We start from the raw sequence: 68,192 nt of genomic DNA on the forward strand, positions 1-68,192 counted from the left end.
AATTGTCCAAGCCGGTTCTGTGGGTTGGTTTAGCACAAGCAGAGCCTGAGGATGTTAAAGGGCAGCAATCCTCTGCCAGAGGCCTCCTGCTGCTGGGCCAGGCAGCAGAGCCAGCAGCTCGCACTTGGTGGCGCCTGAAGACTGTCAGGATGGTCCTGGGACAGTAAATGCAGCCATGGAATGAGTGAGGGTGAAAGGAGAGTTCCAGAGCAAGTTGGGCACTGCCCAGCCAAAGCGAGGCAGCCCAGGGCAGGATCATCCCCGAGTCCCACCTCCCACGTGGAGCAGATGCCAGCATGGAGCAGAGACCAACAGTGCTGCTGGCTGCGAGCCTGGGAACAGGGTTCCTTTCTTGCTGTGCTTCCACGGTGGGCACATGGATCAGCTTTGGGCTGGAAGCAAATGGAACAGGCCTCTTGTCCCTGATCCTTCAGTCCTTGTGACTGGGACATGGGAGAGGGGAAGGTGACACCTCCTTTTCGGAGTGGTTGGACTCAATGCCTGGGAAGGTCTTTCCCATCAGAAATGATTCCACGAGTCCTTGATTCATGCACGTGCTGAGCCTCCTTTTGAATTCCCTGACAGGACATGGTTTCTGGAGGGCACAAAGGCAGTGCTGTTGTCTTTTCAGGGTGGGGTTCGTGGGAGGGATGAAGCTTCACCTTTTTCAGCAAGGAGCATGCCTGGGACTTCATCCTTCAAATTTCTCCTCCCCTCTTCAGGCAAGTGAGCATGAAAGGCACCCTGCAAAGATGCAGGGGATACTGGAGGAATGGGAAAGAGAGAAGGCCGAGAGAGAGCAGGAGCACGAGAAGGTGCTGTTGGAGATGAGGCATGGCAGAAAGTTTCTCCATGGCAGAAAGTTGCCACCTTGCAGGCCCAACAAGAAGAGGAACAAAGTAGATTTGAGAATGCCAAGCGAAAGGTAATGATAGTGAAAGGAGAAGTGGTGTGATTTTTTGCAAGGCTGGAGCTGTGGGAGATGGCAGGATATGGGGCTGTGTGGAGCATGCCCTCCGTGTCTTCTGCATTGAATCTGGGGAGGTGAAAGGTGAACGGGGCTCTCTTTGGGACCAGGAATGAGCCCCCTCACTGGAAGCCAGGGAGAAAAACATCAGCTTTCAGTTGAGATTTGTGTGCTGCTCTTGTGCTCTGTTTTTCCAAGATTTACTTCAGAGTATCTTCACTGTTCTCTTTCCACTCCTCTTTCGGTGTGTACTGGTAGGTGTTCAGAGCCAAAGGGAGTTTGTAGGGCTTTGCTTTTGTGGGCACAGGGAGGGCAGAGCAGGAATGCTGACAAGAGGAAAAATCTTCTTAAAGACTCATCTGGAGTATTTCTGAACAGTAACCCAGAGATGTCTTCTGGGCTGTGTTTTCAGTCACTTCCTGGGAAGCTGTATCTCCCCTGGGGCAGGCAGTGGCCCACGGGAGCAGCAGCCGAGTGCTCTGAGAGCACGTGAGCCCATCAGTCTTTGCCTCTTGCCACACACATGGTGCAGGAGAAGTGTGAATCCCTCTGCTCTTTTCTTCTGTGCAGATCCTGCTGGGAGAGCAGAAGGAGAGGGCTTTGTCAGAGGCACTGCTCCAAACTCAGGGAGAGCTCAGCCAAGCCCGGCAGCAGGTCCAGCAGCTCAGGCAGGAGGTGAAGGAGCAGCAAGAGAAGGGGCAGGTAAGCCTGCGTAGGCAGGGAACAGAATGCAGGGCAGGGACAAGGGCACAAAAGGCAGCTCCTGGGAATGAAGGAGGCAAGGGCTGCTTCAGGCCCTTGGGAGCACAGAGCCTGGTAAGCTCCAGAGCTCAGCCCCAGGAAAGGAGACTTGCAGTGGAAGCAGAGCTGGGGAGAGAAGCCAAAGGAAGTAGCTGAAGGAATGGGATTTTGAGACAGCAAGTGGAAAAGGCTGAGCCTGAGGGCACGTCTCCAGAAGTTGCTCCGCATTTTGTTGCCAGACCGTCAAGGCAGAGCTGCAAGGTGAGCTACAGGAAGCTTGGAGTGAAATCCAGGCAGCAGAGAGGAGGCACAAGGAAGAACAAGAAGGCATCAAAGAGGAAATGAATCTCGTCCTTGAGCAGAGGGAGGCTCTACAAAAGCAGGTGAGTGAAACAGCAGTGGCACTGCAGTCATCCAGCAAGGGGTCTGTGCCCTTCTTGCTTTCCCATGGCAGAGCAGCAGCTGATGGGGTGATCCATCGTGCTCTGGGAGCTCCATGGCAGCTGCTCTGAAGGACACTCAGGGCTCTGCTGAATCTCAGCTGCTGCCCTGGACAGCTGGGCTAGTCCTCTGGGCTGTTGGCCAGCAACCATCAGCATGGATTCCTGCTGGCCTCCTCTTGAGAGCCTTGGTTTGGAAGGGCTGTTTCAGGTGCCTTTGGGGGGGGCACTTAAGAGATTGAAGCAAGTTGTCCATATCCATTGTGAATCTGGTGCTCTCAGGGCAGGGAGCAATGGAAAGTTGTCCTCTGCCTTTCAAGCAGCCTCTGCTGTGGCTGACAGTGACAGGCTGTGGCTGTAGCCCCTGACTGCTGTGTTCTGTTTGACTGGAGGTGGGAGAGTTGACATCTCAGCTGGCAGCCTCCCGAGAGTCGCAGGAGGGAACTGTCCAGAGAGCCCAGCAAGAAGTGAATGAGGCCCAGGAAGAGTCAAGGCAGAAGCTGTTGGAGGTTGAGCATGTCCAGAAGATGCTGGAGGAGGCAGAACATCAGAACAAGGAGCTGCAAGTGCACCTGCAGAACTTGGAGAGGGAAAGGAGTCATTGGGAAGAAGCAGCACAGCAAAATTCAGAGCTGCAGGCTTCCGTGAATGCCGTAGAGAGTGAAAAAGCCAGGTAACTGAAAGCCTGTGGGACTCTGCATTGTGGTGAATGGATTCCCTCTTTGCCATCTTGGCACCTGCCAGGGGCTCTGGCAGCATTTCTGAAGTGGCAGATTCTGAACTCTCCGTGCAGACACGTCTCATTGTCTGGATGTTGTGTTTCATTTTCTTGCCTTTAAGCCTTCAGGGAGAGTTTTCCTGCAGAGCAAGGCTTCTGGGGTAGCTCTTTCCCTCTAGGCAGTGTTGTGTTGTTAGGTTAGGTGGGTGCGTTAACACTGTCCAAGCTGCAGTGTATGGAGCTGGATCCATCCATCAGCTGCACCTTGGCTCCTGTAACTTGAAGCCTTTGGGATCTGGATCAGCCTGGCATCTGATGCCTTTGCTGGCCAGAACCATCCTAAGGCCCTGATTGCTGACCTAGGCCAGATTGTCCTCAGAGACAGCCAAGAAACAAGAATGTCTTTGTTGCATTGTTCCTCATAAAATATGCCCAGGTGCCTGGAGGGGGTTAAGCAGGGTCCCTGACACCCTCCACAGTCACAGGCGTTACTGACTGTGCAAAGAATGCCACAAACAAGACCAAGGTTAGGGAGGCTCCTCCAGCTGACCACGTCCTGCCAGTCTTCAGTGCCGCTGCATTCTTCTTCTAAGAAGAAGACACAGGAGAGGCAGGGCACTCGTGCTTGCTTTCTTGCAGGTTTCTGCATCTTCCATCAGGTTGTGCTGCAAGCCTCCATTGCCACTTGTGCCTTTGGCCTTTGTTTCTCCTGCTGAAAGTAGGATGGGTGCTGGTAAATGTTAGGGAACTTCCCAGAGATCCCCTGGCTGTAGGGTGCTGCTCCTCCTACCTGGACATACAAGATGGGGCAAGGAAATGTCTCTTCCATGTAGACCAAACCTCCCCCCGTTTTGGAGCATGGTCAGTCAGAAGAAAATTGTTCTTCTCCCCTAATGTCTTCATGGCAAGACTTTGTTAGGTTTGTACTCACATTCCCATCTCAAAAAGAAGGTAAAGCGTGTTGGGAGAAACTCCCTGTTCTTTCAGGAACAAAAGCAGAGTGGGCACATGCTGGGCTGGGACTGCAGGGGGAACAAACAGCCAAGTTGTTTTGACAAACCTCATCAGACCGAGCAGTGCTCCCAGAGGTGGTGCAAGTCCTAAGAGTTTATAAAATGTGGTATCGTGTGGTAATGACTTGCATGCTTCCCTTCTAGGCTGATTCTGTCTCTGGAGGAAAAGAACCTTTGCCTCAGAACGCTGGAAGAAGAGAACCTGGCACTCAACAGTCAGATGTCTCAGCTTCGTTCTACTCTTCAGCAGGCCCAACAGATCTCTTCAACTCGTGCAGGACAACTGCAGGAGCTCAACACCCAGGTCAGCAGTGCACTGGCATCCTCTTCTGCCGTGACACACAACACCACCTTTGGCTTGGAGGCCCCAACCTCTTTCCCCTTCCAGCATGATCCAGCAGCATCTGTAGACATATCTTCTTCCTGCTGCTGTAGACTCCAGGATGGTGCAGAGAAATGTAGATGAGAGATCTCTGAAATTAGGTCTTAGAAGATGAGGTTTATTGTAAGGGAAGTGGGGCCTTGCTCTGAGCTGCCAGGCTGCAGCTCGTGGCAAGGCCTAGGGAGGTGGGGGAAGGGAGAGGTAGGGAGAAGAAATTCCAAGAGAGGAAAGTCCTCGGGAAAGGGTGCAAGCAAAGAGCCTGTCCAGCCCCCTTGGGACCCCTTATCAGGGGTCTTCAAGGTGGGCTGGAACAAGACTTGTGCCAATGGGGTTACAGGTTTGGGCTTGACAGGTTTGTCAAGCCTGTAAACCTTGAGAGAAGAATAACAAACTGTCAAAACAACGGATTTACTACAGGCCTGGAACCACTTTTGAGCAAACTGCTGAGCACAGTTTCTCACAGTAAAATGTATAAATACTGTTGTAACTTTGCAATAAACCAGATTCTCTTGCTTCTAGCTTGTGGCTCTAGCATTCATATGCCACAAGAGTACAGAAGGGGGAGAATAGTTAGGGAGCTCTTGAGCCAGGCATACACCATGTCTAAGGACCAGAGGAAGGTACAGCAGCTGTCTATTGTTTTCAAAAAAGCCTGGCCAGTGAAGGTGGTTCCTGAGAACTTCAAAGAACATTATACAAGTCTTAAAGATGGCCACAAAGAGGGTCTGAAGAACTACAGGCTAATCAGCTCCTTTGGAATCCCTGGGAAGGTGATGCAGCAAACCCTCTTGGACACCCTTTCAGGCAACTGCGAGGGAAGGGCATTGGGACCAGACAGTACAGATTTACCTTGGGAAATCATGCCTGGCCAACCTGATTGACTCTGTGAATAATGGCAGACTAGGGATGGTGTTGCCTGACATCGCAAAACATTCAACAGCCATGCAGTCTCCTTACAGTCCGACTGGTGAGATATGGACCAAGTGAATGGCAAAGTGAATGGAAAACTGCCCAAAGCAGCGGGCTCAGTGCTGCTGGATCAGGTGTATGAAGGCTGTGGTGACACCACTCTCAGATCAACCCTGAAGCCAGTATTACTGTTGATTAATGATGAATATTTATATGCAGAGGATGCCTCCTCTAAGTGAATGTGTTCCATGAAAATTTACAACGGGGTGTTTATTGCACCATGATCATACATATTCATCACAAGGTAGTTCCTAACTCATACATAAACATTATTTTTCTTAGAACTACTTTACCCACATCTGTCGCTATTTTATTAGGGACAGCTGAATAACGACATAGACTCCAAGGTCTTCCCAGAAGGCAAAAAGCCCAGTTTATTAGAAATCACATCTTTTATAGACAGTTCTGAGAAAGCTGGACATGATTGGACCTCCAACCAACACCCCTCACCATTACTGGCTAATTAGAAATAATACCTCTTTGTAAACATCTTGCATATAAACAAGTGCAAAACAACAGGTGCAAGGATTGTTTTGATTCTTTCATGACTTTTCTCACAGTGTATGGGAAAGTTATGTGACTTTCTTTCTTACAGACCTTATAGCTACCTGATACTTGAAAATTCCTCTCTGACCAGGCTGTCCGCATCCACACACCTCTGCCCCTTACTGGAAGACCTTTCATGGCCTTAGAGGGTTGTCCAAAGAAGCACCATATTCACTGAGAGCCCACAAAGTCGTAAGTGCCCTTGCCTTGAACTTCTCTTAGGGCATGCACTGTTGTTTCTTGTTACATAACTTTGCCACAAAACCCACTTAGGTTCCTTATTATCCTTATCTACTGCTTCCAGCTCTGTTTAGCATCCTGTGTGTCTACTTCTACTTTTACATTATTTTATCTAATTTGCAAGTCAGTCTTTAAAGCACTGTTTTGCAACTGAAAATTTCTGTTTTCTCTGTTGTCTGTCACAGTGAGTGGCAGCAATGGTTGGAGCCATGCCCATTTCTATGGTCCCTGAGTCTGACAGACATGCCACGTACTGATGTCATGTCCAGCCTCAGCTCAGCTCACATCCCTTGCCCAGGCAGGAGAGAACCACAGGCAGGAGAGACAGAAGCCGCATGCTCAGGCTGCCGCACCTTGAAGGCACAAAAGCCTTCACCTTCTACTGGTCAAGGGTCAGAGCACCTGACAGTGAGCCTTCAGCACTGAGTGATGGCCTCCCATGTTTGCAGCCTTGGCCCAATCAGATGATCTGGTCTCCTCAGGAGCTGCCCTTTGACCTTGTCAGGGACCACGCAATGGACATGATGCCATGGCAGCTTGGCAATGCCTGGATTCATCATCTCTGTGGTGATGTTTCACATCAGCATATAATCCCAGGCTGGTTTTGGCTGGAGGGACTTCAAAGCTCATCTTGCTCCACCCCCTGCCGTGGACAGTGACACCTGCCACCAGACCAAGTTGCTCCAAGTTATGTCCAACCTGCCGTTGGACACTTCCAGGGACGGGGCAGCCACAGCTGCTCTGGGCGCCCTGTGCTTGGGCCTCACCACCCGCACAGGGAAAAATTTCTTCTAACCCTGTCCTCTGTCAGTGGAAAGCCCTTCCCCTTGTCCTGGCATTCCAGGCCCTTGTTCAAGGTCCCCTCTCAGCTCTCTTAGGCATTGGAAATGGCTCTAAGGTCTCCCTGGAGCCTTCTGTTCTCCAGGCTGAAGAGTCCCAGCTCTCCCAGCCTGGCTCCAAGCAGAGGGATTCCAGCCCTTGGAGCATCTCTTTGGCCTCTCTGGACTCACTCCAGCAGCTCTACATCCTTCTGATGTTGCCCCTGAGAGCTGGAGGCAGCTCTGCAGGTGAGATCTCACTGAGCAGGGCAGAGGGGCAGGATCCCCCTTGTCCCCTGCTGCCCACACTGTGGGGCCAGCACAGGACATAGGGATTTCTGGGTGACAGTGCAAGGGGCTGGGGCACATTGAGCTTTTTGTCCACCAACACCCCTAAGTCCTTCTCCTCAGGGCTGCTCTCAATCCATTCTCTGCCCAGCCTGAGTCTGTGCTTGGGATTGCCTTGACCCAGGGGCAGGCTGTGCACTTGGCCTCATACCATCAGAGTGACACTGGGACATTTTGGTGATGGTCTCTGGGCCTATGTCAATGACTCCAGCTTATTGAAACTTTGAGCTCCTCTTGCTGCTCTTGCTGCTTTTCTTGAGACCCCCATGCTCCTCTTGGTACCACCTCATCATCCTTGTCACAGGTTTGCATGGCCAGGTCTGGGTAGCAGGGGACTGCAGGGGGACTCTCTTTGAGGAGACACCAGAAGCTGCCCCCATGTTAGGCTCCAGGATAGACTCAGCACTGGCTAAGTCTGAGCCAACCAGCGATGCTGGGAGGGCCTATGTGATTAGATATTAAAAAAGGGGTAAACACTGCTGTGCAACAGCAGCTGGGAGGGAGGAGGGAGAAGACGTGAGAGCAACAGCCCTGCAGGCACCAAGGCCAGGGAAGGAGGAGGTGCTGGAGCAGATTCCCCTGCAGTCCATGGTGCAGCCCACAGAGAGGAGGATTTTGACCTGTAGCCTGTGGAGGGGAGTAGAGGAGCAGATCCCCAGTGCACCCCATGTAAGGACCCCACAGCACAGCAGGTGGGGTTGCCCTGAAGGGAGCTGTAGCCTGGGAGGAGCCCCCACTCCAGCAGGTTCCTGGCAGGGGCTATACTCTGTGGAGAGGAGTCCATGCAGGAGCTGGCAGGACACCGGAGCAGTCTGTTCCTGAAGGACTGTACCCTATGGAAAGAGACATTGCTGGAGCAGTTCTTAGAGAACTACAGCCCGTGGGAAGGGCCCACACTGGAGAAGTTGGTGCAGGACTGTCTCCCATGGAGAGGGGAAACTGTGAGAAGAAAGGAGCAGCAGAGACAAGTGTTATGAGCTGACAGCAACCCACATTCCCCATCTCACACACTGCTCATAGGGAGGAGGTAAAAGAGTTGGGCGTGAAGCTGAGCCTGGGAAGAAGGGAGGGTAAGGGGAGGTGTTTTTAGGTTTATTCTTATTCCTCATTTTCCTACTCTGTTTAATTGGTTATAAAATTAATTCATTTTCCCAAGGTGAGTCTGTTTTGACTGTGACAGTAATTGGTGAGTGATCTCACTGACCCATGGGATTTTTATCACATTTTCTCCTCCTTTTCAGTCAAAGAGGGGAAGTGATGGACTGGCTCAGTGGGCACCTGGCTTGCCAAAACTGACCCGCCACAGTTCTCCAAACTCCTTCATCACCACCTCCACCTTCCACACCCATTGCCCATGACTTCCCTATGTCCCCGCCAGTGAAGGATCTATCAGCACTGCAGCATTTATTTTGCATTTTATTTATTGCACACTCAAGACATGCCAATGGCACAGGCTACCCCGTGATATTCAGTGGTCTGGGAAGTCATCTGCCACCAAAACTCCTCTATCAGGGTTGGACAGTCTGGAATTGCCTGTGGCAGGTCTGTGGCAAGGCCATGGTGGGTTCACAACAGATCCTTGGTGGGTCTCTGATGGGGACTTGGTGGTCCTTTGGCCCAGGTGCCGTGTCCCTCGGTAAGGACATCCTCACTTTCTGCCCACATAGTTCTTCAGTGTCATCAGCACTTTTTGTGCCTGTTTCAGGATTTCCTCCTCATCCACACTGGGGAAGGCCTCACTGGGGGTCATGGGGAAGGGATGGTAGCTTGGGTATTGTGTGGCCTTGGCGTCCATGCCGTGGTCATGCAACCGCTGCACGTCCAGAACAAGGCCTTTTAGCTCCGGCTCCTCCTCCTCCAGCCTCTGGGCCACCCTCATCAGCCCCCCATGACCCTCAAAGGCTTCCCCACGGCAAAGTACAGCTGCCACCAGCGCCTTCTCCAGGGCCTGATGCACTTTGAAGAGCACCCAGTTGGGGCAGCAGTGCCGGATGTCATTGTGGGCTGCCTGCAGGTCACTCATGGCCTGACGCAGCCAACGCAGGGCCTCGGGCATGGACGGAGTCAGGGCCATGAAATCCTCACTGCTCAGCCAGGAGCCACGACCTCCCTGTCTGTGCTGCCAGGCGGTGCTCGCAGGTTTGTGTTGGACCCAGAGCTGCGGCCACACCTTTGGCTGCCTGACACCATGCCTCAAGGTTGCCAGGCTGGGATCCTTCCATGGCCCCTCTTCTGCCACAGCTTCCTCCTGCAGCCTCTTCTTCATCTCTGGTGCAACACCCACCAGCGCCACGTTGTGGTACACCAGAACCAAGGCGATGTCCTGTGGCTCCTGGCAGACCAGCATTTCACGCAGCACGGACAAAGCGTGTGCCTCCAGCTGCCCACCCAGGATGTTATTGATCTCCTGTGCCAGCGTCTCCACGACCCTCAGCGGGTGCCAGTTCAGCACCATCTCTGTGTGCCGGATGTAGAGGAGCCGCTGGGAACCACCAGATGGGCACACATGGATAACCTGTGACTGGGAGCTGCCCTCCACCTTTGCCCCATCATGCACCAGCACAGTGCAGATGTCCTTGCAGCACTGCACCTTCAGCTGCTCCACTGCAAAGCCACCAACCCCCTCCATTCCTGTCATGGCCTTGTGGTTCTGCCACTGCAGTAGGGACTCCAGCCCTAGCCTAAACCATGGGGATACCAGCAGGGTCTGCAGATGCCTCTGCACAATGCACTGAGAGCCATAGCGACATGGCTGTGGACCACCGTCCTCCAGCTGCTGCTCTGTCATCTCTGAGAGTGCCCGTGGCCGCAGGTGTGGTGGCAGTCTTTTCAGCAGCCACATGACATTACACTCAGACACTGGCAGTGCAGCCATGAACACAAAGGTCTTCTCCAGGGCCCGAGCGGTCTTTGAGGGCACGCAGTCATTGAAGCACAGTCTGTGGGACAGTTCCAGGCAGTCAGCAGTGCTCAGCAGGTACAGTTCAGCCACAGCAGAGCAATCGGGGGGCTCCAGTTCCTCCCGCAGCAGCTGGAAGAAATGCCGTGTGGCCAGGAGGACTGTCTTCTTCTGTCTACTGGTAAGAGTCCCACTGCCATGGCTCTCCTGGTAGATTTGGGCCAGGACATGGCTGTAGTGACTCAGTGTAGGGACCAGGGCAACGCCAAGGTGTTGCAGGAGATCTCTGAAGGCAGCCACATGGGGGTGAGGCGTGAGGAGGTAGGGGTAAAAGTCATCCTTGTCCGGGAGTGATGTCACCACCTGCCGTGGCCTGGCCATATCCTCTGATCTGGCCAGCACCACGGGCAGCTCAGCGAGGTGCTCTGCATCCACCTCATTCAGATGGGTCTGCAGGAAGCTGTACATGCTATGGAGCACACTGGTCCGTGTGCTAATCTGCAGTTGTGTCGAGCAGGCTGCCCTGCACACATGCTCCAGGTTGGCCACCACCAAGGCAGTGGGTACCTCTACAAGGACTCCCATGGTCTTCATGGATATCTTGTTAAGGTGGAAGGATTCTGGCAGGATGGTGGCTGATGTCCACAGGAGCTCAGCCACATTTTCCAGATAGGAAACGCTGCCTTTCAGAGCCACGGCCTTAGTGCAGTTTGCAAAAGGAGGGTGGAGGTTCATCAAGTCTGGGGGGATATCCAGTGGAGGCAGGAATTGGATTGAGGCAATTTTCCTCAGGAATCCCTCTGACACAGGATTTTTCAACAGGATTTCAAGTTGCAGGAGCATCTCCTGCTGTCGCTCCAGAAGTTCTGCAGCATGGCAGGTAGCCTGCGTAGCTTCATGCTCTATCTCTTCTGCCAATGCCACAAAATCCTCTACAGAGAGGCTGGTGCGGACACCTACCTCAAGGAGGAAATCCATAGCATTCCAGTTCGAATGTAGCTCCTTAAAGAAAGATTCAGGCACAAAGCGGTTTTGGAGCCGCAGGGTGCGGAAGGAGGGTGTGTCACGATAGAAGTAGGAGGCCAAGCACAGTGTTCCATGAGCATCTGGTATAAAGGCCACCTTCTGAAAAGCTGCCACAATGGCCTCCTTGCTCTCAGCATTACAGAAGGGTTGCAAGTCAAAGAACAAGCGAACAGCTTTCATGAGGTTTTGCCGTGTGAGCTGGGACAGCTGGGGAAGCACCACAGTCATGAAGAGCTCTTGGTCATTTGTGGACTTCCACTTCAAATCCTTGGCCAGCCGTTGATGGGTCAGGCTTGGTGTGAGAAGCAGCATGTCTTTGTCCAGGTCATACAAGTCTTGGGCACACAAGGGCTCTTCCAGGAACTGCCTCCAGAGCAACAGCACCTTGCGGTAGGGAGCCACAGCTACATAGCCCCCCCCAAATTTCTGAAAGAGAGGCAGGTGCCGGAGCTGCTCCAGTGCATGTGAATCCAGGTTTCCCTGGACAAAGTTCAGCAGGGCTGTCACGTCCTGCTCCCCTAAATCCCCCCAGGAGAGATCAGCTCTTTTTTCTGCCAGATGGGCCACTACAGCCCCGGGATCTGTGGTCTGCAACGCCTTTGGCTTCAGGCAACAGTGGGCAAAACCACGGGGCAGCAGGGACTGCTGGAGCACAGGGATGCCCAGTTTGTGCAGTGACTTTTCCACTTCGGAGTGGCACTCAAAAAGAACCCTGGAGAGGGAGGACAGTGGCAGTAGGTGCTTTGAGTCTGGCTTACTCCACTGAACAGGAAGCACTGCCATATCCTGGAGATGATCCATTAATGACTCCATGTTCACGTCTGAAGTCCTGGTGGAGACCACACTTTTTAAGAAGGTCCATAGGTCCTTGAGCCACTTTTCCCCCTCTGTAGTCCACTCCAACTGACTCAATGCCTCCTGGATGAGTGGCGTGGCCTCTGGGAGGCCAAGCTCCTTCAAAAAGCAAGATGGGATCCATGCAGAAATACACTTTTGGGCAAAACGGTGGCTGTGCTTAGGGAAGAGGTGGGCAAAGGAGTTCTCAAAGACAGGGTGGTGGATGCTGAAAGCATTCAGAAAACCATCTTCTGTGGCCAGCAAGGGCAAGCCTTCCAGTTCTGTCTCGTCCCCATCCTTGTGAGTACCTTGGGAGTACCTGCTCCATCTGAAGTATTTCAGCAGGCAGGAGCAGTTCTCTGGGGTCCTCAGGGGTGTCTCATCCAGCTTGCAGGGCACAGGCAGAGCCAGGGCCTTGAGGAAGCACCGGAGAGAGTCTGGCTCTAAGGCAACAGCGTTCACCTGGGCTTCAATGAACTCCTCATGGATGTGCTGCAGGCGGGTGAATGCTGGAACCAGTTTCATGTTCAGTTGCTGCAGCACTTTCTGGACTTCTGAGTCAGGCATCTCCCTGAGGAAGTACGGCTCTGTTAGCATGTTCCCTCCACCTGGAGATGCCCAGGTTATTGTCACCCTGCTGCAAGGTTGCTCATGGTACACAGGCACCAGGGGCAGGTGTGCATGACTAAGGTGCTTGTAGACCTCTCTCACCATATCCTGAAAGATAGGTAGCACCCTTTTCACATTAGGGAAAAACTGGAGGAAGTGGGAGTCCAGGTGCTGCTGGCAGAGTTTCAGGGACCTATACTGGAGCTTTTCTGGCTCCAGGGCTTTCCACTGCCTGGTGAGAAAGTCACAGTACAGTGGAACCACCAAGCGCTGGAGCAAGAAGTCATTCCAGGTTGCCTCTGTGCAGCCTTTGTCTGAGCGGAGACTGCGCCTGGCTGCATCCACAGAGAAGTTGGCATTGATGTGCACAGGCAGCCCAGTGATCAAGGGCAGTGGGAGGGTGCAGAAGGCTCTGCCCGTGACTTGGTTCAGAGGCTCCAGGCGGGCAGCCACAGCCCCATAGGGCAAACGTTTAAACACCGGAGACTCCTCAGCCCCACCCTGCACCCCAATTTGGGAGATCACCCTCCACACACTTGTGGTCTCAGCCCTGCTATTTTTGATTTTCATGGCATAGGAGAGAGGGGTGGGGCTGTTCCCATCCATGGCTTGGCTTAATCTTGCTTGAAAATCCCGTCTTAGCTCTGCATCACTACTCATGAGCTCTGTGGTCACCCGCAACTTCTCCACCAACTCTTTCCCACCTGGGGAGATCATGGAAAAGACCACAGTGTGGACATTCCGGAGGAAGAGCATCAAGTCCTCACCTTCCTCAGCCAGTGTTTCTTCCATTTCCTTGAGGTCTTGGTCTCGCACAACCATGTCAGACACTCTGGACTTGAGAGCCCCAGCTGCAGTGCGGAGCGGCAGCCGGAAAATGACGCCCTGTTTCAGGTTGAAGAAAGATGGTAGGAAGGTGTCATAAATATCCGGAAAATTCTTCTTGAATTCAGTGTTGACAGCAAACATGCTACCAGGCTTCTCAGTTGTGGCTGTGGGCATGTAGTAGAGATGGGGATCAGAGACACACAGGGTACTGTCTCCTGTCAGGAAGGCTGGGCAGTCAGTAAAGTGGTAGACAGTGTTGAAGCCAAGGCCATATTTGCCTATGGCATCCTGCCGGTCTTGCTTGCCACCCACCCCCAGACGCTGAATACCTTCGATGTCCTGCTGCTGGAAGGGGCGGTCGTTGTAGATGCACAGGGCAGGGCCCTGCAGGATGTTCCATTTCTCACTAAAAGTGGCCTTGGTTGGGTGCTGCCGGCAGTCCCACACGAAGTGCACAAGCCCCGCACCAGCATCATCCGCATTCTGGAGCATCTCCTTCACCATATCAGGAGCGGATGCCGAGTACTCCTTCAAGATGTTCTTTAGCCGTGTTGGCAAATCTTCATGGGCACCAAATGGCTGCGCCCAGAGGCTCAGGTGGTCAGTGGTGAGTTCACTCCTCTCCAGCGCTCGGTGGCGTGTGGTGGCCACCCCACAACGCAGGGCTGCATCTCGGGACAGCTGTTTATGGCACAGCAGGACATCTCTGTCCAATGGCATCCATGGTGCATCATTGAAGTGGAGCTGGTCTCGTGGGCGCAAAATGCCTTCCTCATCAGGCAGAAAGAGTTGCTGAGTCTGGCAGGCATCTGGCTGGTTGCCATCTTCCATCAAGCCACAAGACACCAGCCGCAGGGCCAGATCCAGCTCAGCGGCAGGCAGCGGCTCTCCAGCATGTGTCCTTGCCAGGGTGCAGAGTACTTGGGCATAATCATCCCAGGTGAACATGCAGCGCAGTCCCACACACTTCCAGAGCTTTTTGTAGGGCTTGTACTGCTCTTGGAGCTGATGAAGGTATGGGACAGCCTCAAATGACAGTGTCTCGGCCACATCTGTGACTGGCACAAAACGGGAGCCCACCAAGATGAAGGGTTCCCCTTTCGCCACTGCTGAAGCCACCTCATCCCAGCTGGAGTGATGTTCCTGGAGCAGCATGTTCAGGTGCTTGTAGCAGCAGTTGGTGCTGTCCTGCAGGGTCTCCAAAGGGAGAGTGTTGGAGCTACGGCTGAGTGCCTGCAGCTGCTCAAGGACTCGAGCTGATGGGATCTGCTGGTCCAGCCCCAAGAAGGATGCTACCTCGTTCGAGAGGCTGAAGTTTTCCCCCAGCATTTCAGGAGCCAAGATAGGGTGGATGAGTCCCACTAGAGGGGCATGGAGGTGATGGTAGAGCTGGTCAGCTGGCAGAAGTTCATGTTCACCAGTGGGCAATGCAGCAGGGAGGAAGGGCACAGTCTTGAAAGCGGCCTGAAGAGTATTGTCTGCTTTCTTCTTCACTGCATCCTTAAGTAACTCAAGGATGCAGGCAGCCCTCTGGCAGCCCTGGGCACGATTCTTGGTCCAGAGAAGCTGGACAGTCTTTGCCCTCTCCAGCAGCTCTGTCAGGTCCACACTGTTCTTTACCATGCCCAGCCTCTCCAGCCGGCTTAGTCTCTCCAGGGAAAGGAAGGCATTCCCAATGGGGAAGCGCCCATCTTGAGGGCTGTATAAAGGGGCAGCATGGCCTCTGGGATGCACCAGGCAATTGATGAGCTGCAGGTGGCCATGAGGGGTGACAGGGATGCAGGGCACGGTCTGCAACACTTTGTCCACATCCTCATGAGATATATCCAGCGCATGCAGAACAAGCAGATTCCGGTCAACAGCAGGGAGGTTTTTCAAGTTGGGAAGCACAAGCTCACAGAGAAAGCGGTTCCAGTCATAGGTTGCAGCATCCAGTGCCTTCCCAAGGCCCTCCTGCACCTTCCCAGGCAAGGCCACAGCCAACAGGGGATGGGGCACAATGGTGGCAAAGACTCGCTGGGCCACAGTACCCAGTTCAGGGTGTCTCTCCACAGCCTGGTGCAGGAAGCGGGCGTCCTGCAGTGAGCACCAGGAGTGGCCATCGGAAAAGAGCCTGAGGCCACTCCTGGCTGCCACAGCCTGGTAGAAACCAGTCACAGCCTCTGTAAAGGGGTAACGAGCAGTGCTAATGTCTGGCCAGAAGAGATGATACTCATAGTTCCTCAATTCGCCTGCCTCGTGCATGGCACGGAGATGGTCCAGTGCCTGGAGCCAGGCCATCGGCACAGCATTGCGGAGCAGCACCCGGTTCCACTTACCACGCTCCGCTGTGTCCCACAGCCCCTTGCGATTTGAGAGGATGCTGAAGGCCCCATGCAGGTGGATTGGCAGCCCGGAGATGACCGGCATGGGAAGATGGCAGAAAACTTGCCCCTTCTCAGCATCCAGACGTGGCACCCACTTGCCATCTTCAGCAGGGGCAAGGGGAAGGGCCACACCAGCCATGGGGGGTGGAGGATGGAGTCCTGCCTGTGTGTTCTGGTGAAACAGTTTCAGCAACACCTCATCACCCTGACACACCAAAACCAGGTAGTGCCACATAGTCCTGGATTCCTCCTCACAGGCTGAGAGCTGCTCGATGGCTGCCCAGCTTGGGGGATCCCCAGGGGCCCCCAAGTCTCGGATCTCCTTTCGCTGCAGTATGACCAGAGGAGAGGTATCCTCTGCAGAGGTGGCCGTGTCTGGCAGCATCTCCAGGGACAGCTCCCTCACCTTCTTCAGGAAGAGCAGCAGGAGCCGGTTAGAGCCAAGGAAAACAGTCCCAAGAGACTGGACACGCTCTGTATCAAAGGCCTCAGAGCAAATCTGAGATGTCACAGCTTCCTCTTCAGTGCGAAAAGGCAAGCGGAAAAGGCTTCCTGGAAAGGGTCCTGGCTCAGGCAGGCAGCACCCAAAGATACCGTGGTAAGGCTGGAACTGCTCAGCAAAGACACGGAGAATGCGTGGTCGGCTGGAGAAGTCCAGGCGGATGCCAGGGGAGCCAGCCCTGGGGATGTGCTTGCCCAGATGGGTGCCATTGGGATCAAAGATGAGTAGCGTCTCCCCACTCAGCACTGCTGGCACATCTGTGATACGGTAGACAGAGCTGAAGCCCAGCCCAAAGCGCCCAATCCGGCCTGCCTGGCCCTCCTTTGTGGCAGCCCCAATCCGGGTGATGTTCTGGAGGTCATCCTCTGTGAACAGGGCATCGTTGTAGGCCCAGAGGGCTGGGCCATGGCAGGCAGCCATACCTGGGTCTAGCAGCCCAGAGGTGGACTTTCTGAAGCACCGCAGGTCCAGGAGGAAGCGGCACATGGTAGCACCGGCATCCTCTGCGTTCTGGACCATCTCTGTGAAGAGGTCGCTCTCCTCGCCGTATTCCCGGAGGATGTTGCGGAGGCGTAGGGTGATGGGCTCCGAGGGGCCACAGGCTGTGAACGGCTCCGGGCCCAGCACCCGTGTACTGAGCAGCTCTGCACCCAGGAACACGGCTGTGCTGGAAGGCACTGCCTCGTGCACCACCTCCTGAGCATCCTCCTCTTCCTCCAGCTCCATGTCCAGGTATACGGCAGAGGCAGCTGGACAGAGGGCAAAGCCGGAGCCCTGCGGGATCCTCACAGGAACTGGCACAGTGCCCTTGCCCTGGTAGCCCCGTCTCTTCAGCCAGTCCAGGACAGCTATAACCACCTGCAACTCTGCGGCAGTGCCCGCTCTGGAGCTGCGTCTGTCTATGTCCTGCCCCAGGCAGCGCAGGGCTGACACCACCCTCTCCTCACTCACCCCGTCTGCCACCCCCCAAGCCCTGAAGAGGCAGCTGTAGGGCAGGAAGTCAGGGGGCACTCGAGGCACCAGCATCTCCAGCTCCAGCTTCTCAGGATAGCCCAGCACAGCATCACATGGCAGGACAAGCCCAGACCCAGTCCATACAACAGCATCATCCAGGGCAGTCCCAAAGGCCTCCAGGTTTTCTTGCATGTGCCTGTAGATGGGCTGGAGAGCAGGACCCATCTGATCCATGTCCTTGTGCCCCGACAGCTTTCTCAGCTGCTCCCACACTCTCTCCGGTGGTGGGGTCTGGCTCAGCCCCAGCTTCTTCTCTGCTTCTGCCACAAAGGCGTTGGTCAGGGGCATGGCAAGCCCCACCAGGGATTGGTACTGTGTGGATCGCAGCTCTTTGGGGGCCAGGAAGGGCTTCCCAGGCTCTCCTGTGCATTTGGAGCAAGGCACCCATGGCAGAGCCTGGAGCTGCCCAAGTTCTGCAGCACTAAAGCCATCCAGTGCCTTGGGGTGGTTGCACACTGTAATCAGTGCCTCAGCCCTGTCCAGAGCTGCCATGCCGCCCTGGCTGACTTTTGCTGCAGCTGCCAGGATGTCTGAGGGCAGCAGGCACCCCTCACCGTGCCGCAAGCCCACGGCCTTCAAGGCACGGAGGACAGATGGATTATGGAAGGCAGCAGGAGGAAAGCGCTCAGGTCCCAGCAGTGCCTGCAAGATGCGGTCGCAGGGATCGTAGAGGTCTCGAGGGCATGCGGGGCCGTCAGGGGTCTCCAGGAAGGCCAGCTCGCTGCAGGCCTGCCGGAGCGGAGGGCTCTGTGCAAAGACAACGTCTCCATGCTGCAGTACCCAGAGCAGCAGAGCCTGCATCTCAGCCGCTTGCCCTGCATATGTGCCTTGGGCCACGGCTCTGATGGCCTTCAGCATCACATGGGCTGCACTGATGAGGGGCTTCTGGAGCCTCCCAAATAGCCGCCGGTCAGCTTCATCCCGGCACCGCAACACCGCCTCCGGTAGCACCACACCTTGGGGAAGCTCCAGCGCTGGCTCCAGCGCTGGGGTGGCACTGGCTGGCACCAGCTCTCTGGGCTGTCGGGTGGTCAAGCAGGGCAGTGGCAGAAAGAGGGGCAGAGCAGCCAGAGTGGCCATGTCCTGCTTTGTCAGGGATGGGACATCTGCCAGGTAGAGCCGGAGGGTGACCACATCCGCGTCAGGCAGCGAGGCCATACGGGAGGCCAGTGCTGCAGCCCCCTGCCTGCCCAGGGCCCGCAGGGCATTGAGGGGAGATGGAGGCAGGACATAGCGGGACAGGGAGCGATGCCACATGCCTGGAGGCACCACAGGGCAACCCAGGAACTCCAGCACAGAGGCCACAGCAAGTGGCAGGAGCTGGTCCTCCCATTCCTGGAAGATAAGACTGGACTCAGGTATCAATGGAGCCAGACGGACACTGGGGGCATCCAGTGTGGACAGGGATATGAGAGGGAGCCCCTCCAGAGGGCCCAGGTCTTCCTGGTGGGCCAGGAATTGCCACAGGGTTGGGAACCAGGAGGCTGGGGGCTGGGGGGGGCCTTGGGCCGGGCACCAGGTCACCGGGGTTGAAGACTGGGATGTCCAGGCTGGGGGGAGAGCCAAGCGCAGGGTCTGTACAGTCACGGCTGGGTCCAGCAGAACCAGGTTGGGGAAGAGACCTGTGTACAAAAGGCAGAGGCTGGACTAGAAACACGTGGGACCTGGGACGTGGCAGGGGGACCCAGGATGGGGGAGAAAGAACCTGCAGGGGATAGGTGGCCCCCATATGGGATATGGGAGGGCCTGAGCTCTGGAGGGAAAGCAGATACCCTTAGTAAGAGCACAGAGAACCCAGAAACCACAAATGGGAGGGAATATAAGAAAGAGATGTGGGAGGTAAAAAGGTGTTAGGGGGACCAGTACTGGGGAGCACAGAGGTCTTCAGATGAGGAACACAGGGAAACCCAGGATCTGAGGGAGCACAGAGGGGACAGGGGAATTTTGGGAAGAATAGCAAGGACATAGATCCCCAGGAAGACAGGGAAGTACAGGCAGATACTGGGGCTGCAGAGGAACCCTAGGGTGTACAAGGCTGCCTGGGGATGTTCGGGTTTAGGAGGGGCAACCAGGGGATGTAAAGGTGGTCCAGGGACCCCCGTCTCTTACCCTCCCTGGCAATGCCTCGGAGGAGACTGTCCAAGCCCAGCTCCAGGTCTGAGGGCAGGAAGGACCCAGCCAAGCCAGGCAGGAGCTCCCTGCGAAGACAAACAAAGGTGCTGGGGGACTGGAGGGTTAATGAGGAGCAGCTTTCTGGACACCTGCCTCAGCTCCCACTTGGTGACACCAGGTTAGAGAAGGAGAGCAGTGGGGAGCCCAAATATCCAGGTTTGGCCACGGGTCTGCTTCCCAATTCAAGCACGAGAGCTGTGGCTGTGGGCACCTGGCTGTCCTGCCCACTCTGCAGGAAACAGAGCTGCCAGGGGCCAGGGGCTCACCTGGGGCAGTCAGGTGTGTCCACGTAGACAATGGCTGACGCCGTTCCAAAGGCCACAAAGGTCCCGTCGGCACGAGGCAGGAGGGGTAGGCCCTGGAGCTCAGCATGGCACCCATCCCCGGCTACGTAGCGCAGTAGAGAGAGGCGGCCGGCAGCCGGGAGCTCTGCGGCCCCGTGGTGCCGCAGCACCTCCCGCACGTGTGCCGCCGTGGCCTCCCGCAGACCCTTCGGCATCCCCAAAGTCAGCGCGCTCCACACGTGGGGTGGGACCTCAGCCACCGGCTCCCCGGCTGCCACCAGCAAGGCCCGGACCTCCCTCCGTGTGGCCACGTCCCCCGCAGCCTCCGGCAGCAGCACAGCCTCGGGTGCCCGCAGCCACCCCGCCACCCCCTCTGCGGCCGGCACCAGGATGGGAGCAGCCGCCAGCTCCTGGCACACACGGCTCACCAGGCTGTGGATCCGGCCGGAGCTCGGCGTGCGCTCAGGGTCCGGCCACAGGCTGTAGGCATCTGCACCGGGCAGAGTCACGGCCACGGTGGCCAAGTGGCCGTAGACCCGGGGCAGGAGGTCAAGCAGCAGAAGAGCATTCCAGCGGGCATCCTCCTCACCCTTCTCGCCCTCCTGGGGCCAGCGCAGGTGGCGGCGGTCATCGGAGAGGGCGAAGGGAGCGCTGGCATGGACGGGCAGCCCTGTGGCTGTCTCATCAGTGGCTGGCAGTGGCAGGAAGCAGCAGAGCCGTCCTTGGCAGGCCCCGTGGAGGGGGTGTGCCAGGCTCAGCTCAGGGCAGCACCCCAGCCCCGTGCCGAGAGCCGTGGCTGGCCCCTCAGTGGCCCTGCCTGTGGCCACCAACCACTCACTCCCAGCACCCACCCCATCCCCGTGCAGGGCCACCAGGCACCACGCCAGACTCAGTCCCTCATCCCCCGATGGCACTGGGACAGGGAGAGGCTGAGGGGATGCCACAAGTGTTCCCAAGAGTGTCTGGACCCCATCAGGAGCCACACGGTGCAGGACCACGCGACGGACATGGCGAAGGAAGAGGAGGGCAAGAGGGGCCTCTGTGAGGAAGGTCTGGATAAGGTTGCAGATGCGCTCAGGACTGGAGACACCTGCAGCGATTTCCGAGGGTTGCCGGCGAAGAGGGAAGCGGAAGAGGGTGCCCTGGGCTGAGGCATGGTGTTGTCCCACAGCTTCCAGCCCAGACCTGAAGGGCTCAAAAAGGCCAGGAAGGTCCTGGGCTTCAGAGATGTCCCAGCGTTTGCCAGCACCAGGCAGCACCTGGCATTCCGGGTCCAGCACCCCCAAGTATGGGGGACTCAGCACACCTGGCAGGTCTGGAGACATGGGAACCATGAGGCCACAGAGATAACATGGACACCACTGCCTTCCTGGATCACCCCAACCCATCAGTGCCCCAAATGCCCACCCAATAGCCTTAAGTTTATCCCTACAGTGCCTCCCACAATTCAAAGCTTAATCCCAATTCACCAGTCCTCCCTCAGTTTGTCCCCCTAGCCCTGCCCTCCATTACCAGCCAGCCTCCCCCCAGCCTCCCAATGCCTGAGGTTTCCTCACTTTGCCCACAGTCCTCCATTTTCTACACCCCCAGAGCCCCCAGTTCTCTCCAGCACCCGTAGTTCAGTGCCTACAGTAAAACCCACATCTCCAGTTTGGTCCCAGGAGAGGCTCCCAGTGCCACTCACCGGTGAGGTGGTAGACAGAGGTGAAGCCCAAGCCGAAGCGCCCCACGGTGCGGGGATCCTCCCGCTTGTGTGACACCCCTGGGCGCTGAATCCCTGTCCAGTCCCGAGGCGACATCACGGCATCATTGTAGGCCAAGAGAGCTGGGCCTGGTGGTCACCACCATCCATGGGTTAGGGGGGAGTTGGGACATGGAGGGGGAATTGTCATTCACACTCAGTGTTCCCACAAGCTCCAGTCCCACAAAACCCCCATCAGTATCACTGAGTCCTCCCAGTACCCTTAGTGCCCCCAGCACATCCCAGAACCCCTCACCAGTTCCCCCAGTCCCTCCCAGCACCAGACAGTGTCACCCCAGGGCTTCATCCAGTTTCTCCCAGTGCCCACAGTGTCTCTTACCCTGGGTGCCCTCCAGTCCCCCTCCGGTGATGTCAAATTCCCGCTCGTCAGACACAAACACGACCTCAGTAGCACCGGCATCGTCCGCGTTCTGCACCAGCTCCTGGAATTAGGGATCAGTGCCCGTCCACCTGGGCCCCTCAGGGCCTGAGAAGAGCATCAACCCTCTCTCCCAGCTGGGCACCCAGGTCCTGGGGCTGGAGCTGGACAGGGACCAGCCCCACTGCCTGCAGTAACTCCGCCCTGCTGGGCAGGAGATCCCACACAGGTGGGTTCCCTGGGGGTCTGACCTTGAGGATCTGCCCTCCATCTGGGTATTTCTGCAGGATGCTGTGCAGGTAGTCAAGGAAGATGGGTGACTGCTGGCAGAAGGTCTCCCTGTAAAGCAGAGAGAGGGAGAGAAGGTGTGGGAGAGGGTCCATATCCAGGACCCCTATGTCCCCCTTGGATCCTGCAGGATGTGCTTCTCCTGGGAGAGGTTCAAAGACCCCATCTCCTCCCAGGACCTGCTGAAACAACAACCTCCAAGGACAACCACCACGCTTCCCCAAACCCCCATTTCTCCCGGGGATGCTCCAGTGCCCTGGTTTTGGCTGGGATAGAGTTAATTTTCTTCCCAGAAATTTGTCCAGGGCTGTGTTCAGCATGAGAACGGTGATGGTTGCACACTGATGTTTGAGTTGGAACCCAGTCAAGGACTATTTGGTGTCCCATGCTCTGCCACCGAGGGCAGAGCATGGCCAGGAGACCCAACACAAACTGCCCAGAGGGATATTCTGGACCACAGAACTTCTTGCCCAGAACAGAAACTGGGAGAGAGTTGGCCAGGAGCCACCAGTCACTGCTGGGGGATGGGTGGGGCATTGGTCAGTGGGTGATGAGCGACTGTCGGGCACTGCTGGTTTCTCTCGGGTTTTATTCCGTTCTCTCTCCTTTTCATTACTATTAGTAGCAGCATTAATATCAATCTATTTAGTTTTGTTTCAATTATTGAACTGTTCTTGTGTCAATTCAGAGGTTTTACCTTTTCTTTTTGATTCTCCCCCACTGGGAACAGCGAGCGGCTTTGTGGGAGGGGAGGGGAGGGAGGGGAGGGGGAGGGGAGGGGAGGGGAGGGGAGGGAGGGGAGGGGAGGGGAGGGGAGGGGAGGGGAGGGGAGGGGAGGGGAGGGGAGGGGAGGGGAGGGAGGGGAGGGGAGGGAAGGGAAGGGAAGGGAAGGGAAGGGAAGGGAAGGGAGGGGAGGGGAGGGGAGGGGAGGGAAGGGAAGGGAAGGGAAGGGAAGGGAAGGGAAGGGAAGGGAAGGGAAGGGAAGGGAAGGGAAGGGAAGGGAAGGGAAGGGAAGGGAAGGGAAGGGAAGGGAAGGGAAGGGAAGGGAAGGGAAGGGAAGGGAAGGGAAGGGAAGGGAAGGGAAGGGAAGGGAAGGGAAGGGAAGGGAAGGGAAGGGAAGGGAAGGGAAGGGAAGGGAAGGGAAGGGAAGGGAAGGGAAGGGAAGGGAAGGGAAGGGAAGGGAAGGGAAGGGAAGGGAAGGGAAGGAAGGGAAGGGAAGGGAAGGGAAGGGAAGGGAAGGGAAGGGAAGGGAAGGGAAGGGAAGGGAAGGGAAGGGAAGGGAAGGGAAGGGAAGGGAGAAAAGAGATTTGAAACGAAAGGCCACTCTGGAAGATTCGTCTCATTGGCTCTCGCCGGAGAAAATCCTAAAGGTGCAATTATTGACAGTTCCCACTGGATGGCTCCCGAAGCCAGCAGGGACGGCAATGCTGAGCACAGCCGGCAGATTGGATTCCGCTCCAGCCGTTCTCTCGTACCACAGCCCGGTGTCACCAACCACAACAGAATAACCTTAGCCCAGAGCCAGGGAGAATGAACATTCCCACGGGACCACACACACCAGGAAGGTTCTATAAAATGCACCCGTGAGCGCACGGGCAGTAACTCCGAGAGCAAACTGTGACCCACAGCTATTAAACAAGACATGCTTACAACAACTTTTACACACTCTGATCTATTGTTATCTCAACTCTTTGTGCCCCAGTTGAGCACCAGTAAGGATTGTCGTGTTTAACCCCGGCCAGGAACTCAGTCCCACACAGCCGCTCGCTGCTCTGGTGGGATGGGGAGGAGAATTAGGAAAAGGTAAAACCCGTGAGTGGAAATAAGAATAGTCAAATAATTGAAACAAGACTAAATATATTGTCATTACTGCTGCTACTATTATTAAAAATAGTAATGAAAAGGAGAGAGAACGGAATAAAACCCGAGAGAAACCAGCAGTGCCCGACAGTCGCTCATCACCCCCTGACCAATGCCCCACCCATCCCCCAGCAGTGACTGGTGGCTCCTGGCCAACTCTCTCCCAGTTTCTGTTCTGGCCAAGAAGTTCTGTGGTCCAGAATATCCCTCTGGGCAGTTTGTGTTGGGTCTCCTGGCCATGCTCTGCCCTCGGTGGCAGAGCATGGGTCACTGAATAGTCCTTGACTTGGAGTGAGCTCGACAGGGCTCCAGCTCAGTGCGTTACCAACGCTGTTCTCACTGAATCCCAAACACAGCCCTGGAGCAGCTTCTGGGGAGGAAATTCTCTCTCCCAGTCAAAAACAAGACATCCAGCAGCCCCTGAACCCCCCTCCCTTGTGAGCCCTGACCGCTGCAGTCCCCAACTCCCTCAGTCACCCTTCAGTTCTCCCCACCACCCCTGGAGCCCCCTGCCCACCAACATCCCCGTGACCCCCACAATGCTCCAGCCATGCCCTGTGTCCCCCCACAAACCCCCAGTGAAACCCCCCAGACCCACTCACGCCTTTGGCTGCCTGAGGGCCATGATGGGCACTGCGGGGAGGTCCCTGCCCACTGTTCGGGGTCCGGTGCCCGCTGCTCGGTGCCCGCTCTCCGCTGTCCGGTGTCGGATGCTCAGTGCCGATGTGCGCTGCCGATGCTCGGTGCCGCTGTGCGCTGCCGATGCTCGGTGCCGCTGTGCGCTGCCGATGCTCGGTGCCGCTGTGCGCTGCCGATGCTCGGTGCCGCTGTGCGCTGCCGATGCTCGGTGCCGCTGTGCGCTGCCGATGCTCGGTGCCGCTGTGCGCAGCCGATGCTCGGTGCCGATGTGCGCTGCCGATGCTCGGTGCCGCTGTGCGCTGCCGATGCTCGGTGCCGATGTGCGCAGCCGATGCTCGGTGCCGCTGTGCGCTGCCGATGCTCCAGTCAGCCCCCTGCTCCGCCCTCCCGGTCCCGCCTCCCGCTCCAAGAGTTTCGATTCCCCGTCGCACACACACCGGCGGGGAAATGTGGTTTTTTCATGCCAAATGTAGCGGCGGGGGAGGAGCGAGGGGACATGAAAGGCGGCGGGGGGGGACCGGGGCAGGAGCTTGGCTACGGGGCAGGGGTATGGGAATGTGGATACGTGGATGGAGTGTGGCAATACATGGGGATATGGCTTCAGGGATGTAGTGTGTGAATATAGCTTCAGGGATGTAGCGTGTGGTGATAGTGCTATGGGCCCAGGGCCATCAGGGCCCGGTCTCCTGCCTAAGAATGGCCTGCAGAAACACCTGAACTGTCCTGGATGAAGGGGCTGTATCAAATGGATCATGGGACTATGTGGAGATAGCTGTACAGATCCCATAAGACAAATTTCAGGCCCATGGACTGTTACAGACCGTGTGGGAACCACACGACGTCACAAGGATGCCACATTGAGGCTACTTGGACTGCACACTGCAGGCAAAAGACCACAAAAATATGAGACCCCTTGCAGTGTGTGAAGAAGGAACCTGTAGGACACGGTGTCTTGGGGCAAATGTCCAAATTTCAGGGGATAGAGTGAGACACCTGTGCAGGGAAGCCTCCTCAATACTTTCTTCTTTCACCTTGCTCCTGAGTGAGTGTGATGGTGTGCAGGTCAGTGCTCCACGGCTTCAACCCCTCTCCAGGCAGATTCACACTCCTCCAAGACCCTCATCCCTGTGACCCTCAGAGCTGTGGTGGGAATGCAGATGGCCATGGGCCTGTGCTCCATGTTGCCCCTGTGCAGGGATGGGTCCTGCACTGGTGGCAGGAGCACTGGCCGGCCAGGGGACAGTGGGGCACCAGAGGATGGCATTGTGCTCACAGGGATGCTGGGGAAGAGAGAAGGGGGATGTTTGGGTGATGGCATTTTTCTTCTCAAGTCACTGTTACCATGATGGAGCCAGGCTGTCCCAGGGATGGCTTGAACCTGCCAGTGGGAAGTGGGGAATGAATCCCTTGGTTTGCTTTGCTTGTATGTGCAGCTTTTGCTTCCCTGATCAAACAACTTTATCTCAAACCACAAGGGGGTTTTTTTTCACTTTGACCATTTGATTCTCTCCGCCGTCCCACCAGGGATCGTGTGTGGGGCTCAGTTGTTGTCTGGGATTATACCATGACAGAAGGTACATAAAATGAGTCCTTCACGTGATAGGTGCAATAAAACTGACCCTTCTATTCCCTGGTTTTTTTCTCATGTGCTGAGCTGAGAGGTGGACAAAGCAAACTGAGGCACCTCCTGGGCTGTTTGGAAGAGTTTTGCATGTCTGGAGCAAAGTCTTCCTCATAGTTCTCTCTGGATGTAGCACAGACAGGACAAACACCGGTGTTTGAAGATGAGGGACAGGGAGGGAGGAGTCTAATTAGACATTTATTCTCCAGAACCTTGGCTCTCAGAATTAAGGCAAATTTTGAAAAATTGAAACTGAAAATGAAAGGCAAAACCAGGTAGACCATATGAGGAACTAGAACCCAAAAGATATCTGACATTGTATATATTTTTTTTTTTCTCTTTTGGAAAATGCAGGTTTCCCAAAAAAACCAATGAAACCTGCTTGTAAGAAAAAATCAGTTCTTGTTACTCTGAACTAATCTGAAACAACTCAGGGGAAAAAATGTTTTCCTGTTGATATTTTCTAGAAGAATATTTTACTATTTTATAATTCAAGATGATGTTTTTATCACAATATTTGAATTAATACATAGTGTAAAGGGAGGAAATCAACCAAAAAAGATTAAAATATAATTTACATCAAGTCTTTTTTAAATTTAGTATTAAGAATTTCTTCTCATTTGGCTTTTTGAACAAGAATCAAATCCTGATCAAATCAAATTAAAAAAAAATCTTGAGCAAATCTTGAATAGCATTATTTTCTCAAGTATTTGGCGCTTTTTACCCAATTTCTAAAATTTGTGTGACAGGTAAAAATCCATTTGTGGATTAACCATTAGCTTAATGATTAAAATATAAAAATGTCTGTGGCACAAATTATAATGAACGTTGCACAGTGTCAAATTTTGGGTGTACTTCAGTGAACTGTGGGTTGATGCTGCTTGCCTTGGGAGCCCGAGTTTGCTTCTCCTCAGCAGAGGCAGGTCTAGAACGATGTGAAGGCTGCCCTGACATTTCTGAAGTCGCCTTTCCTGGGAAGACTGCTTCAGACTGGTTCTTGCTGCTCTCTGGCCTCGAAGACACAGCTGCACGCTCAGGTGGTGGTGTGTGAACAGGCAGGTAGAGAGTTTGGTTCATGCTTAGCTTGTCTGAAGATGCCTCTGCATGTGTTTAGAGTTTGTGGTTAAAAATCCAGGCAGGAAGCAACAGCCAAGCCCCTGCAGGGCTATCGGGAGCCGTGGACTCAGGTGTCACAAACACCATGGTCCTACCAGTGAGCAGGAAGAAGATCGTTGCTGGAATCTGCTTTGCTGACTGGGAGCAGTGCAACAGTTGCTGGATTTCAGCAGCAGGGGTGTGATATTTGTGATGTTTGCATGGTTTGGAAACAGCTTGCATTTCTTTATCCTTCCCTGTTTTTCTCTAGGATGGACATAGTTCTGCTCTAGCCAGTGACCTGAGGCTGCGGAATTAAGCTGGGGAAGGTAGGTGACTGAAAGAGAAATATTATGGTAACAATGGTTTCCTTCAGGGCCAAAAAAAAAGGAGAACCTCCTGTTTCACATATTTGTGCTGTAGCCAGGGGTTTGCCTCGATGATCCTGATGGGTCCCTTCCGAGTCAGAATGTTCTGTGATTCTAAGGTGAGAACATCCAGTGGTGGAAAGGGCTAAACTGGCTGGGATCAGGAATGCTGGGGATATTGATTCCTGTCAGAGAGTGACGTTTCACTTGCTGATGAGGTAAGATGTGCAGCAGCCTTGTCTTGAAGGCAATGCAGTTGCTGAGGAGCCACCTTTGGGCAGTAGAGGGTGGTGTAGCTGTAGCTGGGGATGAAGCCCAAATCACAGGAGAGTTCTTTGGAGCTGCTTAAGTGGATATGAGGAATTGTCTCCAGCCACATCTTTCCATACCCCCAGCAGAACTATTTATAGTGGTACGAATCTGACAGTACAATGTTCATTAAAGCTCGATATTTAAGCTCAGATGTGCTTGCAGGGATACAATAAGAGGCACACCCTATTGGTGTTGTTTGTGGGAGGCCCTGTGTGCCTGTCCAGATTTGTGGGACTGGCTGTGTCTCTGTGTGACCCCACCTGTCCTCTGTGGGCTCCGCAACTTCTTGGACCTGGGGGCTTGGAGCTGCAGCAGCCTCCTCTCTCTCTCTCTCTCTCTCTCTCTCAGGCTGCTGGATCAGGCAACTCCTAACAGTGGTGATGGAAGGAGAAATCTCCTTCCATGCTCCCATGCTCTGGAAGTGCACCCAGAGGTCGGTCACAGGCTGAGGGGTGTGAGAAAAGGCTCGGGAGAGAGGAGCAAGGATTCCAATGTGCCCATGGATGGGCCCACAGCGATGCCACCGACATCATTCTGGATGGTGTGAGCCAGGCCAGAGCCACGGAACGGCCAGGGCTTGTTCTCCACGGGGCACTGAGCCCAGAGCACTTTGGTGTGGCCAGTGGGGACTGTGGAGACAAATGGGCCTGAAAGGAGGCTCTCCAAGGAGATGCTGATGCCTTCTTCAGGCTACCTAAAAACAGAGGCCAGACAAAATTAAGGGAATAATAAGCAGTTATGTTTATTGAAGGGCCCTCAGGTTCATTTCGGGCAGACAAAGCCACCCCAGGGACTACACCCAAAACGGGTGACAGGTCACAGGTTTTCATACTTTTATAAATTTTATAAGTTTGGTCCATTTGCATATTGGGGCTTGATCTTCCAATTACAGCTTCAAGTAATGAAGTCATTTACCCCAAGTTTGCCCCCCCACACCCCATTCACTTTTGTTTACGTCTCAGAGTCTGAGGCAGTGAGATGTGCTTGTTTCCCAGGCCTAGAGAGGAATTGCTGTGTCTGACTAAAATGGGAAAGCAGTAGCTAACACTGTATATGGAGTTTTAGAGTTATACACTAAAGAATTGCAGGATTGCAAATATATGAAACATATAAAAGCTAAAATACGAAGGCATCAATGCCAGGAATCAGCTGAGGCTGGGGGAGGCAAAGAGTGTTTAGAAGGAGAGAGGGCCAGAGGAGGTGCCCAGAACAAGGAAGAGGCCATAGGGCACTCTGCTGCCAAAACTTCTCCTTGCCCTGAAGGAGAAGGCAAACTTCTCCCCAAAAAGGCTGAAGGGGAAAGAAAAAAAAAAAAAAAAAAAAAAAAAGGGTAGAAAAGGGTCCAGCTTTGCCTTTTTCCCTTGGTTTACACCCATATAAGCCCCACGTACCCAGTCCTGAGCCTTTCCTGTTTTTCCTGCAGGGGCCAGTCGTGGCAGAGATCGTAGACACAGAGGGGACAGGATGTGTTGCCTGCAGCTCACAGGAGGGCAGGGAGTTGAAAACACTGCCACCTTCAGAGCAGGACCCCTGGACAAGCTGCCACGTGTCCTACACAGCCCCGGTGCCAGAATCCATCCCTTCCCTTCTCCCACATCCAGAGGTGCAAGTGACTTCCCCTGTTTCATTAGCCCTTCTTTAGTGCCAAAGGGAGCTCTGTCTGCATCACTGGCTATCCCAGAGAGAAAGTGCAGCTGAGGTGCACCTGGCTCCAGGAGCGGGGTGGAAGGGAGCAGCTGCCTGGAGTAAGGACCATCAGTTGCTCCAGTGTGGGAGTAGGGGGGTCTTGATGGATGAGAAGTGGGACCAACCCTGTGGGGTGCACCCAGACCTGCAGGTAGGAGGTATTGCTGTCCCTCCTGAAATGACAAACACCGTAGGCCAGGAAGAAACAACTGCCCCAGAGAAGGCCAAAAAGGAAGTCAAGTTCCTTCCATCCTATTTCATTCTGTTGAGCCACCAAACTTGTGGGTTTGTGGTTGCAAAACAACCCCCTATTTCATAAGGCAGAGAAGTCATTTCCCTATCAAGTGACCGGATCTAAGAAAGAGAAACAAAAAGTCCCGATAGCCTTTCCCTCAAGGTCTGCAGGATTCTAAGTTGTCAGGGGGACCCAGCCCTGGGCACGTGACTTGGACATTGTGGTTCCAGTTCAACCATCCCAGCCCTGCAGTTGTGCTGCAGAAACCCAAGCCGTGGGACAGGAGGTGGCCTGTGGCAGCGAGGAGCCACAAGAAGCCACGCAGCTGCTCAGTGCCTCTGGCCAAAGCCTTGCTCTGAAGAAGCCCAGCTTGAACCAAATACAGAGGGAGCCAAGAGGGACGTGATGCTGCCTGTGAGCCATATGCTGGCCCTCGGTGAGTGCCAGAGGCTGTGGGGACTCACAGAGGGCGACAGGAGGTGTCCAGACACTCCACAGAGATGTCACACAGCTGCTTCTCTTACAGGTGTTTGGCTGGTGGCACAGAGTGAGGCTACACCGAGTGAGTATCTTGATGAGGTAGATGGGGAGGTTGGACACATTTCTGGGCTCACCCATCTCCCGGGGCTCTTCCACAGCCCTGGAACAAAACTCACCCTTGTGTGGAGACGGGGCCTGGTGTGAGCTCCCTGTCTGTCTGGCAGCATCTCTCTCCCTGTGCAGGTGCCGTCACAATCTCCATCTTCCTGAAGCCACCTGGGGTGATCCCACCGGGAGGCTCCACCACCATCTGCTGCATTTGCCAGTGCAGCTATGGGAGCTTCGTGCTGTACAAGGGCAGCCGCCGGCTCCATACCCTCGAACAGAGTGGCAGCAGGGCCGAGTTCTCCATCTCTAATGCCACCTACAAGGACAGAGGTACCTACAGCTGCCATTATCTGGAGGGAGGCACTGTGCTGGCTCGAAGCGATGAACTGGACGTCTCGGTGAAAGGTGAGGGATGTGCTGTTTCCCCACTTGTGGGGTCACACGCCCCCCGGCACACTGGGATGCCCGTGGCCGTTTCCACAATGGGCAGGGTTTTTCTCTTCTTGGCTTATGTGGAGAGGTGAGGACCATTTTCACCTCTGCCTGAGCCAGTTGGTGGCTTCACAGAGATCCTGGTGCTCCTGGCACCACGTCAAAGCCCTCTCCACTTTCTCAATCCCTCTCCTGTCCCCACAGAGCTCCGCCTGCCCAGACCCGACCTCTCTGTCCTGCCTGAGCACGAGGTGACTGCTGGAGCTGCTGTGATGTTCCGCTGCACCTCTGCACAGCCCAGCACCGGCTGTTACCTGTACCTGGAGGGTCAGAGCCGAGCCCAGCTTCTCTCAGGGGAACAAGGTGATTACAACCTCTCCCACGTGCAGAAAGGGGACAGCGGCCGCTACAGCTGCCAGTGCTACACCATCAACGCCTCGATAGAATGGTCTGCTGTCAGCAACACCCTGGACTTGGTGGTGAGAGGTGAGACATCCCCCCAGCCACATCCTGCTCTGCTCTTCCTCCCTGCCGTCTGTCACAGCTGGGAGAGCTAGAAAAGAGGATTTAGGGCAGGGAAGCAGATGTAAGAGGGAACCAAGCAGAGGGTTCCAGCTTCCTTCACCTGTGTGACTGGCCAGCTCCTCAGAAACCCTATAGATGACCTAGAGACCCTAGAGATACAGAATTGCTGGCATGACAGGTGGGGATAAGTCAGAGAACACCTCTCCCTGCACCTCCCAGCCCCAGGGACTTGTCACACCTCAGTGTCACCATCCCAGTGGCATCTGAGGGCCAGCTCCGTATTTCTTCCCTCCTTCCTATCTTTGGTGCCATTGAATGGGGTCACAGGTGAGAGGCTGTGAATAGGGGTTGGCCCAGGGGACAGGGATGTGGGAGGTGCGGCTGGGGCCCCCCTCGAGGCTTCCTTTGCTCCCTGTGAACTTCCCTTTACGTCTCTTTAGCCCAGGACCCCCCTGGGGTGTCCCCTTGCCCTGTGCGTCCCCTCGGATCCCCTGCTTGCCCCCACGGGAGGGCTGGGCTCTCGCGGCGGGTTGCTCCGCAGCGACCGTCCCTTCTGCCCCTGCAGATTACACGCTGTGCAACACCGTGCGCCTGGCGCTGGCGGCCGGGCTCCTGCTGCTGCTGGGGCTCATCACGGCTGAGGCGGAGCGGAGCCGCTGCTGCCGCGGCTGGAGGAGCCGCCCGCTCCCCGCAGGCAGCGCTGCTCCGCCGGGCACCGCCGCGGGACCGCCGCGGTTATTCCCCTCCACCAACTCGCGCTGGGATGAATAAACCGTGCCTATCGCCGTCCCTGTCCCCATTCCTGTCCCGGTCCCCATTCCTGTCCCGGTCCCGGCTGCCTTGGGGGTCCCGCGGGGCGGGCGGGCGGTGGAACGCCCAGAACACACGGGTCACCCCGCGGGGACCGCTGCAGTGACCGCTGCTCTGACTGCTGCTCTGACTGCTGCACTGACCGCTGCACTGACTGCTGCACTGACTGCTGCACTGACCATTCCACTGACAGCTATTCTGGATGCACAGAGACCACTGCACTGACTGCTGCTCTGACCGCTGCAGTGACCATTCCAGTGACAGCTATTCTGGATGCACAGTGACCGCTGCACTGATCGCTGCAGTGACTGCTGCACTGACTGCTGCTCTGACTGCTGCTCTGACTGCTGCACTGACTGCTGCTCTGACTGCTGCTCTGACTGCTGCACTGACTGCTGCTCTGACTGCTGCACTGACCATTCCACTGACAGCTATTCTGGATGCACAGTGACCACTGCAGTGACTGCTGCACTGACTGCTGCACTGACTGCTGCACTGACCATTCCACTGACAGCTATTCTGGCTGCACAGTGACCGCTGCACTGACCGCTGCACTGATCGCCCAGCCACGCAGTGACTGCTGCACTGACTGCTCGTGCTGCACAGTGACTGCTGGACTGACCACTGCAGTGACCACTCTGCTGACCACTCCTGCCATGCAGCAGCCACTCCAGCCACGTTGTGCCTGCTCCTGCTGCACGCTGACCACTCCACTGACTTCACCTGCTGCACAGTGACCACGCTGGCCAAGCAGTGACTGCTCCCATGCAGTGACAGGTGCACTGACCTCTCCCAGCACACAGTGACTGCTCCTGCTACCCCACTGTACAGTGACTGCTCCCACTGCCCTGCAGAGCAGTGACTGCTCCAGCCCTGCAGTGACCGCTCCCACAGCACAGTGACCACTCCTGCTTCACAGGCCTCTGTTGCTCACATTCGTTTATTATTTTAAAACACTGACAAAACACATCACACCATCATCTATATATATAAATTTACTTTTGTGCCACTATAAATTTATATATATAGAACCTTTAAATCTCTGTACATTCAGGACACACAGTTCCAGAATAGCTGCACTGGCTAGAACAGAAGGATTTTCATTATGAAAACACAGAGAGGAGGCGCTGATATCAAAAACACAGAAAAAAAGAAATTAAGAAAGAGTGCAAAATCAATGAAAGTGCAAAAAAGCTTCTGTTATCATAATCACACTCCCTCCACAATATGGTCCCCATTTCCCCCCTCCAAGGACGAGCAAGCTTCAGTCAGCAGAGACAAGGGCTGGGCTGGAAGAAGGGAGACAAGCTGCAGCCCTCCTGTCTTTCCCTCTCTGCATCGAGGAGCTCTCCTGGAGGATGAGGAGTGAGGAACCCATGTGGCAAAGTCACATCCCTCTCCTGGTTCCTCCTCCAACACCCTCATTGCTCCCACATGCACAGATGTGCCTCTGCAAGTAGGAGCTGCCCGAATCCCCAGCCCTCCTAGACCATTTGGAGGGTGATCTTCTCTTCTGAAAGTGCTTGTGATCACCATGGAAAGCAGCAAAGGAAGGTGAGGGCAGGCAGCTGTGCTCTGGTGGGGCAGGCACACCTGCCCTCCCTACTGAGTTCCAGGCTTGCTGTTCTCATGGAGATGGAGACCTTGACTCGCACTGTCCCAGTGCTGCCCATTTCCATAAGGAGAAGGAAACATTTTTCCAAAAGGCTCCAGCTGCTCCCATGCACCCAGAGTCAGCCACAGACCGGCCCCCCCAGAAGACATCCCATAGCTGAGGCTGGAGCACGTAGTGGGACTTGTCCCATGGCTCCATCTAAACCCTGCCAACATCAGCTGCAGGGGCAGGAATGGCAGAAACAGAGACTTGGGGACCTCCACTCAGAAAAACATTTGACTTGAAGAATTCTTCATTGACTTAGAAATGCTGGCTGCAGTCACATCTCTTGAAAAGGTCCCAGAGGGGAATCTGTGGGCCAGACCCAGCCCACTGTCCTCTCTGGCTTCTTAGTGACATGGCAGTGAATGCCCCTGAACTAGTCAAGCAACAGGAGAAGGACAGAAAACTTTGGTGCTTCTGCCTTGGTCACAGCTGTCCTTGACAGTCCCTGAGGGGGGACTCCCACTCAATGCTCTGTGGGGATGGAGGACCTGCCAACGTCAGGGTGCAGCAAACCTTCCTTCTCTTGGCCTCCCTGCTGGGACCAGGGACAACTGCTCACAGAAGACACATCACACGAGACCCTGGGATGGGCGTCTGCTGCCTCCACAGCCCCAGAGACCCCCACCCTAAAACAGCAACACACCAACAGCAGGGGGAATGGCGGCATGGTACTCCCACAATCACCCATCCACACATACACGATGCTTTGGGTTTGGTTTTAAAGGACACAGAAGGTTATACGTTTTAACAGTAAATAGCCCTTGACCACCTACAAACCCTGTAACTCCCTCACCCAGACAAATCCAACAGCTTTGTACCCCAACAGGTAAATTAGCCTGAGAGGCTGAGGAAGCGACGCTCAATTCAGCAGGTGTGTGACACACCTCCCTTCTCCCACCACCCCTCCAGAGGGACTGGTGGTCCTGGCAGCTGCTCCCAGCACACAGCTCAGACTCAGTGGGGATTTGGGCTCCAGCTCTGCAGCCAGACCCCCCAGATGAGGGGTAGCACCTTGGCAGTCTGGCTCAGGTCATGGCTGTTTTTAAGAGGGAGGTAAGGAGAGCCCGGGGCAGGCAGTGCTGTGGCTGGCACAGTGCGGGGATGCACCTCTGCCAGTGTGCCTGGTGCCCAGGCAGGGCACAGCTTGGCTGCACCAAACAGTAGAGCAAGAGCCGGTGGCGCTGGTTGTACCCAGCCCTGGGGGATGGCAAGGGCTCGGCTCATGGCTCCTTTTCCTCTTCAGCAGCACCTTCTGAACTCCTTATCACCTCTGCTGTCGCAGGGAGCCCTGTGAGACACAAGGCTCTCCCCCCTTCACTGTAGTTTCAGATCTGATGCCTGGGTAGCTCCTCTCCCAGCACCCTGGGATGGTGCTCAGTCCCTTCCCCAGCAGGAGGAGTGATTTCACACGTGGGAATACCGCAGATGAGATGCTTTCCTAAAATGGGTCCTTGCAAGTTCAAGGGCAGTGTGAGGGAGCCTTTTCATTCCAGATCACACCTGGAAAAAAATCTCAGCACTGTCCACAGCCCGAGCTGAAGGTCCCAAGGCTCCTCCTCTTCTCCTCCAGCACACAGTGGCCCAGAAAGAGACTCTCCATCAGCTGAAGAGACCAACTTCCACACCACTTCCTGCAGATGAAGGGTGGCTTGTGGAGTGACTTTGGGACCCAGGGACACAGCTTTTCATTCCCACTCCTTCTCTCCACAGCTGGCCACGCTGCAGTGCTTGAAGAGATGCAAAGATATAAAAAAAGAAAGGAGAGGGAAAGCTGCCTAAATCAAACCCAAGCAATGACAAAACAAAGACATGGATAAGTTGCAAGTCCTGTGGGAAGAGCAAGTGGCAGACACTTCAAGAACAGGTCAAACATGACCCCAAATATTCAGTAACAGAGTCAAAATGCTACATTTCCATGGGAAGCCTCAAACAGGTTGACGTAGATGTGACAGCGGCTCCCAAAGCAGTGCTGCTCCAGGACACATTGCTGGTGCACTTGCTCACATCTCTGCATCCCTGGCTGGGCACTGGGAAAGGGGGGAAATTGGTTTACTGGTATGTCATTTTTGGGAATGGGAAAGGAAGCAGACCTGGGACTGGGCCCCTGGGCAGGTGGCCATCCTCCAGCACTGCACAGGCACAGCTGCAACAGCTCCCACATCAGGTGTGCCAGGGTGATGGATTGTGGAGAGCAGTGTGGGGACCACCAGGAGGCACAGGGCCCCATCAGAAGCTGCTGGGACTCTGCCAGGACCTCCAGGAATGTTGGCTTTTCTGGCTCAGCAGCCCTTTGGTCCCTCCTCCATTACAAGGGACAGTGTTACATGAGCATTCCCAAACTGCCTGTGGCCCTGTTGGAAAGGTGCTATGTTCTGAAAAGGACAGAAACAAACCAGCTAAGTGCCGGAATTCTTTTAGCTCTGCAGGTAAGGGATCCAGGGACAGCAGAAGATCCTGCTCTTCAGACAGCAAAACCAGGGTGCCCTGTGAGGGCAAAGAGGGGGGAGAAGGCATCTTGGCAGAATCAACTCAGCCAACTCAGGAACGCCTTCAGAAGCAACTGTGGATCTGCCTATTGGAGCAATGGATGCTTCTTGTCCTTGGCAGCTGTCTCCACTCTAGAGAGGGCCTTGATCCTAAAACAAGGACCAAAGAGGGCCTGACTTTCTTTGTAAGGGACTCTTTAATAGGTGCAAGGGGAACAAGCTATCCAAGCATCCTTTCTCCCAGAGAAGTGCTGGACAAAACAGTCTGAAGCGCAAGAAATGGAGCCTTTTCTGCACCCAGCCAGCCCTGGCCTGGCAGGGCCATGGGGCTGCTGCTTTCCAGGATAGAGGAATAAAGCACAGGCACTGGTTGTGGGCAGAACAGCAGCCAGGACAGTTGCTTCCTGAAGGGGCAAGAGGTGGCCACTGGTTTCCAGTGCAGTGCAGGGGCAAAGCAGTCATCAACTGGCCTTATAAAGGGAAAGTCAAAAGAATTCAGAGAAAAAGGCAAAATGAGCAGAAGCTCCTTCAAGAATGTCCCTTGGAAATGGTGTTAGCACAAGTACCCCCAGAGGATCACACTGAGGGAAAAGCCCCAAATCTCTCTCAGCTGCTGAGCAAAGGCAAGAGCAGCCTTTAAGTGGGCGTGAGCATGGATTCAGGCAGCCAGTCCCTTCACCTGCCTGGGTGACTTGAGTAGGTGTCAGCCCCCCACTGTGACACCCTCCACAGTGCTCCTCTGGCCCTCAGCGCCCCTGACCCAGGGCAGGCACAGCAGGACATGGGGGCAGCTGTGGCGCTACGATGGGCCAGTGCCACGTCCACCCTCCTTCCCTGCAACTGCCCCCGAGGCCTGGGGCCAGCCTGGGCCCAGCGCTGCAGGAGGCAGCGTGGAAGAGGATGGGAGATGGACTGGTGGGAGAGTGGGTATGTGGCATCTGGGAGGACAGGAGCAGGATGTGACAAGCTGCGGTCGGCTGGGGGAATCTCTGTCATGACCAGACAGTTTGGCAGCACCAGTGATGAGGGAGGATCCCCGATGGGCCAAGAGAAGTCACTTTAAGGTGTCATCAGCGTTCTTGAACATGAGGATGGCATTGTAGATCTTGAGTGCTGGGCCCAGCTTGACACTCATAATCTTGACGATGTCAGCCTGCGTCAGCAAGAGGAATGCCTCGCCATCGATCATCTGGGGAGGAGAGCAGGACAAAGACACTCACTGCAAACCTGGGCTGGCACTCCTGGGGACAGCCAGCACCAGCACAACCTGAGCAGGAGCCACAGATGACCCCAGAGAGCAGAGCAGGGGCCAGCTGCAGCATTCCCACACTGCCCCAGGGAAACCCCAGCTGGAAGCCCACGTACCCAGCAATAGGACAGAGGGGCAAATGCCCTTCCAGGGGCCATCCCAGGAGCTCACACTGCGGCCAGATTGGGATTCTGTGCTGGAGCCCCGTAGTCCCAGCACAGAGCCACCACAACCTGCTCTGGGCAAGCAGCCATCCATTCCCTGCTCCAGGGACCAGCCCCTGTGGACACTGCCCTAGTCAGCTTTGCCTGCCTGAGCATCCTTAAAGCACAGGGGTCATTCCCAGACAGGGTGTGACAGTGGCTGTACTCGGAGTGCCCAGGATCAGCCCCGGGTGTCAGAGCCACCCCCACCACACCTGCCCACAGAGGGTCCAAAAACGCCCTGGTGAGGGGCAGAGGGGGAAAGATGGAAGAGTGAGGAGGAGCAGCTCTCCTCAGGAGGCAATGATGCTCTTAAGGCTGCAGCACCATCCTCCTCCTCCCTGCACCCACATCCCCTCAGAGGGTCCCTCCATCCCCCATGCTGGGGGAACAGGGCAGCACAGCTCCCTCGGGGTCAGCAGCTCCCCTCCTGCCCTGTATGGGCACAGCCAGGCGGCTGCACACTCCCATGCAGTGGGGCTGCAGGGCAGGACCACTGCCAGGTGCTGGATGTGCCCTCAGCATCCAGCAGCAAGCCACTGCCACCGGCCAGTTTCTCCAGGCCCTGGTGGCAAACAGCTATTTGTCCTTGACCACCTTCTCTGATTTGCCAGCCCTTCTCACCTCATCCTTGAAGAGCTTGGCTTGGTCCTCACAACCCGTCAGAGTCTGCACAAAGCTAAAAACCTTGGAATAAATAAGAGAAATGTCAAGACAGAGCAATGTTTTTGGCTGGAGACCCACCCTGAGCCCTCATCCTTATATTTTAAGCCCTGCAAGGTGCCACAGGGCTCTTGGGACAGAGGCTGCAGTTGCTTTGCCCTCCCATGCCAGAGCCCACCCCTGGCCCTGAGCACAGGCACTGGCCTGTGGGGGACCCAGGGGGTAATGGAGACATCAGGGGATCATTCAGGTTGTCAGAGCCCTCTGAGATCATTGAGGCCAACCACTGACCAGCACTGCCAAGGCCACTACTCACTAAGCCACGTCCCCAGGTGCCACATCCACACACCTTTTGAACACTTCCAGGGATGGTGACTTGTCTTGGGTTGCAGTATGTAACCAAAAGTGTGTATTCTGTTTGCCATCTGTTGAAACTGGCTGGGGAGGTGTTTTTCTTTATCTCTTGTATAACCCACTCCTCGTAACTCCAGGGGGGAGGGGGCGGGTATCTTCTGTTAATGGGCAGCTGTTAAACCTGGTGGGGCAGGGTTCCTTATCCCTTCCAGGACCCATCCTCCCTCCAGGGGATATCTGCTGTTAATGGGCCATTAAGGCTCAACGCATGACTAATAAAATTACATCATCCCATTGGGAGATGCTCCACCCAGTGGGAGGAGCCCAGCATTCCTACCTGGATAAAATCTGAGAGTCAGAACACCAAGGCAGTCTGTTTTCCACTGGATTCCCAGAGGAAGACTGGACTCATCTTGCCGCCACTGGACCCTTCTACAGGATCATCTCAATTCCAACAGAACCACTTCTGTCACTCCAGGAGGACTCATTTGGACTGCTCCCAACACCCTGACCAACAGGGTGTCAGGTTCTATCCTGACTCTGTCAGTATTTCTAGGATTTTTTTGTTTGTCTGTTTGCTCGGCTTTTTTGTACCATTACATTTGTATTTTTAATATAAATAGTAAAGAACTGTTATTCCTATTCCCATATATTTGCCTGAAAGCCCCTTAATTGCAAAATTATAATAATTCAGAGGGAGAGGGCTTACATTCTCCATTCCAAGGGAAGCTCCAGCTTTCCCTGGCAGACACCTGTCTTTCCAAACCAAAATATGACTCCACCACTGCCCTGGGCAGCCTGTGCCAGTGTCTGAGAGCAGGCAGGGGATGCTGGGGCTGGTGCCAGAGCTCCTCCGCCTACTCAGGCCTTAACAAGGGTCACCACAGCAGCCCAAGAAAGTGAACAAAGGTGACAATGTGTCCAGAAGACCCCTCCTTGCTAGCCCAGGGATGTGGCTGCTGAAATGCCTGGTGCGTGTGCCACGGTGCTGCACAGACAGGCAGGGTGCTCCCAGCCACACCAGCACATCAGGGGCCAGCACGAAGCCATCCAAAGCACCTCACCTCATCAATGGTCCACTTGGCCACCGTGGCTGCTGTGATGCCAGCCACCCCTGGCAGCAGCTTGCAGTGCTGCTCCCAGCACAGGGACAGGGAGCGGTCAGGGTGGGCGGACAGGGCGGACATGAAGAGTGACTGGTGCATATTGTCTGAAGAAATAGCTGAGGATAAAGCACAACATGTGATACAAGGCAAAGGACGAGAACATCCCATGCAGGTATCAAGAGCTAGTGGCTGTCCCTTGAGTCAACAGGGTGTCAGTGTATCCAAGTCTTCACTTAGGTGGGATTAGGGATGCTGGGGAAAGAAGTTGAGACAAGCTTGGCTTTGCCTTGTTCACATGACCTTTAATCATTCATTTTCCACTCACTCCCAGCAGTAGGGTAGGTGGCAGGACAGCCCGTAGTGAAAGAGATGCTGGATGGCATACACATCAGGCACCTGCTTCTGCCAGGCATCAGAACTAAATGCCAAGCCAAGTGTCCAGCATCAGTTTCTGTGTGGCAGCGATAATTTGGCACTTCACAACCACAATGAAATTTTGGGGCACAACTTCCCACTATCCTGTCTGAAGAGGACAAAGCACCACAGAAAATACACTGCCACAGAGAGGATCCTAATTCCCTGCCCTAAAGCATTCAAAGATTCCCAGCCATAACCCCAGAGCCAAACTGAGGAAGCTTTGTGAGCCTTGGCACAAGGCAGGGACATCCCTTATCAATGGTAACTCTGGCAGCTGACCACAAGCCCCTCACTGGGGAGGACCTGGGTGAGCCAAAGGAGACCTGCCCCCAGCACCCCTCGCAGCCCAGCTCCTCCAGCTTTGCCCTGCAATGACACATGGCAGAGGATGGCACTTACTCTGGAAGTCTTCTTGCTGGATCTTCCGGTACTTTGGAGGTCTCCCTCTAAAGAGACAGGAAGACTGATGTCCGGCTGAGCTGGGACTGGCCCCAGGGCCCTCCTCCCCAGTGCCTAGAGCAACGTCTTGGCAGTGGGAGCAGAGACCCCTTGGACCCTGACCCAAAGGGTTGACAGCCAAAGCCAGAAACCGTGAGAAGAAAAAGCGAGAGAGGTGTCTGGCAGGGCTGGCAGGACCGAGGCTAAGGAGCCTCTGCAGCCTGGTGACCCCTGCCAGGTGGGCAGTGGTGGCACAGGGGCCCTCCCTGCACAGGGTTTGCTGGCCGTGCCCCTACCTCCCATGGTGCCGAGATTTCTTTCGCTGAGGGAAACCCATCGGGCTCCTCTTGCGAGTTGAGGCCTCGGTGTCAGACAAGTCAGCCTTCAGCCTGCCCTGGTTCTTCTCTGCCAGCGGGCACCCTGAGAGGCAGTAATGGGCTGTGAACCTCCCCGTCACATGGCCTGACCCATCGCAGCCCGGTGTGGGGCACTTCCTAGAGAACAGAGGGGACACAAGCGTTGGGCCCAGCTTGGAGCAGCACTGGGGACGAGCCAGCAGGGCCACCCTTCTGCCCCCGAGCATGGGCAGCCGTTGCCCTGGCCATGGAAGGCAGAGGAAAGATGGGCTGAGCGAATTCCCAAGGCCAGGCTGCTGGAGGCAGGGGCAGGGCACAGCCAGTCGCTCCAGGTACAATCCTTGGCCTTCTGGCATCCCTGCAACCCTGGGCCAGGCACCAGTGTGCTGATGGAGCAGCTCATAGGGGCTCCCAGAGTCTCCATCTTCCCTTGTCCCCACAGGCATCCAGCCCATTCTCAGAGCGAGCAGTAAGCATTTGCCAGGAGCATGGCCAGCAGAGAAACCCCCAGGAGGCAGAGCTGCCCTCCCCATCCTTGTGCATACTCCACCATACTGGCTCCTCCTGACACCAGCCCAGTGCTGCGGCTGGCACTAGACCCAGCCTGGTTTCCCCTGGAAAAGGTCCCTCAAGTGACTGCCTGAGTGAACCCATGCACTGCTCCTTCTTAGAATTCCCCAGCTCAAAGCCTGACAGGGAAAGGCATCCAAGATGGGTAGGGGGAACAGCATCCTCTCAGCTGGTGTCAGTGAACAGCATCTGCACTGTCCCCTCCGTAGCCCACAGGTGCCCATGGTAGGTGGACACACAGGACACCTTCAGGGGCTCTGGGGCTGCAGGACAAGCACAGGAGGGGCTCACAGGGGTTACTCCAGCTGGGGTCCTGGTGCTGCCCCAGGGCTTGGCCTGGTGGAGCAGGGGGCCAGGAGTGGGGTGAGTTCGGGGAAAGGCCGGATGCTGGTAGGGGTAGCAGGTGAGGAGGAGCAGAGGAAGAGCTGGCCCGACCTGGCAGGGAAGAAGCTGGGCTCCTCTGGGCCATGCCAGGGAGCTCACCTGTGGTGAAAGCTGTACTTCGAGCTCTTGGAGTGAGGGATGCTCTTGCAGCCCAGGCTTGGGCAGCCCCCATGGGCAGAGGAGGCTGGTTCCTTTGGCCCTGCAGCCAGGAGGAGAGGAACAGGAGAAAGGCTGTCAAGGCTGCAAGCCAGGGCTCCGGGCTCCCTGCCTGCACCAAACCGGGAGGGCTTTTCAAACTGACAAATCCATGGAGTGGCCTCTCCTCCCCGCCCATTCTAAGCCAGAACCTGCCCTCCCATTTCTGTGCACGGGCAGGTGGCAGTGACAGTGGTGTCTGGCATATTCGTGCCCTCTGGGGAGGAGCTGACACAGGTGCAGCACTTACTGAGAGGAGGCTGCAGTGGGTGTCCCGTTTTTGAGCACCAGCCCATGGGATGGATGTCTGGATGATCCGCATCAATCCAGAAATCATACACGTGGCTCCAGCCGTCAAAATGGACCTGGGGAAGCAAGTAGAGGGGTCACCCTTCAAATGCCAGCTCACCTCTCTGAGGAGCTCTGGAGCCCTCTGAGTTGAGAGCAACCAGCAGGCTAGAGCTGAAGTGCAGCACAAGGCTGGAGCCAGGCACAGGGACCTGCCCACCTGGGCACACTGTGCTTCCAGAGAGCATTCCCTGTGAGCTGGGAAGGGCGGGAGCGAGCCAGCACAGTGCCTGGACACAGGCTCAGCACTGACGCTTCAGCACCCACCTTTATCCTGTGATCTTCCACGTCCTCCACACTGGCCACTCGGATGAAGGAAGGAGTCCTCCTGTCCACTGCCTCCAGCTTCATGTTGACCAGGAAGCCGTGGGGTGGGCGCTGGAAGAGCCCAGTCAGGGGGAGCAGGGTCCTGCTTCAGGCTCCTGCCCCATCAGCAGCTTTCCCAGCACTGTGTTCTCCTCAAGCCCAGCTCCCAACCCTGGCCTGGCCAGGCAAGAGCCATCCCAGCTCACAGTGGCAACAGGAGAAAACAGGAACAGGCTCCCTGCATTTGAGCTGTCTTTAACAAGATGTGCCCCAGGGAAGAAGGTCTTTAAGAGACATATTTTGGGGATCTATATTGCAACCACGCTTGGCTGGACACAGCTGCCAGTGGTGCAGTTTGAGACAAAAACTAATCAAGCAAACCTAAATTATCTCCCATCACTCAGCTCCTGTTTAGCTGAGGGCACAGTCATACTCCTCTTTTTTCCCAGTTTTGAACTATTTGCCCAGAACAGCCCCGACTTCTGAACCCTGAGTGTCGATCCAAAGCCTAGGCCTGTGGCAGCAGAATACAGAACATCACTGGACTTGTCACAAAAGCAAAGACCTGACAATGAAGAAAACCCACATTCCTGCCCAGGTGAGGTGGAGCAGATGATGTGACACTCACCACTTTAAAGGCCCAAGCTGGGACAGCAGATGCTCCAGTTTCTTTCAAGTACTTTTCCCAGGTGAAGTTGTCAGGATCAGGATAATCTAGAAGGGGGAAGATGCAGAAAGTGAGGCACTGCCTGCAGGAAGTCAGAAAGTACCCCAGAATGCCCCACTGCCTTTGAGAGCCAAGCAAGTCTGTGCCAAGCACATGGGAACCTGAGAGACACCAAGAAGTGCTGCTATTTGCTCATGGACTAGGAAACCCACGGTACAAGGAAGCAGAAACAGAGGGGTGTGCACAGACAGCCGGGGTCCTTATCGTATCTCTGAGTGGAGACTTGGCCCAACACAAGCAGCATGCTGCACCTGAACATGTGTACAGGAGCCTTGGCAGGAGGTTCAGGAGGTTTGTGCCCCCACGCCACCCTGGGAAGCCTGAGGGGATGCACTCCCAGGCTGCACCTGAGTGATCACTGACCCACCTTGAGGAGGGGTGAGGGGTTTGCCGTGCTCATGACACCATCCAACGGGGTGAATGTATGGACTGCTGGGATCACACCTAGAAAACATACCAAAGCTCTTACACAGGGCCCTCTGTGGCTGTCTCTCCAGCCTGGTCCCCCAAGAGCCGCTGTGCATTTACCAGTAGTCGTAAGTATCATCCCAGTTGTCAAAGTGCACCAGAAAGCGATTGTCCACCACGTCAGTCACTGTGGCAACACAGATCAGGGAAGGGTTCATGCGGTCCACAGCTTCGAGCTTCATGCCCACCTTGAAGCCTGGGGAAGCCTCCTGCTGGCAGGAGAGAGGGGCAGGGCTTTTTAAGAGCTGCAGCCCCAGCTCCTTCCTCACCACCTCCCAAGCCTGCTGCAATGAGGCACCTGCCCAAACCCTCCCAAAACCAGACCCACTCTGACTTCCAGACAGGCCTGGGACCACTCAAACTCCCAGATGGGCAGTGTGCTGCTGTGCAAGGAAAGAAGAAGGAGACAATAACTTAGCCTGGCCACACAAAGAAAGAGAAAAAGTGATCTTCAGACCCTCAGGATCTTCTATAAGCAGTAAATTCCAAGAGGCAAAAAAACCCCCTTCCAATTGACACTAGTTCTGATTTTGTCCCAAAACACTTGTTTGTGGTCACAGTCAGCAGTGACCAATGCTTCAGGCATGGCAGGAGGAGCTGGGATGGGGCTCTTCTCCCTTCCTTGCCTTTATTTCTTGGATCCAGACTCTGTGCAAAACACGGCATCATACACACTGGTGGGGCTGTTGCAGCAATGAACAATAAATAACTTGGGGAGGCTGATTTGCCAGTAGGATGAGGTTCCTCTGCAGGTGACAAAGGAACGATCAACATTTTCATTCTCCTATATTCCCACTTTCCTTATCCAAGCTTCCATGTGAAAAAAAAATATAGGCAGACACAGAAACAACGAAGACACAGAACAGAGACAAACGAATTATACTTATGAAACATTAAGTGATGTATTTTTAGCCAAATAACTGTTGAGATGAGTAGTTGCTTCTCCTCACCAGTACTTCTGTAACAGATTTAATTGTCCATGAGATCAACCTGGATGAAACAGAACCAGACCAGCACCAATTCTGGGCATATCAAATGAGTGTCCAAGCTACAGATCCTGAGCAGCAAAGTGTGCCACATGCTCCTGGCTCTTGAGCACTGTGGGCTTGAGGGGTGTGGGATGGATAAAGCAAAGCCCAGTGCTGGTGGAAGCGTTTTGCTCAGCTGGAGGGGAAGAGTCACAGCTGAACCTGTAGGCTCTGGCAGGAAGGAGATGCTGCTACTCACAGTGTTTCGGACCATGAAGAGGTGCTTAGGAGCTGCCTGAGCCTTTGTTAACTTCAGGTAGTTTGTCCAGCTGAATTCTTCTTCCTTATAACCTACAACCCCTCAGGAACAGAAATGAGAGCAGTGAGTTCACAGCCAGGAGGATGTGAGGGTGAGCCTGGCCATCCCTGACCCACTGTCATCCCGCCAGCATATCCTGCTGCAGGCACACAGGATCTACAGCAGCCCTGGGATGCCCAAAGCTCGTGTCTGAGGACTGATGGGTGGTTTTGAAGGGATGTTAGGTAACATGAGCAGTGGAGTGGAAATCCAGAGCACAGCTCCTCCTCTGGTCCTGCCTCTGCCTTGGAGCACAGCTGGTGGCATTGGGAGATCCAGAACAACAGGGCTTTTCCTCAAAATGTGAGCAAGCAGAGGTGGGTGCCTGAAATATTGTCCTGTGGAATTCCCCTAGTACAGCAGCATCCCTGGCCCCATGGAGCCACCCTGTCTCCACATCAAGCTCTACATCTGGCCCACTCTTCATCCCCTTCCTTCAGCAGGACCCATCCCCTGAGATGAATTAACTCTTTACCTTTGGGGGGCTGGAGTTTGTGCCCTGTCTCCTCAAACCAGCCAGCGGGGTGGATGTCAGGGGAGTCAGCATTCAGCCAGAAGTCATGGCACTCGGAGTAGCCATCAAAGTGGAGACGCATCCGGTAACCACACACCTGCCAGCAGGGAGGGAGGAGAAGGACAGGCCCATGAGACCTGCTGCTGCCCCTGGCTGAGCATCACACCCCCTCCCACACACCAGCTCAGCATGGGTCACTTTGGGAAGCCAAAAGTCAATCACAGGCCAGTGCCCAAACTGGGAGGCACAAACCGGTCCCAAAGGGTGTCCAGCATGGAACAAGGTCAGTGCAAAGCCACCAACAAGCCAGCCCAAAGAAGGGATGTTCAGGCTGGTGCATTAAATGCCATGGTGGGGCATCTTGCTGGATCCAGCAAGTGCAAATACTTCCTTTTCTGCAGCCCAGGAAGATGCTGGTGCAGGGATTTTGGCTAAATGCCACACTGCCTGCCTGGGGAGCTCTGCAAGGCAAGGCTGTTTCGGCTGCCATGTGGCTGAATGGAAAAGTGGATCTGCACAGACACAAGGAAGGGCAGTGGGATGCCTCCACACCCTCCATCTCAAGGGCTCAGACCTCCCCCTGTGCTGTGTCAGGGTGACAGAGAGACCAACACAGCTCCACAGTGCTGTGTCCTGTCCCTCCAAGCTGGCAGGGAACTCGCTGCTTGTTTGCCTGAGGTGCTGGAGCAGCAGCTCATCTCCTGCAGCGACAGGATCTGTCTCCTCCAGGGGCCAGCTGGGAGCACCTCCCCTGCCCCAGAGCCTCTGGCTGAGCAGGAGCCAGGAGGAACCAAGGAACACAGGCACTGGAGGCTCCTTACCTCAGCCACTGTCAGGATGAAGTACATAGATGGGTGCTGCGGGTCGATCCCCTCCAGCTTCATCCCCACTTTGAAGCCATTCTTGTGCTGGGAAGCTACTTGGTACTGGAAATAAAAATTAAACTACAATGTAAAACCAACACAGGGAATTGAGTCTGGAACCCATCAGGGGAGTAACCACCAGGCAATGGGAGCTGCTGGGACCAAGAAACTGTGGGCCACAGGTTATGCTGTCATCCAAATTTTAATTTTTTCCCATAGAAGAAACCCAGTGTTTCACCTCCTTACAGATTTACATCTCTTGCTATTGGCAAGGCAAGGCATCCCTGGGGTAAAAGCTGCAGCTGGGGCAGTGGAGCACAGACCTGACTTGTTCGCAGCACAGCCTCAGGAGAGCCCACCTGGCTTCCAGGAAGGGCTGAAAAGGCTCCACCACCTTGCCAGACTCACAGCAGTGTCCTAGGCAAAGGTGGGGTGTTTGGGATGGGGGCCAGCACCCTGCTGGGGAGTGGGACTCTGGACAAATCAAAACTGGAGGCTGCCTGGTCACTTCCAGCTGACAACGAGCTTGGCTATTGCTCAGAGTCACGCAAAACAGGGAAGCAAGGAAGAGAGGAAAAGGAGGAGGGGTGGGAAAAAAAAGGGAAAGAAAAGAGAAGATGAGAGAGGGAAAAAGACAGGAAAATCCCAACTCACATCCTGGAAGAGATCTAAAGGGGCAGCGACAGCTTTCTGCTCCTCCAAGTAGGACGCCCAAGACCAGCCTTCTTTCTTCTCCTCACTGGCACCTGAGCGCAGCACAAACGCACACAAACGCTGCTGAGGGGCCACTCCAGCCCTGCCCTGCTCTCACACAGGGTCCTGCACCCCTGCAAAGCTCAGCACCATCCTACTAGAGCCCTTTCTCCAGCAAACCAGGCTGGCTGCGCCATGAGGGGCAGAGCCAGGAGCCCCCATGACCCAAATGTCCTGTGACTTGCCCTAGTAAGGCACCTGGGCTAGTGGAAGGTGTCCCTGCCCATGACAGAGGGTGAAACCAGATGGGCTTTATGGTTCCTTCCAACCAGTCTGGGATTCCAGGGAGTGTGAGGAATGAGCCATCAGGACACCTCTGCAACATCAGACCCTCCTCCAGCTGGAACATCTGCCATGTCCATACAGGATGAGTTGGGGCAGCCAGCAGGATCCATGCAGAGGTCTGGGAATCATTCCCAGCTGCAAGGAGCTCCCAGACAGTCAAACCAGCAGCAGGCTCACATCCCAGCTCTGCCATCCTCTGCTCTGAGACAGCCACCTGAGCTCCTGTGGCACAGCAAGGCCACTCTGATGCCCTAGAGATATATTTACCCATATGACAAAGAAGATAGCATTGTCTCTTCATAGGCAGGGAGGTGACCCTTCATGCCCTTGTGAAGGTCACAAAGGCCTTGCCCAAGACCTATGAGACACAACCCGAGTCGCTTGCTCTCCAGCTTGTCTCCCTAATTTGCAGCAGCTGAAGGGACTCCAGGGGTGATGTGCCTATTCCATTGCTGAGGAATTCCTAGCTACAGGTCAGCCATAGCAGACAGACTCAGGCAGGACAGGCCACAAATGCAGGGGAAAAACAGACCAAACAGACCAACTCCTTCCTTCTTTGGGCTTAGGGGAAGAGGAGATGGAAAAACCCAGAAACCTAGGGAAGAAATTAAAGCTGAACTTCAATGAGCAAGGTGACTAACCTTGCTTTGCTGACACTTCAGAGTGAAGAACACTTTTACTATTCATTAGAACATACAAAAAGTGCCAGGAGTGGCTGGGGGATCTGTGAGTACAAGTTCTGCACTTCTGGGGCAAATACACCAAGAGTCAGAGCGTACACTGACTGCTGCACTGAGGCATCCAGGTGTGTATTTTGTTTGCTGAAGTACTTCTAAAACAAGAGAAAATAAAATGCTGAAGTAACAAAGCTCATCACTGCTTATTTGTATGCAGCAGAGAAGGTTACATGCTCAGGGCTCAGAGTGAGCAGCAGGTGTGAGATTTGAGATTCCTTTTTAATGGTGGTTAACTCAGTGTAACATCAGGGGTTAGTGTCACCTGGCCCCTGCCACTGTCCCTGCACTTGGATATGGAGAGGAGTATGAAGCTGGAACAGTTTAATTTTTAAACTATTTTGAGTATGACCTTCAGTACTCAAAGACAAAAGGTTTCCCATAAATGTTTATTTTCAGTGTTTCCCAACATTTTCCTTGACACTGCAGGGAAAAAACCAACCAAGCAAACACTGCATCCCGCAGCTTATCTCCCTCCATGTCGACAGCTCTGCTTTTAGGTTCTCTGATGCAGTCTCAAAATAGATCCCCACGGGATGAGACAACCCCAAAGCACATGGCTTCAGTGGCACCACACCTACAGGAGCAGCTCCCAAACTTGTGAGCTCCTGATGCCACAAGGGAAGCTCCCCATGAGCCCATCCCAAAGGAGGGCAAAGCCACACGTGGTGCAGTCCTGTTCTTGCTCAGGACAGTGCCCCTGGGAGCAAACACAGTGTCCACGAGCCAGAAACAAACTGAGCTCCCAAAGGGAGGGACAGGAAGCTCTGTCCAGCACGGGCCAGTGCCGTGTCCGTAGGGGTGCCCTCTTCCCATGGAGAGAAAGAGAGGAAAGGAGAGAAACGGAAAGAGACAGAGAGAGCAGGATCAAGCAAGCAGAGGAGCTCACAAGCCTTCAGGACCACGTGCCAGTGCATTGCAGTAGGTGTTTAATCCTTCAGGAGCACCAGAAGGGTCCAAGCCTGCAGTGGGACCCCCCCAGCCCCAGCAGGAGCGCTCACCCCACCGCCCACCCTGCCCTCCGTACCATGCTGGCTCCCATTCCATGCCTCGGCCTCCAGATTGCTCACGGCAGAGTCCTCCACAGAGCTTTTCCTCTCTTCCTGCTTCTCCTCCTAGACATGAGAGCAGAAAAAAACAGAACCCAGGTCCACACAGAGGTTTTTGGCTGTGTGTTGTACCCTCACACCAGTGTCCAGGGCCATAGTGCCCCTCCATGAGGTCCATGGTTTGACCAATGCCTGGCCCAGAAATGGACTGCCAGAGAATCTGATGATGGGAGCTTGCAGGGACTTTGGTGCTGACTGGTAGCAATCACACCTAGACTGGACTGCTACAGTCAGGACTGGCAAGCAGAGCTTCCTTGCCTTGTGTCAGTCTCTCCCTTCCTCAGGACACCCAGCACACAGACAGACACGCCTCTCCTTCAGCCCTTACTTTGGTAGCCCAGACTCAAGAGAGCGGCTGAGAGTGCTCAGCACTACAGCCCAGGCCTCAGTGCTCCACATGCCAAACAACCAGCCTAGAGCTAGGAGCCCTCCTCTCCACACATTCAAGTCTTTTTGGCATTTTGGCCAGCCCGTTTCCCGTTTGACCTGAAGCTGACAGAGCCCGGAGCAGCATGATGAGATGTGAGCAAACTGGGCTGTCAGTGTCCCAGTGTCCCAGTGTCCCAGCCCCCAGGACACTGGCTGCACACACCCCCTCCCTGCCTTTGCCTACCATTTGCTCAGATTCATATTCTTCCTCCGAGGGGCTCTGATAGTCCTTCCTCTTTCGTTTCTTCACAGGCTTGAGGATTTCAGTGGCATTGGTGCTGCTGGCAGAGTTTTCCACGATGACAGACCTGCACAGAGGGAGGAGGGCCAAGCACTGCAGCGAGTGCAGCACGGTGACACTGCCTGGGGTGTCAGTAAGGGAGGGCCTGCTGGATAATCACCGTCTCCCCATTATTTACTCACACGTGCTCCCACCACTCCTGATGGATGTATGCACATAAGTTGCTAAGGGTTAGAGCCAGGGATGGGCCAGAGTCACCCTCACACACTTGTGTGTCAGAAACATGAACGCAGGGATGGATCTAGTTTAGTATCAGGGCCCTAAGCTGCAGCAGAGATGCTGGAAAACGAGTCCTGAGAGTCACACACTGATCAGGAGTAGGCTGGAAATGCCCCTGTGACCTGTGGCCTTCCACTGCTGCTCAGCCTGGATGCCCCCACTGCAGCAACCTCCTGCTCCAGCAGATACGTGTTTACAAGGCCATAAATTGGGCAGGAGAAAATCTGGCTCCTGTGCTTCCTGCTGTTCCCTTGGGAAGTTTTCCTTCCCCCAGCCTGCCCCCAGAAACAAGGGGCACACACGGGACCCCCAGCACCAGCCAGAGGCAGATGCGCTTACATCCCCAGCCGGAGCACGTGGAGCAGGGCACGGAGGGAGAGCAGAGGGATGGATTAGGCTCTGCAGGGCACAGACCCTCCCTTCCTTTACCTCTCTTTGAACTGCTGGTGGCAGTGCTCGCTGCAGAAGCCTCTGCCGTCCCGGGCCCCGTCCCACACGTGTCTGCGGCCGCAGGTATCGCAGTGGCACAGGCCTTCTGCTGCCGGCAGCGTGGGCTGCTCCGGCACGTCTGGGACACAGAGGAGCAGTGAGGTACAAGGAAGGACAGCAGACACAGGAGACATTTGCCTCGCCCACAGAGACACAGACAGCATCTGCTGGATGGTGGCACCCACCCCACAAGTGCCACCACGGCGCCCTTACCCTGAGCCACAGTGGGATTGTCTCTGCTGGGGAGTGCTACCTCGGAGTCCCCATCTTCCTCTGTGTGACCCTCCTTTACAGCTTCCACAGGAGGCATCTTATCAGCACTCACCACCTTCAGCGTCCCGTACTCATTTATCCGGAACTGTACCATTGAACAAAAAGCAAGGAAAAGAGTTAAGGAGGACAGACAGGTAACTGGGTGGTTGGTCTGAGAGTGAGGGACATGCTTTGGTCGTCAGTGTGTCTGACAAGAGGACAACTCTTCTGAGGACAGAGGTGAGCACAGCACCCCAAGCCCTGTGAAGGTGCCCTGCCTGCAGCTTGTGCTGAGCACTCAGGTGACACCAGCACCAGCTGGAGCTGGCAGCTGGGTGGCTGGAGGAGGAGGTGTCCTGAGGCTGAGCAGCAGCTGAGAAATGGGTGCATTTTCTGCAAGCTGTGATGCACTGAGGGTACCCCAGACGAGCACAAGGCCACTGCTCCCAGGGTGAGGGCAGGAGCTTGGGCAGAGCCAAGTCCACAGCACAGTTTGGAAGGGAAGATGTCCTGCACAGCACGTAGCACCCTGTGCCTCCTTGTGCAGGGCAGAGCTGCTGCAGCCCCCCAGGCACCTCTGTCAGCCCTGTGCTAAGCTCCCAGCATGGCAGGGTGATAGGGCAGGAGAAGCGCTGGAGCAGCTGAGGGATCCTTCAGCTGGGTGCAGGGAGGCCACGGCACATCCTGGTGCTCCCTGCTTGTCACAGGCTGAGGGATTCACAAGCAGCTGTGGGGACAGGCAGAGGGGTCAAACCCAGTGGCCCAGGGCTACACTTACCCGCAGGTTGCTCCCAGGCAAAGTTGCCACCCCATCTTTCCACTCCAGCACACGGACTGTGCTGCAGGTCTGCACCCCGCTGATCTGGGGAATGACAGCAGCTGTGATGGGCTCATTCCCTGCTCCCCTCTCTGGCCTCTCGGCCCCTGCGCTCCTCTGGGGCTCCCGGGGAAACCGCTGGATTTCTAAGGTGCTCGTGGGAAGGTTGATGGCAGTGGCGCTTGCTTGAGAAAGGAAGAAAGACAAACAACCAGAGGCATACACAGAACACTTCAGCGATGCAAACAAGGCTCAAAGGCAGCCCAGAATCCAGAGAACATGGTCTCCCGGGTGAGGGCTCTGCTGCGGGCCAAAGCACAAAGCAAGCAGAGTGATGCAAAAAATCTGCAGCCAGTAAAGGCTCATGCTGGGCAGTGGCACCAACATTATCCATACTCAAGGGTTCCTACTTCAGCCTGATCTCAGACTTTCTGTGCCCAGGGTCCACTGATGTGACAGGAGTTTGCAACTTCCAGTTTAGTTACATTAGTTACAAGGAACACACTGTGCAAACTGAGAGCCTCTCTGCAGTGAGAAATGAGGCACCAGGAAAAATTGGGAGCTCTGCTTCTAGAGAACACCCCTGCTCTCACCTAACACACAACCATGCTTTGCTCAAACACCTCCTAAATGACACCAGTCGGCTGCACTCAAAATTGTCCCAATTTTCAAGAAGGGTAAGAAGGATGACCCTGATAATTACAGGCCTGTCAGTCTCACTACAGTGCTTTGTAAAAATCATGGAGTAGGTTATTCTGGGAGTTACTGAAAAACACTGGAGAGACAACGCAGTTGTTGGTCACATCCAGGTTCACAAGGGGAAGTCCTGGTTAAAACAACTGAATTTCCTGCTGTGGAAAGCTCACCCCACTACCTGTCCAAGCAAACCCAATAGATGTGGGTTTTTAGGATTTCAGCAAAGCTTTGATACTGCCTCTCACAGTATCCTTCTGGACAAAGTGTCCAGTACAGAGTTCATCTGGTCCATTGTCCTCTTGGTGAGCAACTGGATGATGGGAATCCTACAGCTGGGCTCAAAGCCTTACAGGAACTGGGTGCACATCAGGCTGCTGGCCACGAGCAGTAGAGTCCCCCAGGGTTTAGGGCCAGTGCTCCTAAACTTTTCATAAATTACCTGGATGAAGGAATTGAATGTCCATTAAGTAAGTTTATCAATTACACTCAATTAGAAGGAACTATGGACACCCTTGAGGGTAGAGAGGCCTCACAGAGAGATCTGGATAGACCAGGGAGCTGGGCAATCCAATCACCAAGGGCATGAAACAAGAGTGAGACCTGGATTCTGCACCTGGGATGGGATAATCCTGAAGAATTGTATGACTTGGGGAGCAAGATTGGAGAGCTGTCCTGAGGAAGGGGCTCAGGGGCTGTGGGCTGAGGGCAAGTGGAACAGGAGCCAGCAGTGCCTTGGCAGCCCCAAGGGCCAGCCCTGCCCCAGGGGACATCACAGGGGTGACTGCCCTGCCCTGCTCTGCCCTGGGGCAGCCTCACCTCCAGTGCTGGGGACAGTTTGGGCCCCTCAGCACACAAAGGACATCTGAGGGCTGCAGCTGTGTCCAGAGGAGGGGACCAGGATGGTGAAAGGTCCCGAGGGCAGGACTTGGGAGGAGCAGCTGAGGCCACTTGGCCCTTTCAGCTGGGAGGAGAGAAGGCTCAGGGGTGACCCCATTGCTGTCTGCACCTTCCTCCCGGGGGGCAGGTGCTGATTTCCCCTTCTGGGACCAGCAGTGGGACCCAAGGAGATGGAATGAAGCTGCCTCAGGGAAGTTCAGATGGGACAGGAAGAAAAAGTTCCTCACCCAGAGGCTGCTCAGTGCCTGGAACAGGCTCCCCAGGGAAGTGGTCACAGTGCCAAGTTCAGGGTGTGTCTGGACAATACTCAGTCCCTGTGGTTTAATTTTAGGTGGTCTAAGCCTAAACCCTGCCAGGAGCAGGGTTTTGGATTCAATGATACTTATGGATCCCTCCCAGTCTGAGCTGTTCTGGGATTCCATGCTAATGCAGCAGCCCAGGAGCCCGTGGCCCTGCAGAGCAGGCACCCAGCACACTCTGCTGCTCTGGCTCAGGGCCCCTCACATCAGGGCTTCAGTGTAAAGCTCAGGAAGATTTGATTGACCACAAACAGTCCAAACGATGTGGGATAGCCACAGAGAACGTCCAAGATGGCAACAGCAGCTTGGCTTTGCCTCCCAAGCTTTGGGAGGAGCAGAGCTGCACAGGGAGTGTGGGCTATCAAGGCTGGGGAGGCAGCAGTTGGAGGGGACTGCCCCACATACCTGGTATGATGAAGGCAGTGGTGGGCAGGTGGGTGCTCTGCACAGTGCTCTCGGTGGTGACCACGTGGACACTGACCTCCCCAGCAGCACTGCCCTTGGTGCTCCTCACCACCTCCATCTCCCCCCTGCTGTCCATCACCTTGCCTGGGCACACAGCGAGGCCCTGCAGGGCAGCAGGGAAGAAATCAAGTTGGGTTCCACTATAAACACAACAAAGGAGCGAGGAAGTGACTGCACAGGATGGTCTCTCCCAGCAGAAACCCCCTCAAGAGGTATTAAAGATCCACTGGAACCACATGAAGGTCACAGCTGGCATCAACACGACCCATGAAAGCCCCTGTTGTGAGGTCCCAGCTCAGAGCCTGCCAATGCTGAGGGTTTTTTCTCACCTGGCACCACCATAAGATGGTACGAGTACGACAGATCCACCACCAGCTGCTCCTGGCTCCCACAGGGGCCTACAATGCTCCAACAGACTGTGACTGAGGGCTGCCAAATCCCACCCTGGAGCAGGCAGAGTTCCTTGCAGGTCCCCTTCCAGCTCTCCCGTTGGAGTATCACCCTTGATCTTCTAACTGGCTGCAAGAGAGAATTTCACAAGTGACAGGAGTTACTGGGGGTATGACTGGGGAGAACCTGATGTCCCCTGTACCCCACCTGAGTTTCTCATGGGACTAGTGATGCTCAACCTGTCTAGCCACGAATCTCAGGGAGGAAGCAACAAGTCAGGGCCTCCAGGGCACGACTGGCCCTCAGTGGCTGTGACCAGCCCCCCACCCATGGGCCCAGGGGCTCCACGTTGCAGCAGCACCCTCTCCAAAGCACCTGCTGCCAGGACGGAGGCAGGGCTACAAAGATGACCACGGTCCTGTCTTGGCCCCTTCTGATGCAATTTGAATCTGAAAGGGAAGACATCCATGTGGAAAACAGGATACTCATTTTGATGAAGCCGAATTGGGCTACAAAGGACAGTCTGGAATTTTAAAAGCTGAGACATTCAGATAAAGGTGTTACAATCAGAGGGCACAGAGTGGGATGGTGTGATCACATTGAGGGGAAGATGTACTTCTCCCAGTTCTGTCAAGTTTGTGACCAGAAACACCTGATGCTCAACTGGCGAACAGCACAGACCTTTCAGGCTCTGCAGGTGCAGAAAAGCAATGTTAAGTGTCAGGACAACTGAAGGAACTGAGAAACTAATCTGAACACCAGCCTCCAAGTGAAAGCCAAAATGAGTTTAGTAGCCAACCTGTTTCAGTGCTTCCTAATACCCAGTAGGAATCTATCTGCTTTTTTTGCCTCTTAAATCCAGTCAATCCTTGATTCATCATTGGGTCAAATATTTCAAGGACGATTCCTCATTTTGTGGGAACTTTTGTCTCTTTTAAAAAATCAAAAGAACTTGGGGCTGGAAATGCCTAGAAAGGAAGAGAAATAACTAGATCCAGTGCTCAGGTTCATGATGCTTCACCTGAATTTCTCACAGTCTCTGATGTAAACACAACAGGAAATATTTCCACAGAAAATGCCAAGCAGTAGTCAACATTATGGTTTAATTCTGGACACTAGGAGCAGGGAATTGGACTTGATAGTCCTTATGTGCCCCTTCCAGCTTGAGATATTCAGTTCACTCTCCAAATCCTTGCAGGGCTTGGCTGAGGCTGTGGACACTGGTTCTCTTGTGAGTTCAGGGTGAACAGAATGGATTTGGATTACAGATTGTGGTGCTGGTCTTTAAACTGGAAAAGCTGAACAACTGAAATTTAGGCCTTAACCTCCAGACAACCCCTCCTCCAGCAGCCTCCTGGGACAGGCCTCACTGCAGCCAAGGGCACATCCCAGCACTGGGGCAGCCTAGCTCAGAGGAGCCTCCAAGAGGCAGAGGAGCCCATCCACCCCACAGCCTTGCCCTACTGATGGACTCAGTGATCTTACAGATCCTCTACAACCTCAAGAAAGCCATCATTCCACCACAAACTGGGCCTCCTGTTCCCCTCATCCGTCCCTCAGCTGCAGTGGGATATTCTATGATTTGTTCTGCTCATTGCCCTAGATATTGAACAAAAGCTTTATTTATGTTTTTTTCCTTTTTTTTTTTTTTTTTTCTTTTCTTTTTTTTTTTTTAGCTGTTGTCTTAAAAAGCTTTTGGCCTACTCATGTCCCAGTGACACCTGATAAAGCTCTGCCCACCCAGACAAACCAGATTCAGACTGCTCAGCAGCTTTCAAACCCCCCTCCACCCCTCCCCAGCCAGCTTTTAGAAGAGCAGCAGTGGAGATGCAGCTGTTTTGGCCCTAACAGTGAGGCCCTGAGCTCTCCATTTGTCTTGGTATTGGGTGTAACTCCACATCGTACAGAGGGAGTGAGCAGGTGAGCTCCTCTCCTCAGCCAGCTGCCCATCCATTCCTCACACCCACTTCTCACTTCTGCCTTCTGCTGAGGGACAGCCAAGGATCCCTGGCTGGAAAAGCCAGGAAGGAGGAAAGCCACCCCAAGAAACCCTGGCTGCACACACATATACGTGGTCCCTCCAGAGAACACCACAATGTGCTGGCTGGAAGGTGGAATTTTTCGAGACAATTCTCATCTGGTAGTGCTCTGCTCCCTCCTGCTTTGCTCCTGAGATCCTGTGCTGTGCAAGGGTAGGACTGTGCACATGGAGGCTGTCTGCAGCCAGACCCCACCAGTCCATTCCAACCAGCTCTGAGAGCAGGATCAGTGTCTCTGGTCAGGGATCTCAGTCAGAGACAAACATTCAGGTTCAGGAAACAAAGAGAAGGGGTCCCTGCACGGCGCCTCACCCAGCAGGGAAGGCTGTCAGCACAGCACAGCCCGGCCACCCTGAGCTCCCGAGAGCTGGGGACACCAGCCTGTGCACACACTGCCCACAAAACACACGCTTTGAGACAACCTCTGCTGCTCACAGATGTTTAGCTCATCCAACAGGGATCACTGGGTGCTGGCACAGCCACGTTCCGGAGCAGGGACCCTGGGGCCTGCAGAGCATCTCTAGGGCTGCTGTACACACAAACCTCCAGCTCTGCCACAGCCTCACACACACCCTCACGCTCACCCTCTCACCAAAGCACGGCAGAGCCAGGGAATGATCCAGAGCCAGGGAATGATCCACTCCATGGGAAGAGGAGGGACACACTGCATGCAACAGGCCACAGAAGAGCATGGAGAAAAGCAGCTCCCGGCATGGTGCCGCTGCACAGCCCCGACAGCGCTTTATACAGCACGATCTGGCCGAAAGAGGCATTTCTGTTCATCACAAAACTGGCTCCAAGTAGTCTAATTCAAACAATATTAATACTTTGTGGCTTCTCAGAATTTTAAATATTCTTAAAACCTGCACTGATACATGCTGGAGGGCGCCCAGCTGGAAGGAAAGGTCCTGCTGGACACCAGGATGCCCATGGGCCAGCAAAATGCTCCTGCAGCAATGCAGCGTCCTGTGCTGCACTGGGAGCTGTGAAGGGAGGGGATCCTTCCCCTCTGACATATTGGACAGAGTCCAGCACAGGGCCATGAAGGTGATGAAGGGACTGGAGCATCTCTGCCATGAGGAGAGGCTGAGAGAGCTGGGACTGCCCAGCCTGGAGCAGAGCAGGCTCGGGGCATCTCATCCCTGAGGATAAATACACGGAGGGAGGCTGCAGAGGGGACGGGGCCAGGGACAGCCCCAGGGGCACAAAGTGACACAAAGTGACACAAAGAAAGGGCCCTCTGAGCTCAGGAGACACTTCTGCACTGGGAGGGTGGCCAAACACTGATGCAGGTGCCCAGGGACATGGTGGAGTCTCCATCCCTGGAGAGACTCAAAAGCCACCTGGACACATCCTGGGCAGCTGGCTCTGGGTGGCTCTGATGGAGCAGGGGCTGGGCAAGGTGACCTCCAGAGGAACCTCCAGCCTCAGCCAGCCTGAGATTCTATAAATTATTTTTTCCAGGAATTTATTCAGCCATAACAGAGAACTTCCCCATCCTTGCCATCAGCTGAGATATGGACTTTTAATTAACTCCAGTGGCAAAATTGAGCCTTTAAGAAAGACCACCAGCTGAGATCATGCTAAAACTGCAAGTGGCACACCAGAGCACTACAGAGACCTGCGGGGCTGCGAGCTGCTCCCTTGAATCTTCCCCTGTCTTCTGGCATTGCCCAGGGCAGGTGTTTAGGAGACTAATGGCACTGCAGAAAATACCTGCTTTGTATACACATGGGAGCACTCAGGAACACCCTTGGCACAGGCAGGAGGCCCAGTGGAGAGAGACAATCACACACTTCTTCCCTTCCAAATCTGACTGCTGCTCCAAAGCCAGGAGCAAATGCCTCCTCTGGAACAAACCAGGGGCCACAAAGTTCTGCTCCTGGGTTCTTGTGCGACATGGTGAGGTTTGGAGTGGGCCATAGAATTTATCAACATCTCAAAACCAGATGAAATGTCTTTCTGTGCAGTAAGAGGCTGTTCATGTTACACATTTCAAAAGAGCAAATAGATTCTGTGAAAATGGAGATCAGAGGGAGAAGGGCAATAAAGCAACGAGCCGCCTTCAGCTTTAGGTTCAGACACAGATGACAAACCAGAGACACTCAGGCTGGGTGTCACCTGCTGTCCCGAGGAGTTTCACTGTCACCAGGACCAGATTTTAGGCCTGTGGATCGGCTTAGACCCACAGGTGGGGAGGACGAGCACTTGCCAGAGATCCCATGTGCCACCCCAAAGGGGTCAAGGTGCCACCATCCAAGCTGAATGCCAAGGCCAGCAGGCAGCCTGAAGCCCGGGCACTTCCGAGGGGCACAACAGGGCCAGCCACACCCACCTCCCAGCGCCCCCTGAGAGCTCCAGTCCTGCTCACCATCCGGACCCGCACAGTCGGGATATTTTCCCACACTTATAAACAGACTGAAACATCTAAACAGGATGGATAGCTGACCCCAACATATTATTAACTGTCCAGTATTTTATTTTCTTTTATAACTAGTAAAGAAATCAATCCAGGACCTGCCCTGGACCATGCGGAACACCCCGTCCACGGCCCGGGCTGTCTGCGCACCGCTAGACTGGACCGAAGCCCTCCAGGCTGCAGGGCCCTGTCCAGGGCTGCAGCGGTGTCACTGCGGGCTCCGGGACGGCACCTGCTCACCCGGCGTTCGAAAAACACGCGAAGAACCACGGCCAGGCGTCCCCCGTGCGAGGCGCTGCCATCCCGGAGAGGCTCTCCGGGGGCGGGCAGGGCAGCACGGTCCCTGCGGACGGGGCCGGGCAGCGCCTCGCAGCTCGCAGCGCCGGCGGGACGCGAGCCCGGCCCGGGCCGGCAGCGCGGCGACGTTCGGGGGCAGCGCGGCTGCGGCGGCCCCGGCCCCGGCCCCTCGGCGCGGCTCCGGCCGCGGCCACGGGAGATGTCGGCGCTTTTCCCCCCACCCAGCGCCGGGCCCGGCCCCGCTCGCCCGGCCGGGGCCTCGCCCGTGCGGGCAGCGAGATGCGGCGGCGCCGGACGGGGACGCGGCGAGCCCGGCCCGGCCGCGCTCCTTACCTGCACCCGGGCGGGCGCTGCTCCGAGCCCCCGGCGGCGCTGCCCGGCCCGGCCCGGCCCGGGGTGCGGGGGGCGCGGAGCGGGAGGGGCGCGGGGCCGGTCCGAGTGTGCGCGGGGAGCGCGGGGAGGGGGCGGCTCAGCCGCGCCGTCGCCGTGGAAACGCGCGGGCCCGCATCCGCAGGGCCGCGCTCAGCCCCGCCGCAGCTTTTCGGGGGGATGCGGGGAAAAAGGGGGCGTCGTCATGGCAACGCCGGGAGCGCACACACACACACACCCACCCACACACACACACCCACACACCCCTCCGGACCGGCCGGGGTTAGACGGGACCGGGGTGCACAGAGCCACAGAGTGCTGCTTCACTAAGGCACGGGGGATGTGGATGGGCTGGAGCCCCTCTGCTCTGGAGCCAGGCTCGGAGAGCTGGGGGTGTTCACCTGGAGAAGAGAAGGATCCTCAGAGCCCCCTCCTGTGCCTAAAGGGGCTCCAGGAGAGCTGGAGAGGGACTGGGGACAAGGGATGGAGGGACAGGACACAGGGAATGGCTTCCAGTGCCAGAGGGCAGGGGTGGATGGGATATTGGGAAGGAATTGTTCCCTGGGAGGGTGGGCAGGCCCTGGCACAGGGTGCCCAGAGCAGCTGTGGCTGCCCCTGGATCCCTGGCAGTGGCTAAGGCCAGGTTGGACGGGGCTTGGAGCAACCTGTGACAGTGGAAGGTGCCCCTGCCCATGGAATGAGATGAGCCTTTATGGTCCCTCCCAATCCACACCATTCTGAGATTGTGTGATTAACCAGTCACCCCTCTGAGAGGAATCAAACACCTATGGGTACATGTCCTCCACAGCAGCCAAGGCACCCTGGAGACCATATCGGTTCCCCAAGCCTTGTCTGGCTTTGGTATCTCCCCAGCACTCCAACCTCAGGCCCAAAGAGGGACCAGAGACATCCCCAAGATCCCTGGGAAGTGAAAGGATCGCTCTGACTGGTCCTGTAGTGGAAATGCAGGATGCAGCTCTAGTCAAAGCCAGCGCTGCTCACCTGCCCACCCTTCAGTATTCTGCAGCCACACAAGAAGTGTCTTCAGACACTTACACAAGATCTGTCCCACTAACCTGCAGAAAGTGGGAGTGGAAGGAACCAAGGCTGGAAGCACAAGGGCCAAATGTACAAAAAGCTTCTGAGGAGAGCCCTCAATGTGTTTTGGATGAGCTGGGGAGAGGTGACTGCCTGCTCACCGTGACAGCCAGCTCTGGCTGCTCTGAACCCAGGGCACAGAGCGTTCCTGCTCACTTTGGAGACTGTAGGAACAACCTCACAGTCTTAGTCTATCTGCAAGTTCCTTGCCAACATGAGTTTTGTACTCCAAAATTTTTACCACATTAAAAATATTAAGTCAGACTGATGAAGCAACAGATCCTGCAAATCAGGGGGGAAGTAACAATATATTTCCTCTGCTGCTACTACCTTCTTCCCCATTTTCAAATAAAACTCCAGTGTAGAAAAAGATTATCTCATATCAATTCTTTTATGCTGCAGAGGGAAGGTCAAACAGATTTGAATCAGGAGCGGAGTGAAACTCAGTCACTTGAAAAGCAGCCCCTCAGTTCCCTGTTCCTGGCTGAGTCTGCGGTGAAAAAACAATCAGGAATTGAGAATGGTGAATTCCTAGGGAACAGCTGCACTAGAGAAAAAAGGGGAAACAGCCCTGGCTCCCCACTGAACCCTCTGGCTGATGTAACATCAGACCATTTCCCTCTCTGTGCCTCGACTTCCATTCCTGTGACCCCTGTTGGAAAGGATGTGAACTTAAACCTCGGGAGTTGGAGAGCTGTCCTGAGGAAGGGGCTCAGGGGCTGTGGGCTGAGGGCAAGTGGAACAGGAGCCAGCAGTGCCTTGGCAGCCCCAAGGGCCAGCCCTGCCCCAGGGGACATCACAGGGGTGACTGCCCGGCTCTGCTCTGCCCTGGGGCAGCCTCACCTCCAGTGCTGGGGACAGTTTGGGCCCCTCAGCACACAAAGGACATCTGAGGGCTGCAGCTGTGTCCAGAGGAGGGGACCAGGATGGTGAAAGGTCCCGAGGGCAGGACTTGGGAGGAGCAGCTGAGGCCACTTGGCCCTTTCAGCTGGGAGGAGAGAAGGCTCAGGGGTGACCCCATTGCTGTCTGCACCTTCCTCCCGGGGGGCAGGTGCTGATTTCCCCTTCTGGGACCAGCAGTGGGACCCAAGGAGATGGAATGAAGCTGCCTCAGGGAAGTTCAGATGGGACAGGAGGAAAGAGTTCCTCACCCAGAGGCTGCTCAGTGCCTGGAACAGGCTCCCCAGGGAAGCGGTCACAGTGCCAAGTTCAGGGTGTGTCTGGACAATACTCAGTCCCTGTGGTTTAATTTTAGGTGGTCTAAGCCTAAACCCTGCCAAGAGCAGGGTTTTGGATTCAATGATGCTTATGGATCCCCTTCAGCTTGAGCTCTTCTGGGATCCTACGAACTCTTGTTTACTTGAACTTAGCTCTTTTTAATACCTTTATGATTTAATTTATTCTGCAATGGATTTTTTAACTGCTGTGACATTAGTCCCATGAGACTCAATGTGTGCAGGGCTGTGCTGCTCTGGGACTTGCTTGGCTGGGATTCATCCCCAAAACATCCTGCTATTCACAGCATGGCAGCATGCATATGGTAGTGCCTGTCCCTTCTGTCCTCACCCACAGTCATGTCCCAAAAGCCTGACAGAAACCTCACAAAACGTGAAGGAACAGAAAGCTGCTGCCATCCACAGCTTTTACTCCCGCTGGGAAGGTCACTGCAATGCTGTGTATCAGTTTCATGCTTTCTAGGGGGATGTTGTGTATAGAGAACTACAGAACAATTCTAGTCTGGGCTGCCACATGTACACAGGGGAAACCTGAATGACGACAAGAGGTAGATTACACTTTCAGTGTCACAGAGTAACTGGTTTTAATCATCAGCAAATAGACCCAGACAAGGTAATTGGAGAAGCTCTTTCAGGAATACTTTTTCTTGTGCCTCCCATTACTGTCAGCACTTACTCCACGCTTGAACCAGAGCTGATCAGAACAGGAGCTGCTGTGGCACCCCCCAGGTGAATTGTACCCTGTCACCACTGTGATCACAGGAGACGGTGCTGTGTATTTTTTTCCTTGTGCTGATGCTGAGCAGAACAAGGACACAAGAGCTGTGCAGGGGAAAGCATTTTGCACTTTACCCCATTCTGCTCCCAGCAGTTCACCTGGGTGCAGTGGTGCACTGCGGTCACACTGAGCCCATGAGCTGTGATCCACTGAACACCTCCTCGTTTAACAGCACTAACTTCTTATTCCCATTTACAGGATAATCCTGTTCCAGGAGCTGCACACACAGTAATAAATCTACAACCCCCCAACTCCATCCAGATGCCAACACAGGCTGTCATGTCCAACCCTGGTGTCACCTGCAGCTTTCCCTCCACTGTTTTTTGGTACTTTGGACTGAATTCAGTATACTCAGTTCTTACCCGAAGAAAAAACACTGGAGCAAGATTTAAGTGTCTGCTTCTGAAATGAATAAAAACAGATTTAAGATTTTCTAAATTAGACAATCCTGAAAAAGCCACTTTCTGCGAACAAGAGGATGTTGCCCTTGAGTCAAAGAATCACCCAGAATCATGCCCAAAACTTGAGTCCTAGTACAAGCTGGTGTGAACTACACCCTGCATCACAAATTAGCTACAGACATCTTCCTGTGGTCAGCACTTTTTCCGTGGTGTGGATCATACCAACTGCTCTGCCATTCCTTCTCCCACAGGAACACACCTCTGTGTTTCCAACCCAGCCTCGTAAAGATAGATGTTGCTAAAAGGGTGGAAGTTTATGAGCCACTTCAAAGCATTTTGTTTATTGCAAATTTTTACTGGATTATGAAACAGCTGAAACTGCCCCTCTGACACCTACACACGCATTTAACAAACTAATAATGTGTGAGGGAGCTGTGAGAGTTGAGCCCATATTCTGCAATTTCATCCTTTTCACCTAACTGCAAAAAAGGAAGGAGGGAAAAGGGCTGATCACAGTGTAAAAGTGACCATTATGATGCTAAGACACAGATAAAATTCCTGAACTGCTGCCACTACACAGAGCAATATTTATATTAGCTGTGCTTCCCATCTTTTAAAGTAGTATGTTCCTGTTTAAACAGTCCTGACAAAGCCAGGACACAGTAAAGGGTTGCTGAGGGTGTTCCAGGAACTTTATCACCAACTGCATCCAAATGATGCATCTTTCAAATGAACCCAGAGCTTGCATCACCTCTCAAAGACATTCCCAGCACCTCAGCTATTTGTTGGGATTTCTCTGATGTATGAAATTGTTCTGTGGATATCAGAGAGCCAACCTAAACTAGACTTCAGTAAGAATTGTAAATAGTTCAAGTTATTCCACGTGTGAAGAAGAAATCCAAGAATTGTTTTAAATGCCCCTCCCCATTGCTCATGTAAAGGTGGTTACAATCAGGATTGTGACAGAGTCATCTCTTAATTGTAAAGAGAGTTTGAAACCATGGAATTTAGAGGTAGAAATGTTATAGTAGGAAAAAGGAGGGTCACTAACTTGGGCCCTCAACTCAGCTGTGCTCCAAGCAGTGATACTGCAAGGTGAATCTTATTTTAGTGTACATCACAGAAGTTGTGCCCTTCCTAAGAGCAACACAACTGTTCCTGACATAGAATCAAACAAAAAGTGAATCAAATACAGGCTGTGGCTGCCCCATCCCTGGAAGTCTCCAGGGCCAGGCTGGAGGAGGCTTGGAGCAACCTGGTCTGGCAGCAGGTGTCCCTGCCCATGGCAGTGGGTGGGACTGGATGGGCTTTAAGGTCCCTCCAGCCCAAACCAGCTTGTGATTCTATGATTTAAGGACAGAACTTGCATTTATGTCAAAAACCAAAACACACGGAGGGATGCTTTTTCAAATACAGGAAAAGGCCAGGACCAGACTGCAAATACAGTCCCAGATTCTGAGTTTTCAATTCTAATGGTAGTGGTGATTTATCTTTCACTATTTGCTACAGGACACTTATTTTGTCAATCCTGCATCCCATATTTGATGAGAAGGCAGGTTTCTCTTTTGTCTTTTTAAAGACAAATTTATATTGATTACACTACATGCAAAAAAAACCCCACCCCAAAATCCCACAAAAACCAACAAAACAAGTCAGGTAGCCCATTCTGACTGCATTCTGAAGTACATCCCCAAAAGGTTGTTTCTAGGGTCAGGTTAAAAACCAAGTTATGACAATGCCAGGTGGTTTTCCCATCTAACTATTGCTGCTACTGCAGGAAAAGCAAAGCACATGCAGCCAGCATGCAGGTTCTGTAGCCTTTTACTCTTGTATAGAGATTTATCCAAGCCCTTTCATCACACTATGAGATCTCAGGAATAATCACATTGTGATTACCAACACACACCAGCCTGAGTGTTCCACTCCCACAAAAAGTGCTGCTGACCGAGCTGGAACATTATGTGTTTGGGCTCTGCTGGTTCCTTACAGCATTATCACAAGCCATGTGCTTCCACTGCCTGGCTCAGGATCCAGCAACACCAAAATCCTCCTGGCTTTCCAGAGGAAACCCATCCAGAAGGATGCATCATGCCAAGGAATCCCTGCTTCATTTGCACAGTGAAGGGCAGCAGCCAAAGGAGTCAGGCAATGTGGCTTCAGTAACACAGAAAGAAATTTGGATATTTAAAGGAGTTTCAGGTAAATTGGTTAAATGCAATCTGGCCCCCCTGCAATTCATGAATGAGGACTCAAATCACAGGCACTGTCACAGCAGTCTCCGCTCAGAAAGTTGCGTGTAGCCAGTTAAGAGTCATCACTCTGCACTGCTGCCCATTGCGGGGTGCCCACGGCCTCAGTGGCCAGGACATCCTTGGGCCGGCACTGGGGTCAGTTTTAGAAACTGATTTTATCTACAAAAACTAATGGTCAACATCTTGCTATCACACAGACACATACTGGGAATATGCACATGTACCTTCCAACCTGCTGAGCTCCAAGCTCAATCCTTCTCTTGAGGAGTGTGACGTGTATTTTACCAAAGTTCTCTGTAGCTGTTTCACAAAGAGGAGCAGCTTCCTCTAAGTCTGACCTACTCCAGATCACAAGTATAACCAAAGCAGCTAAACTCAAATATATCAGGCTGTAAACCCTCAATTTAACTGTTCTTGCCCAGTCTGAATCCTGTAGGAAGCCCCCAGTACTCCCCTCCCATCTGAGATCATGCAGTAATCAACACTGCGACACCATTTTTCTGCTCACGCTAAAACACACCACCCTCAGCAAAAAGCTCCAGTTTAACCCAGAAACTCCTTATCACAAACTACCACCGGGGTCACATGCAGATAACACAGCAGCACCCAGGCTGATAACCTCTTCTTATGGCAACACCAGGCATGGAACCACTCGAGTTCAGCTTCCAGGAACGTGAGCGCCGAACTGACCACTCTTCCTAGGACCCCCTCTGCCACCAGCAGGGATACTCACCTGCAACAGGCAAAGTGCAGCTTTTCAGAGGTGATCAGGAAATGGTGAGAAACTGGATTTCAGAAGAATTGTTTATAGCATAAAGAAATTCCAGGAAAGACAAGTTGGCATGGGGCACATTTCACATGGGCCCTGTGCTGACCCAATTCCTCTGGGCGTAACTTGGTGTGTAACTTGGGACCAGAGGTGCAGCTGTCACACCCAGCCACACCTGCAGAAAGGACAAGGTGACACACTGGGACACAAAGATCTGGCCTCAAGCACATCACCAAGAGCCTGCCAAGAGCTACCAAGTCTCTCACTAAACCAAAGAAGTTTTCTCCATAAAAGCAGGATAAGTTGTGATTTCCCCAGCAGAAGGCAGAGCAAGAATCTCATTTCACTGCAATGAACACAAGAGTTTGAGTCACCAATTTAATTTTATACAAGTCAAACTACACGTTGTATAAAGAGTACAAGGCAGTTCTAATATTTGCTACTGCATGTTACAAAAATCAATTTAACTATAAAGGGGAATTTTTGGGACGAATCCTATTCCACAATTTAAGTGAATTGGCAACTGTGGTTTAGCAAAGCCTTAGTTAAAACTAGAACTCTAGCTCCAAGAGATTACATTTCCAATAAAGTTCGGACCTACACACAAGAGGATTATAGCTCTCCTAGTCTGAAGCAAAACGTTAACATAAGTGAGTCAAAGGGGAGGGAAGACAGATTTCTTTACCTGGGTTTCATATCCAATGGGGATTCAAAGGCTGACAAACCATACAGCATACTAATGACTTGGACCACAGCCAAGAGACACCTTCGTGTCTGACAACAGTGACACTTGAGATTCAAGCAAGAAACGTCAGAAAGCTTTTCTTCTTTCAAGTCTCAACGAAGGGGTTTTCAGCAATACTGTAGGATACAGGTTCCAGAGTACCTGTTACCTTTAATGCAGTCTCAGTATGGGGGGAATGTTCTTTTGGCAAGTCAAGGTACAACTTAAGTCCTCCAACTTGAGTTTATTGCTGGTCTAAAGTCTTCCTAGTACTGTTACTGGTTTATACGGTTCGCCACCTGCTTCCAAAATTAAGATAAAGAATGTGACCTGCCCAGCAAGGCAATCCTGCCTTTGGCAGCAAGCTGAAACCTATGCAGCTAACACCCATAGTTGTAATGCCATGAAAAAAAAAAGAAAAAAGGATACTTTCAAAAAGCCCATATTTAAGCCTGTTTATATTGTTTATTTTTAATATAAAAACCACTTTGCATTTAAGAGTAGTTATGTTACCCCTGCAGAAATGCTATAAAATCAAACTTTCAGCTCAATTTCTACAAAAGGGGGACTCTTCCTGCTTTGTACCACCATTCCACCCAGTATTGTCAAATTTGGGATACAAATTAAACCTTTTTTATGCCTTATGACGTAGTTATTAGGCCATTCACTCCTGCAAGAGAAAAAACCAACTTCTGAAGTACTAACATAACACTAATGGCCTGACAGGTAGGAAAATGTTCCGTAA

General features: G+C 54.3%; 4 protein-coding genes across 8 annotated transcripts in view; 1 reads left to right on the forward strand and 3 right to left on the reverse strand.

Annotated features, from left to right (window-relative positions):
* Nucleotides 1–8,602: 8,602 nt before the first annotated feature.
* Nucleotides 8,603–24,768, reverse strand: LOC120760211 (sacsin-like). 2 transcript variants are annotated; one of them, XM_040080210.2, is made up of 7 exons: nt 24,590–24,768; nt 22,091–22,178; nt 21,801–21,903; nt 21,404–21,550; nt 19,702–21,034; nt 19,373–19,461; nt 8,603–18,885 (listed from the first exon to the last, which is right to left on the reverse strand). In XM_040080210.2, the coding sequence occupies exons 1-7, from the start codon at nt 24,610–24,612 to the stop codon at nt 8,831–8,833; spliced, it is 11,838 nt and encodes a 3,945-aa protein (XP_039936144.1). In that variant the 5' UTR covers nt 24,613–24,768; the 3' UTR covers nt 8,603–8,830. The 2 variants fall into 2 exon arrangements, with proteins under 2 accessions (XP_039936144.1, XP_039936145.1); XM_040080211.2 differs by lacking the exons at nt 21,404–21,550; nt 21,801–21,903; nt 22,091–22,178; nt 24,590–24,768 and having other exon boundaries at nt 20,148–20,320.
* On the forward strand, nt 24,614–32,259 carry LOC120760282 (immunoglobulin superfamily member 1-like). The gene is made up of 6 exons (XM_040080322.1): nt 24,614–24,972; nt 30,207–30,379; nt 30,470–30,505; nt 30,667–30,936; nt 31,168–31,449; nt 32,054–32,259. Exons 1-6 carry the CDS (start codon nt 24,614–24,616, stop codon nt 32,257–32,259), a joined length of 1,326 nt encoding a protein of 441 aa, XP_039936256.1.
* A 963-nt stretch (nt 32,260–33,222) lies between these two features.
* Nucleotides 33,223–60,216, reverse strand: L3MBTL1 (L3MBTL histone methyl-lysine binding protein 1). Of its 4 annotated transcripts, none has more exons than XM_040080180.2 (23): nt 60,155–60,216; nt 55,006–55,195; nt 54,617–54,779; nt 52,281–52,504; nt 51,464–51,608; nt 51,191–51,329; nt 50,426–50,549; nt 49,731–49,818; nt 47,586–47,677; nt 46,890–46,994; nt 46,030–46,165; nt 45,456–45,547; nt 44,289–44,437; nt 44,128–44,204; nt 43,662–43,747; nt 42,995–43,105; nt 42,630–42,744; nt 42,284–42,383; nt 41,171–41,368; nt 40,836–40,882; nt 39,978–40,135; nt 38,521–38,583; nt 33,223–37,633 (listed from the first exon to the last, which is right to left on the reverse strand). In XM_040080180.2, the coding sequence occupies exons 3-23, from the start codon at nt 54,750–54,752 to the stop codon at nt 37,499–37,501; spliced, it is 2,520 nt and encodes an 839-aa protein (XP_039936114.1). In that variant the 5' UTR covers nt 54,753–54,779; nt 55,006–55,195; nt 60,155–60,216; the 3' UTR covers nt 33,223–37,498. The 4 variants fall into 4 exon arrangements, with proteins under 4 accessions (XP_039936114.1, XP_039936112.1, XP_039936111.1 ...); XM_040080178.2 differs by having other exon boundaries at nt 44,289–44,440; XM_040080177.2 differs by having other exon boundaries at nt 45,456–45,556.
* Nucleotides 60,217–67,089: 6,873 nt separating this feature from the next.
* Nucleotides 67,090–68,192, reverse strand: part of SRSF6 (serine and arginine rich splicing factor 6) — a 4,649-nt gene continuing 3,546 nt past the window's right edge. Inside the window, exon 6 of the mRNA XM_040079821.2 lies at nt 67,090–68,192. This exon is cut by the window's right edge and continues 395 nt beyond it. The gene's annotated coding sequence lies outside the window, so the exon portion shown is untranslated.

Source organism: Hirundo rustica, chromosome 16 (assembly GCF_015227805.2).
Source record: "Hirundo rustica isolate bHirRus1 chromosome 16, bHirRus1.pri.v3, whole genome shotgun sequence".
NCBI classification, from domain to species: Eukaryota; Metazoa; Chordata; class Aves; order Passeriformes; family Hirundinidae; genus Hirundo; species Hirundo rustica.

Excerpts from the sequence above, each read along its gene's own strand:
- LOC120760211 (XM_040080210.2), bottom strand. The coding sequence starts at position 24,612 with ATGGCCCTCAGGCAGCCAAAGGC. Across the intron at positions 22,179-24,589 it reads GCCCTCAGGCAGCCAAAGGC|GGAGACCTTCTGCCAGCAGT; the intron begins GTGAGTGGGTCT and ends TCTGCTTTACAG. Across the intron at positions 21,904-22,090 it reads ATGGAGGGCAGATCCTCAAG|GAGCTGGTGCAGAACGCGGA; the intron begins GTCAGACCCCCA and ends CCCTAATTCCAG.
- LOC120760282 (XM_040080322.1), top strand. The coding sequence starts at position 24,614 with ATGGGCACTGCGGGGAGGTCCCTGCCCACTGTTCGGGGTCCGGTGCCC. Across the intron at positions 30,937-31,167 it reads ACTGGACGTCTCGGTGAAAG|AGCTCCGCCTGCCCAGACCC; the intron begins GTGAGGGATGTG and ends CTGTCCCCACAG. Across the intron at positions 31,450-32,053 it reads CCTGGACTTGGTGGTGAGAG|ATTACACGCTGTGCAACACC; the intron begins GTGAGACATCCC and ends CTGCCCCTGCAG.
- L3MBTL1 (XM_040080176.2), bottom strand. The coding sequence starts at position 54,752 with ATGGACAGCAGGGGGGAGATGGAGGTGGTGAGGAGCACCAAGGGCAGT. Across the intron at positions 50,550-51,190 it reads CACCAGCAGTTCAAAGAGAG|GTCTGTCATCGTGGAAAACT; the intron begins GTAAAGGAAGGG and ends CCCTCTGTGCAG. Across the intron at positions 37,634-38,520 it reads CCAAGCTCTTCAAGGATGAG|ATGATCGATGGCGAGGCATT; the intron begins GTGAGAAGGGCT and ends TCTCCTCCCCAG.